The following is a 70,166-nucleotide window of genomic DNA, read 5'->3' as shown; positions in this document are numbered from 1 at the left end:
AGCACCTGCTGCCTCTGCCAAGCTCTCTGGGGGAGGACAAGGCTGTGGTGCTGGCCAGGGGGATTGACCATATGGGGTGGGCCAGGGCACCCCCTGTGACGTCGCCCTCCATATATTTATGGAAATATGCTTATGAGTGTAAATATAATGTAACTGGAATATGCTTTATGCAAAAGGTCTCTTGTAAGGTATCATTACAAAGCTTATAATCTACTGAATGTATTCATCCTGTCATTCTTGTATCTGAAGCTAGAAATATGAAGTATTATTCTGAAGTTCTATTGTAACTATGCAAAATGTGGGCTATTAATGGTGGCTTGGAATCTTGATGGCTTCCATTAACTAGGACAATTGGTTGTAAATGGCTCTGTTTACTTGTAAGCCTACCTGTGTGCCAGCCAGTGGGTAATGAAGTCTCACAGGACATGTGAACATATCACATGATACTGGAATCCATCTTAAACCTGGTGCTTTTCCATTTAGAAGGAAAGGTGGGAACCCAGAGAGAGACAAAGGATTCCTGTCTTGTGCCAAAGCTATAAAAGGGGGTGGAACAGAATAAAGGGGGCTGCAGTCATGAGAAAACCTAGTTACTACCAAAGCTGGAACTAACAAGAACTATACCAAGGGAAAGGATTGGGCCCAGACTAGGAAGGAGTCTAGTCTGTGAAAGATGCTTGTTGGAACATCTCTGAGGGTGAGATTTACCTGTATTCAGTTTATTAAATGTATCAGGCTTAGACATGCGTGTTTTCTTTTCTTTTGCTTGGTAACTTACTTTGTTCTGGCTGTTATTACTTGAAACCACTTAAATCCTGATTTTTATACTTAATAAAATCACTTTTTTTTTTATTAATTAACCCAGAGTAAGTGATTAATACTTGGGGGAGCAAACAGCTGTGCATATCTCTCTATCAGTGTTATAGAGGGTGGACAATTTATGAGTTTACCCTGTATAAGCTTTATACAGAGTAAAATGGATTTATTTGGGATTTGGATCCCACTGGGAGCTAAGTGTCTGGGTGCTGGAGACAGGAGCACTTGCTGAGCAGCTTTGGGGGCGTGGACCAGACCTGGGTCTGTGTTGCAGCAGACTAGCGTGTCTGGCTCAACAAGGCAGGGTTCTGGAGTCCCAAGCTGGCAGGGAAAATGCGCTCAGAGGTAATTCCAGCACGTCAGGTGACAGCCTCAAGGCGGTCTTTGTGACCGAACCCATCACACCCCCTATTCTCCCATCCCTTAACTGACAAAGAAGACTTAACACCTATCCTGGGACACCCCCCCCACTCCAGGTTCCAACAAGCACCTCTGTAGGTGCTGCCCATAGACAGAATATCTAATTCCCCACCTGGGTACAACTGTCTGTGTGTGCTCCCCTTCCATCTGTGCAAAAATGCACCTTGATGGGGGAGGGGGGCATGCACTTTTGTTGGACACTCTGGGAATGAGGTTTGAAAGAGACTAATCTGCATGAAAACTTCACTATCTCCCAAAGCCTCAGTTCCATTCAGGCAGCCAGGAAGGAGATAAGAATCTGTTTCATAAGCCTGGAATTCCAGAAGTTAGCTGGGTGTTTTTTTTTGGCTGTTCACTTCCTCCTTGTTGGGAAAGGTACAGTCCAGTTGTTTACCACTGCATTTGTATGCAACAAAAACTACCTTTGTGTTTAAATACAAATCAAAGGGATACAGTGTATTATTTATTGTTTGAAAACATTATTTTCTATGCTCAGTTTTAAAATGTTTTTGGAAAAAAACCAGAGGAATACTGCATTGAGGCCGATTTAACAAATATTAGAAGGGATATCACTGCCCTCTCCTGGAATAAACCAGAACGGCTGAGTTGTAAACCATAGGTCCTGCAAACCCACTAGCTAACAGGGATTCTCCTTGTGGTAGGGGCCTGTGCTTTTGGAGCAAGAGGATCAGGATTTATTCTTGCTGTCCTTGTCAATGCTAAGTAACCACACCTAGTACAGTGTAATGACAACCATCCGGAGCTCAGATACTGCAGCAAAGGTGCTCAGCGGGAGTTACCTGCTAGTACCTAGACAGACAGAACCCTAAAGTCTTAAGGGACCAGCATTTTGTTATAACAGATTAAAAACTCGAATGAAGTTTTTAAACATTGTGGTCAGAAAAATAAAGATATTTAAGAGATCTGGGTGAGGGAAGGAACGAAGAATTTAAATTCCAATAAGAAACTTGAAACAGCTGCCATAAAGCTAAACCCAAGAGAAGCCCAGGTTAAAACGATTCTGACTTTCACGTAGTGTGATGGACACTAGTCACCTTTTCTTGATGTGTGGAACAGAAGGGAAGACAAAGAACTGTTGTCATCCAGTCATCTTAAATGCATTGCATCCAGATTGCCTTGCTGAGTTACTTCAGCACCACACATCCTTGCAGCTGCTTGGCACAGTAAGAACTCCCAATGGATACACATGCTACTTCTCAGTACATCATTTCCTTGCAACTGGGGAGAGATTTGAGACTCCTGTGAGGAGCAGGCCAGGAATAAACTGCACCAGAACACCCCTCGTGAACATGACATCCATGTTCATGTGCTACTTCAAGATCTGAGCTAGAAAACAACGTGTTGAAGGAAGTAGAAAGAAAGAGGTCCACCTTCCCTTCTAGGTCACGGTGTTCTTGCATTGTTTTGAATTAAATCCTACCATTGGCTTTAAAATCTTTATTGCAGATTTTTTGAGAATCTCTTCTTGAATGGTTTGTTCTGGGAAACGTGCTCTGTGACATAGTTTCACTCCACATGACCTGGACACAATCCTTGTGATGAAATAGCCCAGAGGCAACCCAGGGAGCTACAAAAGCTAGTATTTGTGACTCCGAAAGAAGCACTCATCCCTCGAGGTGTTTCTACACTGAGGAACGGTCCGGCAGCAACAGGTACTAAGGCACTAATGCAGGCAGCACTCAAAGGAGTTATTACCACCATGTCATGGGAAATTGCGCAGAGATGGTTTTCCAGACACAGCGGTTAAAACAGCCTGTCTGCTTGTTGACGTCACTAGGCCTATATATATGAACCAAAGTTCTTCCATGTTTAAACTCTGTCCTTCCATGTTTAACTCTAATCGACCTCAAGAGCCAAGGACAGGAATTGGAATGTGTAAATAGCCAGTTACCAATTACGACCTTACTCATAACCAGGTCCTAAGCAATAAAGATGAGGTTTGCATGTTTCTAGCTGGAGGAGGGGTAGTAAACTAAGGGTAAACAGAACCAAATGTGACTTTTTAGAGGAATGTTACTAACAAGCTAGATGTATAGCCCTAGAATGATTTAACGGCTTAAATGTATAAACATGCCTTCGGTAGAGAGGGGAGGGGGAGTAGAGGGGGGGTGGTGAAGGTGGAGAGAAGGGGGGGCTTAGTTGTAAAGTATAAGAGGAGAGAAGCTGTTTTGTTCTGGTGTGCTTGATTTGAGACTTGCCTGTCTCCTTGCACCACTTTGAGATCTCAAATAAACTTTGATTGTTTCTCCACCCCGGTATGTTTATGGGCGCGAAGCACGCCGGGCAACGAACCTCGCTGTTGCTGTCCTCGGGCCTCTGTGCCTGCAACATGCTCTAGTGCTCATGCTGTTGCTACTGCCCGTGCAGGTGAACGACTGACAGCAATTGCTGTAATACCACTAATTAAAGTGTCTAGGATTGACAGGGCTTCCAAGTAGAGTGGGCGGGAAACTTAGTTGAGTTGGAAAATGCCAATTTGCTGGAGCAAAATGTTTTATCAAGACTGTTGCAGATTCCACAAAACATAGGCAGGTTTCCATGGAAACCTGCTGGTGTTCCAGGGTGGACAGCCCCACAGCAGAGCACTGGCTGGAGGAGTTCTCACAGCTGTGACATTCCCTGATCTGCAGCAGGGAGCCTGCCCGCCCCCAGAGCGGGGCTGGAGCTAGGGCTCTCAAAGCTGGCTAGGCTGCTAGCTCAGCCAAGCTTCCTGCTGCTGAGCCATAGCCTAGAAACCCTGAGTGCCCTGGCTCAAGCAGGGGCTCAGAGCTGCCAGATTCCTTTCCATGGAGCTGGGAGCCTGGCTCCCCAGGTCTGTGGCCCCAAGGCAGTCCCACCACCAGCCAGGAAACCCAGGGCTTCCAGACTCTCTCTGGTCAGTGGTCTACCAGTGTAACCCATGTGCCTAATAGGGAGATATCTCTTTAAGAGATCCACTGCGGGGAGGTAGGAGTGAGGAGTTAGTGCTAGACAGATTAAGTACTCCACATCCAGAAGCTTCTGGAATTGGGGGTGGTAGTTTTGGGTCTGCGCCAATAGGTTCCCCGTTGCTGGGGTCAGACTCCAGGAGGGCGAGCAGTCAGTGCAGGAAGCAAGCTGGTGCCCCGAACTCTGAAGCATTTTGCAGCAGGTGAGTGATATTGTGAACCCTCGAACAGGGAAGCATGGGCAATGCTGCTATGGCCAGGGGAAATTGGGAGGGAAAATAACTTCTATTTTAATTGTATGTTTTGAATATTGTTTTGATTTTAGCCAAACTGTTCTAGTTACATTGTCTCAACTCGTCTGAGTCACCAACTTTTCTTTAAATGCAGTAATATCTAGTTTGCTCTTCTCAGTTTTGTATTTTCTTGTAACAGGATTTTCTTTAAATCTAGACACGTAACTGAGTGGCTGGTTAATCAGTCAGCTGGCTGGCTAGCAGGGATTTCAGCAGCGGAAGAGTCTGCCTGGATTCCAGCTGAAGATTCCTACAAGCAATGGAGGGAAGATGTTGTTTGAGACTCAGCAGACTGTCTAGATTTGGTGATCAACCACTCTGAGACTTAGATGAACAAAACCGAAGCGTTTGGGAACTTTCAGTTTCTTCTCACTGTATTTCTGTGGGGACTGAACTGTTCAGATTTTAATTAGTTTTCTTTATGTATAACTGTGAAGGTAATGTCTGTGGATTATAAAATAGCCATGTCATGCTGTAACAATTAGATGATTATTTGTCTCTATCATAAGATTCTATAAAGTTATTTAATTAAATTCATTTCTTTAGTTCCTTGTGGGACTTGAATGTGGGGAGGTTGACCCTGTGCAATCCTTGCTGAAAATCCTTAGAGACTGAACTCTGGGTCTCCAGCTACTTTCTATGGGAGTTGGGATTTTTTATTTAAGGCACTGGAGCCGGGAAATGAAGTGAGGTTACAAATTGGCACCTGAACAGACAGGGACTTGAGGATTGCTCAAAGCTCACCTCTGAATTCTTTTGAGGAATAGTGCCGTTACTTATAAAAGAATGTGGCATTGAATAGTATTGAATTTGTGCACTGTATAATATAATGAAGATAATGGAAACTTGTACACAGTTAGCGTTAGATCCCTATAGGCTCATTTTGGTCAGTGATATGTCCCCTGTTGATAGTACAGCAGAAATGAAGAGGGCTATTAGAATCTTTGGTCATGTGACTAATATGAGGCGGGTGAACGGAGAACAAAAAGATACGATTCTATGAATTTGAAGACTTTTTTTCTGTGAGACACATAGGAAGGAAATGTGTGTTGCAGAAGCTAGGGCAGAAACGGGATGTGACTCCTATTCATTTTGAGATTTTGCCATTTATATCCACTGGTTCTGTGCCCAGAGTACCTCAGTGCAGGAATCTGGGATATTCTGTGTATTCTGACAGAGGGTTCAAAACTGAGACACAGGCTGTGATTACACCTGTGGCTGACAGACAGACTAGGTGGTTAACAGATGCTACACCAGTTATAGACCACGATCCAGTAGAAGCCTCTATTCCTGCTGTGAGTCTCCCTCCTGACATGCAACAGTTTTTGTTAGAGAGGGTGCTGAAATCTGCCAATGAAACTGTGACTGATGTGAAAATTAAACTGAAATGTGGTTTTGGGTAGTTCACCCAGACCCAGTGGAGAAGAAGATTATCCTACTTGGCGAGCACAAGCCAAAGAGACGATGGAAGACAGTGAGATTTCTGACAAATTCAAAAGGAGGAAGATTATTGAAAGTTTATTACCCCCAGCATTGAAGGTGGCTTTAGGAGCTGGTAACAAGGCATCCGCTGTAGAATGCTTTGATATTTTAGAGAAGGCACATGGAAGTGTCATAAACGCATCTGAGCTTAAGGCTCAATTTTCTGAGACTCACTAGAGAACCACCTTCTACGTACCTGACTGGACTACACACATTAGTCCAAAGAAGTTTTGGAGGCCAGTGGGGTAAAAGATACTGAATTGGACTCATATACAAAATCAATTTTTCCGTGGTTGTTGGCATGAATCCTTATTAAATACACTCTTATTAAAAGGGATTAATTGTAGTGGTAGAAAAAAGAGCGTCTTTTATGCCACACTCCTTTTTGAGGTGAGATCCATTGAAAGGGAGCACTCTGATAAACAGAAGAGAAAACTTCAACAAGAACTAGAAGAAAAAGGAAGGCCTTTGAGTAGGAGTAGTTTGCACTTGATGAAAGCCTATGAAAATACTCCCAGTGCCCATGAAGAAGTCACTGCAATAGACTGGAAGAAGAAATATCTCCAGGCTGAGCAGCAGTTGGAAGGACTGCAGTTGACCCAGCCAAGTTCTGAAATGTCCATTGCAGATACACGATATACTCCTCAAAGACCCAAAGAATTTAATAAACAAGCAATACCAAGATTTAACAGAAGAAATCCTTTGTTTTAACTGTGGGCAAATAGGACATTTTCAAAATGAATGTCAGAATTCTCCTAACCCCAATTTAATACATCAGGAGCTGACTGGTAGACATTCAAATCAGAGCAAGTTTGAGCCAGCAAGAAAAGAAACTAACTCCTCTCAGAGCAAGGCTGCTAGTCAATGGGTTCAGGAGACAGATGTTACCCAAATGGGTGTCAGTGAGGCCATCCGGCAGTTAGTGGGACCTGCTTGTCATGGCTCTGTATACCTAGGTGGAGTAAAGAGTACCTGCCTAACAGATACTGGGTCTCAAGTTACTTGCATATGTGAAACTTTCCGTAATGAGCATTTATCTTATCGAAAGTTACAGGCAATTGGCAGTATAGTTCAGATAGAAGGGGCAGGAGGGCAAATGGTTCCATATCTGGGATACATAACCTTGAAGATATGATTCCCAAAGTTCGTCTGTGGGACTAACAAACATGTGCTGGTGCGTAAGAAGACCGGAGCCCTTGGGATGGTGGTGGATTATAGAAAACTGAACAGCATTACCAGAAAGGATGCCTATCCATTACCCAGGATAGAAGAAACCACAAAGGGATTAAGGTACCTAACTGCAAAAGTAGATCCCCCAAGCCCCCTGATCAGCTGCCCCCTCACCCTGTAGATGCCTGCGTGTGTGGGCACGTGCCCAGGCACCCGAGTCCTGACCTCAGAGCCTGCGGCCTGACAGATCCCCAAACTGGGCCTCAGCTGCTTGGCCTTTGCAGACAATTGGGTCCCCCCAAAACACAGCCAAGGTGGGGTGCTGCCTCCCCCCTTGCACTCACTAGCCCAGTGGTTGGAGCAGTCACCTCCATGTGGGGTGCCTGGGGTCAAGCCACTGCTCCAAATGAGGCCACAAGGTGACGTCCAATCTCCCACCTCCCTGCTGTGTGCCCGGAGCCCTGGGCCAGCGTCTCCTCCACATTTGTTGGGAGAAATCAGGGGATGACATAGCTCAGTCTCCTCACTCCCAGAGCAGGTTCACAGCTGGGCCTCCCAACTGGAGCTAGATAAGGGCAGAGCTCCTTGGGCAGGCCGGGCTTAGTGCATGCCCTCCCCATGGCATTTCCAAGGGGTCGCTCAACAGGCTGGCCTCCAGGGAGCTGGGTGGCAGCAGGAGGGCACCTACACTTAGGCCCAGGGAGGGGGAGATCCACAAAGGGGGCTCAGGTGTTGTCAGGCTGCACTTAAGTGCCCATCGGTGCACTGGGGGGCAGGGGGAGGGTATGTAACCCACACACCTTCTGGGTGTGGAGTTCTGGCCCAGCTAGTGGCACTGAGCCCACTTAGAAGGTGGGGGGGGGGCGGAAATGAGTCTGCTCTACAGCCTTAGCTAAGAGCCAGTTGGCTTTTAGCTCATACACTAAGCTCCCAAGGTCCCAGGTTCCATCCCGGACAAGCCCCCACGTGTAATGGTGACAGACCCCGGTCGTCAGCAGGCGGGATCGAACCTGGGACCTGTGGAGCTTAGTGTATGGCTCTTAACTAAGGCTGTAGCGCAGACTTACTTTACCTCTCTGTCTCTAAGTGGTCTCAGTGTCACTAGAGCGGACAGAACACCACACCCAGAAGGTGTGGGGGTTACAGGTAAATACAGGCAGGGACGAGGTGCTCAGATACTGCAGGGATGGGGGAGTCCTAGAAATAGTGAGTGAATGGGGTTTGTTGTGACTTCTTGACTGTGCCTGGAGGCCCCCCCTCAGCTGTGGAGGGGACATTTAACGAGGGTTGCTGATTGTTCCCACTAGTCTGCTGCCTCCCGCCATCCCAGCCTGCTGCCTCCTTGTCGCGGGCTGAGAGATACAGTACTGGCCTGGTCTGCCGGGGCTCTCCTGAGCGCCTTGGCTCTGACCTCTGCTTCCTTCCTTTCAGTCGTAGTCCTCAAAGGCTTGCAGCAGGACAGCAAGTCCTAGGTCCGCTGCCTGGCTTCTCAGACCATCCTGATCCTAGATGCCTTCAGGGACCAACCCCCCTCCGGCTGCAACCTACAGACCTTTGCCCGCAGGATCAGAAGGATGTGTGCTAGGTAGAGCCCAGTCACTGGAGCTGCCGGCTGCCCCCGCTCCGCTAAAAGCCAGCCTCCCTCCTTTGGGGCTTCGTGAGCCTGCCTGAGCAGGGCTCTTCCCACCACTCTGGCTTCTTCCCCATCGGCCGCCTGCCCCGCTGTGTGCAATCCCTCCTCGTACAGAGCAGCCCCAATCCTCAATTTCATTTTGATGCATTTGTTTTATGAAGATAGCGCAAGGAACAGACACATCCATTGGAAAAAAACATGTACAGCATGAGGCTTAAATAACCCCATTTACAGTAATACAGCGAGGTATAAAATCTATACACACCTTGTCCTCTACACAGACCGTGCCGCTGGGTCCCACAACCCAGACAGAGAGAAAAGCCTCAGCAAGCATTGACATCTCTAAAACCATCTCAGGGCAAGAAAAGGCACCTGCTGTTTGCAACACTTGTACAGTATAGACACAGGGTGAGCGTGAGACTCAGTGACCAGTGTTAGGTCTGCTCCATCTCTACTGTCTGAGGTTCCATACACAGCTGTTCACCCTCAAAATGCAGGGTGGGGGTAAGGTTGCTATCCCATCACCAAAAGAAAGAACCTCAATGTAAAGCAGTGCTCCTTTCTGTGCTTGGGGTGGGGGAGAAATCACGCAGATGACTACACCAAAGGCCAGGCATCATCCCAGGGTAAAGCAGGGCTGTAGTGGAAGGTGGAGGAGCCCCTGGACGAACAGGGTGAGGCCTGGGACAATGCAGCTAAGAGTTGCAGGGCTGGGCACCAGAAGAATCTCCTGGTGGAACTTTGGGGCATGGCAGGGAGGGGTGGAAGGATCCCTGCTCTGGGTCAGTCCCAGTGCCAATGGCCCACTGCCTTTGCAGAGGCATGAGGCCACCGATGAAGGCCGTTTGTCCTACTCCCCTGGGTCTCGCAACCCAGCTCCCCCAGGAGAGAAGCTTTGCCCAGGAATGTTAAAGGAAGCAACTTTGTTGTTAAGGGTGAGAAGGGAAGGGGAGACACTGACCATGTGATGGCACCAGTCAGCTCAGAGAGAAACCTGACCCTTGTGCTCTTTGGGGGAATCGTATCTGAAACGGGGGTCAGCGGGCGGCATGATGGGAATGCGGTCGGCAGTGCGAGGGGGTGGAAGGGCTGATTGTAAAGGACCAGGAAGGAAGCAGGGTCCTGGGAGAGGGTCAGTGCCAGGCCATCCCGTTGCTCATGAGACTCCACCTTCCAAATAGTATGGCCCCAGGTCTGTAACCCTTTCGCTGGGGAGCACTGACAAGTGAAGGCCCCTGCCCCAGGCACCCGTCCCTGCCCAACATAAGGGCTGCAGAATGGAGCCCCCAGCAGGGGGGTTACTACTGTGTCCTGAGGAGCATGAGGGATGGGACCTGTCGGAACCACAGGTTCCCCCCAGGCTTTGGGGGCTAAAGGAGTCGGCTTCTGAACTGGACACTGTGCCCTGTCACCAGTGATTAGTGGGAACGGGGCTAGCACTCTGGCTCTATGGTGCTAACAGCTAATTGGGGGCCTGAAAGGGGTGAGCCGTGGGGTGCTAGACCTTAGTCAGCCCTGCCCCTGCAGCGCACATGGTAGCAGATGGGACAGAGTGAGTCCCAGCTCCAGGAGGGTACCGCAGCCAGCGCTGTGAACGGAGCTGCATGGCCCGTACGGCCGGGAGAGGACAAGGGTGGAGCATTTTGGGGGGGGGGAGGTGGGGAGAGTCTGGCAGGAGTCTAGAGAGAAAGCAGAGGAAATAACTCGCGGTTGCTGCACTCAATTGTCTCCACTGTCAGTTAGGGCCTGGGCCTGGCCCCCCTGGAGAGCTCTGCATGAGCAGGGGCTGCACCGACAGCAAGTAAGGGAACAGGGCCCCTGGGTGCCACGCTAGGGGTACATGCAGTGCCCTGCAGTGTAAACAAAAAGGAAAGTCATTCCAGGCAGCTCAGACTTTAACTTGCATCATCTCCCCACTGGTCAATTTCACCATCCGTCTGCAGGAGGCGCCATTGCTGCAGTGGCCTTGAGGGCTACCTGCGCTGACCTGTCCCTCCCATTGAAGGCCAGTGGAGCCACTCCCTGAATTCAAACCCCCTTCACGTGCAGTGCATAGGGGAAGGCAGCCAATGGCCTGTCAAGTCTTGGATGGTTTCAGGGCCAGACAGGGGGATGGAGAGAGAGGAGGTGGGAGCAGGGTGGGGAGAGGTTGGTGGTCAGATGCAGATGCCATTTGTAAGGGTGTAGGTTACGCATCCATAAATGAGTGTGTGTCTATGGCAGTGTTTTTCAACCTTTTTTTGGGCAAAGGCACACTTGTTTCATGAAAAAAATCACGAGGCACACCACCATTAGAAAATGTTAAAAAATTTAACTCTGTGCCTATATTGACTATATATAAAGTAATTCTCTTGAATAGGAATCAAATAAACACAAAGAAAGTATTTTATAATTACTTTATTATGAAATAGTAAGTAAACAGAAATTTTAGTAACCAGTTCCGACATTCAAGCATGGTTTAATATTTTTTCCCCACGGCACACCAGGCAACATCTCGCGGCACACTAGTGTGCCGCGGAACAGTGGTTGAAAAACACTGGTCTATGGGCCTGACTCTCGCGGCCCCACAGACACTGCAGTGACAGGTCAGGATCAGAATCAGGCATCCACGTTGGGCTCCTTTCAGCCTCTGAGTTACTGGGCTACAGCCCCCCTCCCTCCCCACCCCCGGGTGCTGGTGCCAACACCAAGGAGACTCGTGGGGGTGAATTTATCTCCTGAGCCCTGGCTGTCCTGCCCTGTTATCTGCTTCCCAGAATAGACACATCCAATTAAACTCTCCCAGCTCACACACGGTCACCGTTACTGTCACCCACTGCCCCTGCATGGAGGCATTTGTTCCCCATCTCCCCACCTTACATGGTAACATCAGGATGACTGTACCCAAAGGGACCTCTTGATTTGTACTGTCTTTTGCCTGTGCTGCTGCCTGAAAGCACAATCACGAGCAGGCAGATTTTGAAGACAAGGAACAAAATATGACTCTTTAGTTCTTCCAAGAGGCTAACACGCCCAGCTACCAAGGACAGCAGGGGTACATCAGGGGGTGTGCTTTGAGTTACTGGCCCCCAGAAGGGGTGCAGCATATATAGTTTAGGGGAATGTGCTTCCTCTTTGATTGTACATTACAAAGCTGCCCCTTATTCCCATGATTAAGTGGCATTGTGCTTTCAGCTGGGGCTGTTCCAGGATTTGCTCCCTGGTTAAGAGGAAGGATAGTTTTGTGGCTAAAAATCCAGGGAGCAGATCCTCAGCTGGTGTAAACCATCCTCGCTCCATCCATGAAGCTGTGACCATTTTCACCAGCTGAGAATCTGACCCGAGGGCCTTTGGATTCAGAAAGAAATGGACATTAATCCGGCGGCTGGGAAAGAGTCCCTGTTAGGGGCCATTTCAGCCAAACACAAGCTGTATACAACATGAGCTTAGGGGAAACGCCATACCCCTGCTCTCACATGGGTCCTGAATATGATGCCACAGGAGGCTCTTGTTAAATTAGGGTTAAGTGCAGCCAGATCATGGTAAAATCGGTCACTGCATGGTTCCAGACAAGGAGCCATTCCCAGGTGGCCACAGCCAGCGTCAGGACCAGGAGGGTCATGGGGGCGCATATCGATTTCACTTTAAATCTCAGAGGGCCCCACTTCCCAGGTCCTCAGCTTCAGCCGAATCAGCGTCAGGCTACGTCAGTGCTTTCAAGAACAGGCAGCCGGGGGGTTGGCCCGGGCCCTTCTGGGCTCGCGGCAGGGTTATTGTGGGTTCGAGAGGCATTCCGATGTCCGCCCAGCCCACGCTGGCTCAGGGTGGCATTCAGACTCCTCTTGACAACCTGCAGACAGGGTCCCCATGTAAGAGTCAGGGTCATGATTTTCAAGAGTGGCTAGTTGTTTCAGGGGCCCAGCCCATGACCCCTTAAAGAGAAAGCCCTGAGCACCCCCTGGCTGGAGGTCAGGCCCCTGTCAAGTGTCAAGTTGGGCCCTCCAACAATCAGAGGCCCTTTTTCAAAGGCTAAGGGGGGCATTTTTCAAGCAGAGCAAGGTGCGGTATGTCACACTGCAATGCTAAGGCAGGACAAGCCCCCAGGGCCCGAGCGGCTCAGCAACGCAGGTGTCAGCAGACTGTGCGTTTCCAGGACAAATTCAAGTTTCAAAATCATTAAAAAAAAAAAAAAAAAAGGCTCAGACCGTGAGGTAGCTTAACCAAAAGAACCCCCCATATGACACCCCCTCCAATGAAAAAAGACCGCACGTGCACACACAACTACAGTACAACACGGCCCCCGCCTGCTCTCCCTGCCACACAGGGAGAGGAGCCGGCAGGGGCACCTCAGGGGAAGGGCTTTGCCCAGCACATGGGAGCTGACAGTGGACACACGCCAGGTGCTCTGAACTGGATCATCTGATGCCGGCTGGCTGGGCGCCAGCCATGGCCTCGGGACAACTTAGGAGGAAATTTCCATCTTTCAACCTGCTTGTTCCTATTGACCTCCTGTAGGGTTTCGCTGGCCGGGAACGCCACGAGATGCAATCGCTTGGTGCGAGACAGAGGCCCAGCCCCCATGAGCGCTCGGTCTTGCGACGTGCTGCGGGTCACTGGAGTGGCGTTGCCTGGGATTAGCCCCGAGGGAAAGAACCGGGGAATCCCAAGAGGTGGCCACTGGGCTACATGCAGGTGAAATCTTCCCATGCAGCGACCCCCACTGAGCGCGTGATCCAAACTCCATGGAGGTCAATGGAAGACTTTCGGCTGGCTTCGGATCAGGCTCTTAAAGAGCAGATGAAGCCCCATTAAAGCAGAGACACCCCTGCCCTGGCTGCCTCCTGCCCCCAGAGCCAGTCACACCTGCCAGGGCAGAGCGGATGTCAAGTGTTACCCCATGAGAGCAGTTGCATTCAACAGCCGCTGTGCCAAGCAGAGACTCAGACATCCTCCTCCAGGGTACAGGCCACCCACCCACACCCCAGTGATATGAGTGGCAACTCAGAGCCCCTAGCTCCCATCCTCTTCATTTCAGACAATTCACGTTTGCTTGTCCCTCTTGTTGCCAAATGGGAAAAAAGTCCATCTTTTCTCTCCCAGCCAGTTTAATCCTGTTCCATGGGGTGGGATCTTGGATATAACCCACTCTCTCGGTAGCTGGAACGCATCACTTTAACCTGCATTCCCCTCCCCCATGGCATCGGCAGAGCCTGGGGACGCTTCTCCTTTCGTTGGGGGCAGGAGTGGGAGAATGACGGGTGGTTGTCATGCGTAGCTGAGCAAACCAAGTCACTGTGTTTGGATCCCCCAGAGCCAGCACCCTGGCAGGACTTCCAAGCTCCCCATACTGGTCAGTAGCCCGATGCTCAGAGGCATGATGCAAATGAACACATTTTCCCACCTCAGAAACACTGCTTTGTTTCCACAGAGCAGCAGCGATTGGAGGCAATTTTTACTTTGTCCAGCAGGGGGCGATCAATCACAGTTTTTGTAGGGTTTGCTACTGCAAGACAGGGCAGCTGGATTATCAAAAGGCAAAACAAATAAATAAAGAGGCTGCTGATGTTTAGAAAGTGGAAACATTTCCCATTCCGTTTATAAGTTTGAAAGGAGGTCAAATCTGGGGTAAGAACCCCTTGGTGTTGTCCTTCGAGCTGCCGTGTAGAAGGACACCAGGGGAAATCACCTGTTAACCAAGGATACTGACGCTCTTGGATCCCAGAGAACACACAATCCACTGCTGATGGGGTTAGCTGAAAAGCCAACACTTCACCGCCCCCAGCACATCAACGGGAATCAATCCGTATAACCAGACTCCAACCGCCGCTTCCTACATGACGTGCAGAGCGACACAAGAAACGCACCCGGGGAAAACGGCCAGGCTGCTGCGGTTCCCTCAGGTCCGATTTGCGGCAAGTTCTGCACCCCCAGGGCGTTAAGCAGCAGCGAGAAGCTGGCTGACGAAGGGTGCGACTGCACTGGGCGTTGGCTGCGTGGGACTGGGACACCTTAGCCAGTCCTTAGGGGAGGGAGTGAAGGTAGCGAAAGACCCCAGTGAAAGTGAGTCCATGTGCTCTGGGGAATGCAGCGCTGTGGGGTGCCCACGTGGCTCTGGCAGCTGCAGGCACTTGGCTGCGGATGCCCCGGAGGAAGGGGGGCACCCAAGCATGGCAGGAGATGGTGGCGAGAGACCTTACGGAATTTTGACCTTTATAAAACCCAAATCTGGGGTGACCTTGGTGATTTAGTGTCTCGTGCCAGACTGGCAGTGCAGGTGGGTGGCAAGCAGAGCATGGGCAGGCCATGGGCAACCCCTCATTGCCCCCCCCAGCTCTGCTAATGCACCTCAAGTCTCATGTGGGCCCCTCCCGCTACCCCCGTCCTCCCCTTCATCCAGCTCCATTCTAGCCCTGCCCCGCTCCCTGCTGCAGATCCCATCCAGAGCGCCCCATGCCCTCTGCCTTTGCCAACGCACCTCTCTCCTGCCCATATAACCACCCCCTGCCCGCCCTTCCACTACTCTAATCCCAGACCTCTCCCGAGCCAGGCCCCACAGGCCGGCAGGCAGGGAACTGCCCCAAGCAAACCTAAACCCCTCCTGTGAGATGGTGTGGAGAGCTTAGCCCTTTTCCCAGCATTAAAGCCTTTCCCGGCTATTAAAAATCCCCAGGTCCCAATCCGTTCTCAAGGGTGCTTAAAACATTCTTTAAAACCCCACTATAAAAGCTTCGATCCCTTCCCGCAGCAGCTGGGAATGAGCTAGTCCCACGCACAGCAGAGATGGCACCAAGCCGGGTGTCCAAATGGGCAGTGAGGGGACCACAGGGAACAGCGAACAGACCAGTGCGGAATTAAGGCTCAGTCAGGTCAAGGGGTACCCAGAGTGAACAGATCCAGAAATTCCGCTTTTCCTTGGAGACACCCACAGGGATTATCCCCATGTGCCAGCTTCCTTCTCTCCACCCCCGGGGCAGAAGGGGGGGCATCCTGGCTCAGAACGAGGTGGGTCAGATGCAGAGGTCGACAATTGCCAGGCAGCATGGGGATTTGGTCAGGAGACCCAGCGATGGAGCTGCTGCCGGAGCCCCTTGCAAGGAGCCCCAGTGCAGTGCCGGGACTCGGAAGCCGTCTTTGGGAGCGGGTCATTCCCCAGCGGTGCTCCATGCACCCTGCTGGTGCTAGGCTGGGGTCGGCAGCACACAAGCCCTCTCCGTATTTCGGTACCGGCCGGCAGATCCCAGCTCTGCTGAACGACGAAGTGTGGAGAGGGGCCTGCAGCCGCTTGCAGAAGGAATGAGACCCCAGGCACCCAGGAGGTGCAGAGGCCAGCAGCAGGATGCAGGTGGCAGGATCCCTCTCGCACATCCAGGCTCTGGGGCTGCTGAACGGGCTGCGGGACAGACTGGAATGATCCCGTTGAGTCTCTCAGCTTGGGGTCCTCCCTGTGGCTGGCAAGGCCATGTCCCAAAGCACTGCCCTGGTCAGCAGAAAGCCCTATGCATCATGGAAACCCAGCGTGGGGCTGGACGGGAACGACGCCCCCTAGCCGTGGGAGCTGGCAGTTCACAAAGCCCCAGCTGAGACACCGTCACCCCAGAGTCCTGGAAACTGGAGCACACACAGGCCAGGCCGCTCCCAGCTCTTCACAGCCAGGGAGAGGGGCTGGGGCCTGGGCCCGCCAGGGAGCCTGACAGTCGCCCTGGCTCCGGCCTTTCCAGTGCCTAGGTTGGGCCGTTCAGCAATCTTCTCCTGCTCCAGAGCTTCACTGTCAGGTCGCTGGGGAAGGAAGAGAGAGAGGAAGTGAGGCCGGGGGCTGCCCCCGCCCCAGCTGGGAGAGGCAGCACAGCGAGTACAATCAGCTACGGGCCACGCCCTGCCCCCAACTCCCCCACCCCCAAATGCATCACGCTGCAGCCCAGGAGAGCAAGGCCGCTGTGCCCCAGGCGGGCGGGCACCGGCGCAAGGAGGGAGCAGATGCGCCCAGCTGCCCGCCAGCGGGATAATCCCCCAGAGCGCCAGTAACGGGGCACTCTGCCAGAGCGCAGGCTCAGCCAGTGGCACCTCACTGGCAGTGGCCAGTGACGCAGTGGGGGGTGGGGATGGGGCAGGGATCCCCCCAGCAGTGGCCCAGGAGGAGCAGTAGTCAGATGGGCAAACCCCATGCAGCACCGAGCTGGCCGCTGGATCCAATCACCTGGGGGGGGGGGGGGCAAGAGGACAGTCTCCTCTTGCAAAGAGCTCTACATGGGGGGAAAATCCAAAAGAATCTCATACCGTTAAGAAGCAGCTGAGACCAGAGCGGAGAGAGAAGAGACAGAGAGAGAAAAAAGGAGAGAGAGCCAGAGAGGGGGTGAGAGCCAGAGAGAGCAGGAGGAGGGTCAAGGCAGGCTAGTGGCACGCCCCTTTATGGCAAGGATGCAGCGAGGAAGGCAGGGGGTGAGCCCAGGCACGTAAGTCCATAGCTTTACCCGGCAGTCACTGCGGCACAGAGAGAAACAGAGGGGGGAAGAGAGGAAGAGAAAGGAAAGGAGAAAAGGGACATGGTCGGAAAAGAGGAGATCAGAGACCGTGCCAGAGACATTGTGAGCCCGGGGACCCTCTCTGGGGGCCAGGGCTGTGCACAGGGGCCGGGGAGCGGAAGGAGGGGGCGGTGGTGCTCTCATTGGAGATGCACAAGGTGCCCTCGAGGAGGAGCTGGTGCCCGGCTGGCAGGAAGCCCGTTCTCTGCACTGAGGGCGGCAGGGCCAGCAGCACCATGTCTGGCTAGTCCCGGCACATCGAAGGAGCTGGCAAGAGCATCCCAAAAGCATGGCGGGGCAGGACCAGCGCTTGGCATAACTGGATGGGGCAGAAGAGCCTCACTGTGGGGCGACCTAACAACGGCTGAGAGATGGAGGAGACGAGAGGCTAGATGGGGAGGGGTTGGGGGCCCTGCAGCCGACTGCTGCCCCACACCAAACCGCCTGCAGCCCGGCTCCAGCGCTGTTCCCATCCATCGCTCCCAGTGCCATTCCAGGCCCTGCCACATGGGGGGAGCAACAGTGGATTTGGAGAGCTCCTGAGGCTCTGCTGCACCGGGGTGAGTTGGGGGTCAGACCTCCCTGCCCCCCGCCGCAGGGGCCTAGCCCTGCCCACCGCCCTCACCTGGAAGCAGTGAATATGTGCTTGGAATTGGTGCAGATGGCATTGATGGGGCTGTCGTGGCCCTTGATCTCCCCAACAGGTGTGAAGTTCTCCACGTTCCAGACCTTCACCACGCCCCCGCGGCAGGCGCTCAGCAGCATGGGGCGGCCGGGGACGAAGGCCAGGGCGCAGACCCAGTCCTTGTGCGCGTTGGGGATTTGCTGGCAGGCACAGAGACAGGGCAGAGCCAGTGAGGGCCCTGGGGCCAACAGAACACGATCCACACTGCCAGCCGGGGCCATCAAGACTCAAACCGCCCCCTGAGCTCCAGGGCAGGGTCAGGCCAGCAGCCAGAGCCAGATGCTGGGTTTGCAGCTGGCTGCTGGCTCTGTAATGGGCTGATGCAAACCCCCCACATCTGTACCGTGGCTGAGAGCTGGAATTTTTAAGCTCCGCTCGATTTCTCATCAAGCAGCAGCCGAGGATTTGAATTCAAGACAACCGGACTCTGGTGAGCTACAGAAGCAGCTCAGCAGGAGAGAAGAGGGCTCCGCCCCAGGACATAAGAACATAAGAAAGGCCGTCCTGGGTCAGACCAAAGGTCCATCTAGCCCAGTATCTGTCTACCGACAGTGGCCAATGCCAGGTGCCCCAGAGGGAGTGAACCTAACAGGCAATGATCAAGTGATCTCTCTTCTGCCATCCATCTCCATCCTCTGACGAACAGAGGCTAGGGACACCATTCTTACCCATCCTGGCTAATAGCCATTTATGGACTTAGCCACCATGAATTTATCCAGTCCCCTTTTAAACATTGTTATAGTCCTAGCCTTTACAACCTCCTCAGGTAAGGAGTTCCACAAGTTGACTGTGCGCTGCGTGAAGAAGAACTTCCTTTTATTTGTTTTAAACCTGCTGCCTATTAATTTCATTTGGTGACCCCTAGTTCTTGTATTATGGGAATAAGTAAATAACTTTTCCTTATCCACTTTCTCAACATCACTCATGATTTTATATACCTCTATCATGTCCCCCCTTAGTCTTCTCTTTTCCAAACTGAAAAGTCCTAGCCTCTTTAATCTTTCCTCATATGGGACCCTCTCTAAACCCTTAATCATTTTAGTTGCTCTTTTCTGAACCTTTTCTAGTGCTAGAATATCTTTTTTGAGGTGAGGAGACCACATCTGTACACAGTATTCGAGATGTGGGCGTACCATGGATTTATATAAGGGCAATAATATATTCTCAGTCTTATTCTCTATCCCCTTTTTAATGATTCCTAACATCCTGTTTGCTTTTTTGACCGCCTCTGCACACTGCGTGGACATCTTTAGAGAACTATCCACGATGACGCCAAGATCTTTTTCCTGACTCGTTGTAGCTAAATTAGCCCCCATCATGTTGTATGTATAGTTGGGGTTATTTTTTCCAATGTGCATTACTTTACATTTATCCACATTAAATTTCATTTGCCATTTTGCTGCCCAATCACTTAGTTTTGTGAGATCTTTTTGAAGTTCTTCACAATCTGCTTTGGTCTTAACTATCTTGAGTAGTTTAGTATCATCTGCAAACTTTGCCACCTCACTGTTTACCCCTTTCTCCAGATCATTTATGAATAAATTGAATAGGATTGGTCCTAGGACTGACCCTTGGGGAACACCACTAGTTACCCCTCTCCATTCTGAGAATTTACCATTAATTCCTACCCTTTGTTCCCTGTCCTTTAACCAGTTCTCAGTCCATGAAAGGACCTTCCCTTTTATCCCATGACAGCTTAATTTACGTAAGAGCCTTTGGTGAGGGACCTTGTCAAAGGCTTTCTGGAAATCTAAGTACACTATGTCCACCGGATCCCCCTTGTCCACATGTTTGTTGACCCCTTCAAAGAACTCTAATAGATTAGTAAGACACGATTTCCTTTTACAGAAACCATGTTGACTATTGCTCAAGAGTTTATGTTTTTCTATGTGTCTGACAATTTTGTTCTTTACTATTGTTTCAACTAATTTGCCCGGTACCGACGTTAGACTTACCGGTCTGTAATTGCCGGGATCACCCCTAGAGCCCTTTTTAAATATTGGCGTTACATTAGCTAACTTCCAGTCATTGGGTACCGAAGCCGATTTAAAGGACAGGTTACAAACCTTAGTTAATAGTTCCGCAACTTCACATTTGAGTTCTTTCAGAACTCTTGGGTGAATGCCATCTGGTCCCGGTGACTTGTTAATGTTGAGTTTATCAATTCATTCCAAAACCTCCTCTAGTGATACTTCAATCTGTGACAGTTCCTCAGATTTGTCACCTACAAAAGCCAGCTCAGGTTTGGGAATCTCCCTAACATCCTCAGCCGTGAAGACTGAAGCAAAGAATCCATTTAGTTTCTCCGCAATGACTTTATCATCTTTAAGCGCTCCTTTTGTATTTTCATCGTCAAGGGGCCCCACTGGTTGTTTAGCAGGCTTCCTGCTTCTGATGTACTTAAAAAACATTTTGTTATTACCTTTGGAGTTTTTGGCTAGCCGTTCTTCAAACTCCTCTTTGGCTTTTCTTATTACACTCTTGCACTTAAGTTGGCAGTGTTTGTGCTCCTTTCTATTTGCCTCACTAGGATTTGACTTCCACTTTTTAAAGGAAGTCTTTTTATCTCTCACTGCTTCTTTTATGAGACAATGGCTCATTGGGATTGGCCAGGGGATCTCCAAGCTCCGATCAATCCAAGCTGTGCTGGCAACCCGGATACGAGACACACAAGATGGGGGAGAGAATCTCTTTGATTGGACCAATTTCTGTGTGTGTGTGGGGGGGGGGGGAGGGACAAGTCTGCAAACTCAGCTCTTCTTCCAGGGTGGGGCTTGAAAGCTTGTCCCTTCCACGCACAGGAGCTGGTCCAATAAAAGAGATTCCCCCCCACCCCCATCTCTCTAATTATTTGTCTGCCATCAATCCTCAGCGCTCCAGTGGGAAGAAAAATGAGCATTAGCCTCATTTCATAGGGGAGAGACTGTGGGGGAGGGTCACACAGCCACAAATGGTGACTAGCTCTGGGCAGCTCCATTTTGGGGGACACCCCGACCACCCCATTTTCAGAGGGGTGGAGCCCCCACTGCTCCCCTCGACTCCCACAGTGCCCAGCTCCTCTGAACAACCCGGCCCTGGGCGGGCACACAGTAGGTTCTCCAAAACAGAGCCTCCCCGCCCCCCCCACCAAAAAATAAAAATAAAAAAAAATCAATGGAGGTCTCTGAAATGTTAGCCAAGTCTCATGGCAGAGCCAGACCTCCTGCCTCCCAGCACCGGCCTGCACGCCCCCTTCAGCTGCTGCTCTATCCCAGACCCACCGGAGGCCGTCCCCGCACTGCTGCGCGCCACCACTGACCTGGAGAGCCAGGCACTGCGGCCTATGGGGCCCGGAGACCAGACAGCCACACTCACCGGGGTCAGAAATAGGGACAACGCCGAGCGCTATCTACCCCCAGACCAACCTGTCCCCCTTCCCCATAGGCCACTGAGCCCTTTAACCGCAGCAGGTGGGGCCCAGCCCTATAGAACTGGCTACCGTGCATTGCCCACGGCTGTAAACTGCCTTCGGGACCCACCCTGCCAGCCACTGTCGTTTGCAACCCCCGGGGCTCTTCCATTGCCTGGAGGCCCCATGTGCAACGTAGGGATGGGGTCCCTGTGTCTGCCCTCTGATCCTCTGCCCCCAGGACGGCGGGAGCACGCTCCAGACTGGACAGTGACTCTCCAGCAGGTTCTAAGTCCTCGCTCCAGACCCTGGCACTGGCCCTTGAAACGGCACGCTGCGGGTCTAGCCCATCTCTCTGCCCCCCGCCCAGCAGCAGGGCCTTCCTGCTCGTCCCCCTCCGTACCTGGAGGAGCTCCTGCTGCTCCAGGTCCCACTTCTTGATCCCGTTGTCCCTGGAGCCGCTGAAGAGCACGTCGCCCTGGATGGCCAGACACTCGATGCCATCGTAGTGTGGGGGCTCGAAGTTATGGGTGGGGCCGACGTTCCCCACCACGCTGTCCGCAATCTCAAACATCTGCAAGGCAACAGCCCGGAGGGCAGCTGCTGTGAACCCCGGTGGCAAAGGAGACCAGTCGCTCTCAGGTCATTAGGCCAGCAACAGCCCTTTCAGCAAGGCGGGGATGGCGAGAGCGTCCGACCACACAGCTACCACTGGGATGCTGAGCCACGGCCCAGTGAAATGAGACAGGGATGGATTGGCAGCGGCAGGGTTCTGCCTGCTTACGCCACGCTGGGATCCTTGGGCAGAGGCCATGTGGGGACACAATGGCTCAGCACTAGGGCTGAGATACAGGTCGCGGGTTCGAACCTCGCCCGGCTCAGCTGGGACTGGAAATCTCCGCCTCCTCCAATGGTTTGGTGGCCAACGTGCGGGCACAGCTCAGCGTCCGGCTGGCAGGGGGCCACGTTGCAAAGACAAAATAGCCTCCTTGGCAGCAGGTTCAGCAGAGGCCACGGAGGGCAGGAGGAGGTGGGTTCCACCTTCCACGCAGGAGGCGTCAGGAGGAAGCGGGGGGTGCGGAGGGGAGGCCTGGGCCGGGCACCTGGAATTCTGGTCTCCACGGCTGCCGAGCTGCCCAGCACTTTGAGACATGGCAGCTCCTCCATCATTTCCCGGATCTGGGTTCCAGGACGCTCTTAGGGGCAGTGCACAGACCCTGCTCCCCGTGACCCACAGACACACCTGGCAGGTGTGGGGACAGGAACGCTGGCCAGCTGCAAAGCCACCAGGTCCTTCAGGCCACGAGCGCTGGGGGGCTCATGGCATTTCTCAGACCCTGGTGGCATTTGCAAATGTGCTCAGTACTGGCCTCCCTCTGCGCCCGCTGCGATCAACAGAACGGCTCCTTCCCGCCCCCCATGGGAGCAGAGTTAGGCCGACGCTGGGCGCTCTGGACAACCCCACCCAGCGCGTCCCCTCCTCGCCAGGCCTTTGGTGGACAGCGAGCCCCTGTAGCTGGCACCTACAGGAGAGCGGCTATGCATGGGGGTGGGGAGGGCTGGCACAAGCAGCAGTTCCTGGGCTCAAAGGCCCCTTGTGCTGCCTGTGAGCGGGAGGGAGGGAGGGAGGGTCCCAGGGTACCTTGACGTAGTGATCCTTGGAGCCGGTGACGACCAGGTCAGGGTTGCTCACGGTCTGGTTCACAGTGAGACACATCACAGGCCCGATGTGGCCGGTCAGCTTCCCGATAGGCTGCAACCTACAAGCAGGAGCCCGGGGCCTCAGGGTGTGGGGTGCGCTCAGCAGGAGGCGCTCTTCGCTGGCCCAGTCTCCAAGGCTCCCAGCAGGGACCCTCCCAGCCCCAGGCCCCTCTCCACCATCCCAAGCAGAAGCGGGGACCTCGGGCTCCGGGGCGCAGAGCACGGAGCAATCTCGGGGATACCACATCCCTCAGCACCATGGGCCGTGATTGTGGCCTTGGGCTAGGGGCAGGGAGCTGGGCTCAGATGCGGTGTCAGGGGGTGACCGTCTTGTCCACCGATCTCCTAAGGCAGGGGCGGGGAAAGCTACGGCCCGCAGGCTGGATCCAGCCCGTTGGTTAATTTCATCTGACCCGTGGCGCCCTCTCCCACCACCCGCTGCAGGGGAAGCCCCAAGCCTCCGCGCCCCCCTGGCAGGCAAGTGGCCCGTGATTGATTTTTTCTGTGGGTCAATGGCCAGTGACAGAGAAAAGGTTCCCCACCCCTGCCCTAAGGGCTGCAGCTGGGAGAGGAGCACTGGGTCCTGCTTTCAGCCACCCTTGGGCGTGATCAGCAGCTGCTGGGGCTGATGTAGTGCAAAGCCCAGGAGCAAACAGGCTAAGCTGCTCCACGCTGGGGTTTGTGCCAGTGCAGCTTCCCCCGGTGCCAGTCCAAATCCGCCCCTGCCTCAATAACACAGCTTCCAGCCGGGAGGGAGCGGGCCCCCGCCCAGCCCAGAACGACTGCTCCCTCTGCCTACGCAGCACCCGTCTGCCTCCCCACAAGAGCTGCCCTTGCCTGGGGGCCCAAGTTAGCCCCGCCCGGACCTGTTGAGCTCCCAGATGCGGACAGAGTTCCCGGCGGCAGCGTAGAGCATGGTGCCGGCGGGGTTGAGTGCGATCTGGTTGATCTGGTGCTCGCCCTGCACGCTAGCGATGGTGCGGGTGGTGGTCCCGGCACAGGCGTCCCCAGAGATCACCTGACCTGAAGAGCTAAGCCAAAGAGACAGAAACAGGTGAGCCTCAAGGCAGAGACCCTCGCGGGAGGGAGGGGGCAATTTACACAGTGTGGAATGGAAGATCTAGCCTGTTGTGGACTGATTAGAAGGCTGGAGAGCGTCTGTCCCCAGCCATCTATAGGGTGAAGCAACGCCACTTCCTGGCCACATGCAGTGCCAGTGGTGCCAGGATGAGACCCCCCCGCTCAGCCCCACGTCCCCTCAAGCCAGGAGCAATGGCACAGCAAGGGTGACCCAGGCAGCAGCTTTCGGCACCCAAGGGAGGTGCCTTGCCGCGCAGCCAGCCAGACCCGTACCAGCAGGCGTGCCAGCTCCACGCCCAGGGCGGAGCGACACAAACCCCACCCCTGGCCTGGAGTTGATGTTGACAGGCAGCCCAGGCATATTCCCGCCCAGGGCCGGCGCTTCCTTTTAGGCGACCTAGGCGGTCGCCTAGGGCACCAGGATTTGGGGGGGGGGGGCGGCAATTCGGCGGCGGGGGGTCCTTCCGCGCTCCGGGTGTTCAGCGGCAATTCTGCAGCGGGTCCTTCACTTGCTCCAGGACCCGCCGCCGAAGTGCCCCGAAGACCGGGAGCATGGAAGGACCCCCCCGCCGCTGAATTGCCGACGACGACCGGGAGCACGGAAGGACCCCCGCCTAGGGCGCCAAAAACCCTGGCGCCGCTCCTGTTCCCGCCAGTCAGATTGGGGAGGCCTAGAAGAGAAGTCTCAGTCTGTGGCTGGGCACCAGAGAGAGGGGCTGATACGCTGGGGTCTGGAAACGGTGCTGGCAGCTGCAGATGGGTCATTACCCATCCCTGATCAAAGCAACTGTAGGGTGCACGGTGCCCCCCGAAACAGACGAGAGGAGCAACTGCCCTGAGAGCAGAGCACCAAGCCACGGAGCCTCCACGAGCCAGGCCAGGCTAGAGCGACCAGCATTGCAGCATTCCTAGACTCAGCCCTGCAGACCAGCCCAGCTGCCTGGCCTTTGCAATGCTGCCCTGGGTGCAGAACGCTGGCAGGGTAGCGCGTCGAGCTTGGCCAGGCCCACAGGGCAGTCTCGGTGCGTCAGGTACTTACGTGAGGGTGCGGACGCACTTGGCCGAGTCCCGGATATCCCACACCTTGATGTAGGAGGTGGAGACAGTGAAGACCAACCCTGAGTGGCTGCAGTACTTGATGGACACCACATTATTGGGGTGGCCCTTTAGTGAGGCGATTTCCTGGCCCGTCACCAGGTTCCACATTTTGCAGCTCCAGTCTGCGGGAGGAGGCAGGAGCACATGACATTGCGGGACCCTTCCTGTCCTCAGCAAAGGATCCCCATGGCTTCCTCCCTCCCTCCCCCCCCGCCACCCCCTGCTCCCACGAGTGCCCCAGGGGAGCTCAGTCCCTGTGGCCCATCCAGCCCCTGGCACCTCCGCCAGACCTGCCAACGGGGGGAGGGTCTATTAGTGCCAGGTGCGAGGTGAACATCCAGCCACTAGGAACCGTGTAGAGGCCCCAACAACTCGCTTCAGGGATGTCACCACACAGCTGTTCAGCCTAAGGACTCGTGCAGCATTGCTGCCCTCTGCTGGGGGGACCCAGAACTGCACCGGCCCGTTGTGGCTTTCAGGCAGGCCGGTGCCATCCGAGCAAGAGGCTCCTGTCCTGCCCCCGCACTTTGGGGTGGCTCAGCCCCTCCCCTGGGTAACAGGCTCACTCCCCAGTGATCACACCCAGAGCTCAGCAGCCGGCCCACCCCCGAGGCGCGCACCTTTGGATCCGGAAAAGAGCAGCTCGTCGGTGGCGTCCACACAGAGAACGGGCTTGGAGTGTCCTTCCGCCACGGAGATGCACTGCAGCGGGGCCCACGGGGTTAATGAGGCCCCTTCCGTGGGAGAGAGAGAGAGCAAGGGCGTCAGCAGGGGGGCGCTGGCTGGGTGACCCAGGACGAAGCCAGATCCCGCCCCACGAGGCTGCCAGGGCCTGCTAGTGGGGCTCCGGAGCAAAGCAAACCACAGACAGAAGCTGCTGGGCAGCCTGCTCCCCAGACAGGCCCCCCGGGGGCAGGTCACACCCCGTTGGTGCTAAGGGCTCAGGGACTCGTGCAGACCCTGCCTTGGCTTGGGGCAGGGGCTTGGAAAGGAAACGGGCTTCACCCCCTGGCCATCTCACTGCTGGCACAGATGAGCTCCCCCCTCCCCCCGTGAGAGCTGTGGGTGGCCCCTGTGCCCCATCCAGGCAAGATCCCAAAGCCAACAGAGTCCAGGCTGCTGCATGGCACACGCTGCCCCATCCCCTGTGGAGTCAGAGACTAGCAGGGACAGGCTGGCTCCGGACCCAACCCCCAGAACCTCCGGGCTTGAACAAACTGGGGCCCTGCTCCAGCCGTGCTATGTGGGGCATAAGGGCACCACCCCGTGGCCAGCGGGGGGGGGGGGGGGAAGCGCCCTCTCTTCATCTGACCCACTCCGGTTTTGCAATGAGCTTCACCCTGCTTTGGCAGATGGGGAAGGGATTTTTAACAGGTCACGTGGCGGATCAATGGCAGAGCTGGGAACGGAGCCCAGGAGTTCTCAATCCCCCGAGAACAGGGAGAGAACCCAGGAATCCGGGCTCCCTGGCCAGGAGACAATCCTGTCTCAAACCAGTTCTAGGCTTTGCCCCAGCAACAGCCAATGGGGCTGTGAGCAGAGTTCAGAGGGAGGTTCTAGAGCGCTGAGCACATGAGAATCGACACCCCTGAGGAAAGAGCCCAGGTGGAAGAACCCATCATGGAGAGGGTTGATAGCCCCAAAGCAGCATCCCAGCCAGGATCTCTAAGCACCTCCCCTCCTCCCAGCAGGGTTGGATTACAGGTGGGGACACTGAGGCAACGGGAGGGGAAAGGGCTAGCCCAGGGTCACACGGCACATTTGTGGCATGGTTGGAATGGATTTTTTGAGGGGCGCTGAGCACCCACTACTCCAGCTGATGGTGCTCAGGGTGTCAGAGTCAGGCCCACGGTGTCTCAAATAGGCACCCAAAGGCCAGTGGGGAGATGCTCCTCTGCCAGCCTGGCCCTTTTGATGTGCAGGGAATGGGGGAAGGAGAGTTGTCCTGGCACAGACACTGCCTTGGGCTAGCGTAATTGGTTCTATGTGGCTTGTGTTGCAAACCCAGGCATGCTGGGGGCAGAGCCAGGGCCTTAGCACACCCCATTAAGGGAACTCTGGGTTGTGGCATAGCTGGCAAGCAGCCCTTTGGGAGGTTGCAGTGAGTTAGAGCAACCCCAAGGCTGCTCTAATATATCTGGGAGGCTGCACAGGCCTCAGCAGCAGCCACAGGATCCTCGGTGCCAAGAGGCTGCACCCCAGGTGTTTACTCTTTGCAGATGGGGAAACCGAGACACAAGACAGGGATAACAATCCTGACCAGCCTCGCCATGGGTGCTGGGAGGCTGAAGCCACATTTGTCAAGTGCATTGAGATGTCTGAACTGAAGGTGCGAGAGAAGACAAAAAAAAAAAAAAAGCATCATAGCCTGGACCCTCCAAGCATCCACCGGCTCCAACAGCTGGCCTGCCCTGCCTCTTGCAGCTAGGCCAGACACAGCGCAAGATATCATCACTACCCGCCCTGCCCTCGAGGCAGAATAGAGCATGCAGCTGCCCCCATTCAGTGAAAGCACCGTACGCTATCCGCTTAAACACCCAGCACTGCATTTCAAGACGATGGCTCAGACCTTAAGGCACTGGAGACCAGAGGCAGAAAGGGACTTCCACAGCCGGATACGGCATGCCAGGGCCATGCGGGGAAGCAGAGAGAAGGAAAGAGGGACACACAGCGAGCAAGAGCAGCACCAGGACAGAGTCCCAATAGATTTAGCAAAGAAGCAAGGCCCAGAGTTTGGCCAGCACGGATTCAGCATGCAGGGCAGGGGGAGGGAAATGCGAGAAGCAGGAGAGTTCTAATCAATAGAAAGTTGTATGTACCTCAGCACCTCCGAGACAGAGGAATCGCTGTCATCAGACCTAGGGACAGAAAATTAGCAGGATTACGGGAGAAAAAATCCCGGATGAGAGAGGCAGCAGCGGAGTCAGAGAGTGGAGTGTTGTTATTGCATCCAAGCTAGCGGGGTAGAGAGGGAGGAGCGGACACAGAAAACCAGAGAGGAAAGGGGCAGAGGAGCAGGAAGGGACACGTGGCTCGGACACAAGATCTTTCAGGCTGGACTGGAGTCATTCAGCCAGAAGGGACTGTTACAATCACCCAGTCTGACCAGTACAGTGCAGGCCTGAGGCCTCGCCCGGGGATTCCTGCATCCAGTCTTCATTTAATCTTCCCATGGTCCCCCCGTCTCATCACTGCCACCAGCCATCCAACCTAGCCCCTCAGGTTCCGCACTCCTGGTTTTGGGGTACGGCTGGGGCGTTCTGACACGGTCCGGCTCTGCGCTATCGTGCGGTCTGCTAGCAGGTGGGATGGGGACCAGGGGCTGTTCCCGAGTTGCAGGCAGCGCCATGGGCTCCCGCCGGTTAGAACATCGCTGCCAAACTGGGATTCTGCAGGGAGGCAGATGGGAGGTGGTTGCTACCAGCTCCCATAGGGCCAGGTCCTCAGGGGCTGTAATTCAAAGCCGCTCTGCTGCCCCCATGGCAGCTAGGCCAATTTGCACCCGTGCAGGGGCTGGCCCGTGACGGTCAAAGGCAGTCCTAAGGTGGGCTCGTTCCTCCGTAGAAACCACAGGCTGCCACTGGAGAGCACCCCCACCCCACCTCCGAAGGGTCACAGCCCCTGGCACCAGGAGCAATCGGAGCACCTACGGGCCCCTGGCGGAAAGCTCGCCCCACCCAGAGCAGCCATGTCACCTCCTGAGGGGGACCGGGACCTGTGAGCAGCCGGCATCTCCCCACAGAGCACAGCGGGAGAGGGAGCAGGGCCCAGAAGGGGCAGGTGCAATGGCACAGCCAGTGCCCCACAGAACCGGGGTAGGGCCGACTGGGAAATGGCTTCCCCACCGCCTGGGGACCCCTGCCAAGCCCAGCGCCGATGAGCCCCACGCTTCGCTGGGGACGGGATGGTGGCTTAGTGTCCTCAGCTAGCAGCCCCCTGGACCCACCTCACCCACTTTATAACTGCAGCCAAACCCACCCAGCAGCGTCCCTGCGGGTGAAATTCTCCTCTGCTGGCAGCCAGTGTGACAGCTGCCATCTTGGCCAACACACTGGGGCCTGAACCAGGGCCCTCCAGAGCTACCAGCAGGAGCTAAAGAGCCCAGGGCCGCTAGTGGGGCCTGTGACAGCCCCAGCCCCCCAGGGGATCCCCACGGGCCCAGCGGGGGACCAGGCACTGCCACGTGTATGCACACAACGCTAAAGGCCAGGGCACCGCTTCGGGCCTGTTCTGAGGGCTCTAGCAGTGCAATGTAACGACGAGCCTCCAGCTGGATCATCTACAGGGAGGGCATCTGCCACCCCAGGCTCTCAACAGCAGCTGCTTCTGCCTGAGCTAAAGGCCCAGGCTTGGCAGCTCAGGGGCAGCCCCGAGACAAGGTCTAGCCAGTAGAGGGGGGCCAAAGACCCCCCCCCCATATCAATGGGGTTATAGACAGGTCTGGCATAGGGCCCCTGCCCAGGGAGATGCTGCCCCATGTGAAGTTCTACTGCACCGGTATTGCAGCTCTCTGCCTTCGCCCTGGTCGCTTCACGAGCCCGGCAGGAGCCTGGGGCTGACTCCAGCTGGGACTGCCGGGCCCGAGGCAGAGCGGGGACGGTACCTGGGGACAGCCATGGGAGTCACCGTCTGCCATTCACTGCTCTTGGGGCTGGGCTCCCTGGAGCTTCACCCCCCTACCCGCTCCTTGCCCCGCGAGGCTCTTACTTGTCCAGCGCGGAGCCCTGGCTCTGGTTGCTGGTGAGGCGGGAGAAGACGTTGCGGTCATTGCGTGGCCTGGTGGGAGGGGATGAGGGAGGCGTGAAGCCAACGTCCGAAGTCCTGAGCCGGGGTGTTCAGAAAGAGACCCATGATCACAAGCCTGGTCCGGGGATCTACCCCCTGCCCCGCACCTCCACTCAGCACAGGGAGGCCTGCAGTGCCAGCCCATGGTGAAGTGATTATTCCCCTCTATTCGGCACTGGTGAAGTCACACCTGGAGTATTGCATCCAGTTTTGGGCCCCCCGCTACAGAAAGAATGTGGACATATTGGAGAGAGTCCAGCGGAGGGAAACAAAAATGATTAGGGAGCTGGGGTACATGACTTATGAGGAGAGGCTGAGGGAACTGGGCTTGTTTAGTCTGCAGAAGAGAAGAGTGAGGGGGGATTTGATAGCAGCCTTCAACTACCTGAAGGAGGGGGTTCCAAAAAGGATGGAGCTTGGCAAATGACAGAATGAGGAGCAATAGTCTCAAGTTGCAATGGGGGAGGTCTAGGTTGGATATTAGGAAAAACGATTTCACTAAGAGGGCGGTGAAGCACTGGAATGGGTTCCCTAGGGAGGTGGTGGAATCTCCTTCCTTAGGGGTTTTTAAGGTCCGGCTTGACAAAGCCCTGGCTGGGATGCTTTAGTTGGGGATTGGTCCTGCTTTGAGCAGGGGGTTGGACTAGATGACCTCCTGAGGTCCTTTCCAACCCTGATATTCTAGGATTCTATGGCACAGCTGGATCCAGCACCCAGCGTCGTGCCTGGGCACAGCCGAGTGCACAGGCCGGTCCCCGATGGGGAGCTAGGCCCACGTGCTCTCCAGCCTCTCCCCACTCACCTGGCAGGCTGCCCCCGGTCATAGGATTTCCTGCGGGTCAGAGGCGAGGTGTCCGAGCCACGGGACTGCCTAGGGCTGGAACAGAGCAAGACCAGATCAGCAATCGCCCCTCCTTGGGGCCAGGGCCCTTCAGCACTGAACAGGCCTACCCCAGAGCAAGTGAGCCGAGAGCCCTGGGGCAGCGCACAGATCCACCTCCCGAGCCAGGGGTCCAGCGGGCTGGATCAGGCCCCGGCAGGGCCCAAGGCCAGGCCAGCGGCCCCGGCTAAGGGTTTGCGCTGTGAGCGCAGGTCCTGTTGGCTTCATCACCGAGACTGCTGCCGGAGAAGGCAGCTCCGTGCCTTCGATAAGAGGGCTGTGGAGACTGGACGCCCAACTCTGTCCGACAGCAGAACCCGGTTTGTGCCCGCCTTCCCCAGGCCCCATCCCCCCGACGGGCAGTTTGTGGACACTGGCAATCCAAGATGGCAGAGCAAGCTGGCCCCACCACTGCATGCTGGGACAGGCTGGGTCGACCGAGAGGAGTCCAGACTCAAGGCTCCAAGGGCAGAATACGATGGCCCAGCCCACCTCTTCCCCCAAGGGCCTGTAAGCACGTGGGGCCCACGCTTGCCAGGGCTTACAAGGTGCTGCCGCGGGTGGGCAGGCTGATGGTGCGGGAGACCTTATCCTTGTAGTAGGAATCCCGGATGGAAAAGCCGATCCCGTCTTCCTTGATCTCCATGAGGGACACCAAGGACTTGGTGATGTTCTTGGTGGAGATGTCCAGCGTGGGTCCCAGGCACTCGGCCGACACAGCCTTCATCTGGCCTGACAGCTTGGGTTCCCCCTATGGCGTGGCACAGGGAGGGGAGAGCTGAGAGGCGAGGAGTTCACTGCCCCGAGGGTAGCACGTGGAGCGAGTCTGAGACGCTGGCGCCCCTTGGCCATTCAGTTCCAAGAAGCCTCTGAGGCCAAGCACCCAGCAGTGGCAGATCTAGAGAAACCTTTCAGTTGGGCCCCGGTTGCCAGCATTAACGTTTCATGAGCTCATTAATGAGGGCAACAGGAAGTACCCCCTGTGCAAGGCTGAAACGTGTATGGCCCAGAGTTCCGGAGCAGCTCTCCCAGGAGGATTCGGCACATGGAGGGACTGGTCCAGTCAATTAGCTGCTGGGAAGGGCGCACAGCACCAGGGTGTCACATGGGTTTTATTTGCTCCCAGAGGAGGGCTAGACAGCACCAGGGCACCTTGCCTGGATTCAGGGAAGCCCAGTACAGCTCAATGATGTGGCATTTGGGGGTTTAAAGTGGGCTCTACGACTCAAGGAGCCATTTATAGGGCCAAAGTAACACGCCAGGCACGGCCGTCACCAGGAGACCAGACCCCGGGCTATTTCAGTTCCAGACCCAAGACATTCCGCCCATGGAGAAGACTCCCGCCAAGGGCCACCGCCCAGCCGTGAGCACAAAGGGAGAGGGGGTACAATGGACCAAAGACCCCACATCTGGACGTTAAATGGCCCTGTCTGTGGCTGTGAACTGACCTTGAACTTGAAGTCGTCCTGGCTGGCCGAGCCCTTCATGGTGAAAGACTGGGAGAAGCTGTAGGAAACAAAGGGTTAAATGGCCGATCCCCTTTAAGGCTTAACTTAAAGCTAAAGGAAGAAACCACTGCCCATCACCTCCACCCCATAACACCCTATCACCAGCCCGGCTACGGTTCCTCCTCCCATTCCCCGAGGTACAGCCCATCCCCCGGTCCCTTTCGGGGCCCTCTTCCCTCCCAGTTCCATCTTGCCCCTGGCCCTCAAGAGGAACGATTACTGGGACAGTTCTGTACAGCCCCTGCACGCCTGGGTTTGAGCATGGCCAGTCATCGCATGTGGGTAGCCTGTGCACCGTCGGGTCACACGTAGGAGCTCTGAGGGGCTGGAGCATGCTCGGTGCAGACAGAACCTGGAGAATTTAGCTGCCAAGTTCTAACGGGTCTACCTTGCCAATGAGTGCCACAGAGATGCGCCCCCCTCCCTCCATAGATCCCGCCGCTCAGGGGCGCACGAGGCTGGGACACTGCATGCTCCCTGGTGCGCTTACCTCCCCTCCGAGGCCAGGCTGAACTCCGAGATCTCCTCGTCCGTGCTGGCGTAGCCGTTCTCTGCACAAGGAACAGCCGACAAGGGTGCGTCAACGCGACAGAGGGTGGGAGGGCACCGCACTGGGCCGGTCCGATCAGAGCCAGCCAGCAGGCGGTCGCCAATCAGCGTGTGGCCCTTTAGGTCCTTGGGACCCCCCCAGACCACTGCTATCGTATCATTAACTCTTTGCCACCAAAGCGCCATCAGTGCATCCTCACGGCTGGACAGGCTGTGACCATGTGGGCTGATACGTCTGGATGAAGTGGGCCTATCACTCCTGCCCACAGGGTCAGAGCAATGCCAAGAGCCCTGGGGTGGGCTCCATCTGTCCCAATGGGCAGACGTGCCATCTGTAGGGGCAGGGAAACACCCCAAGCCTTCCCAGCTGCTGCCAGCCCCAGGCCCCACTGCCGGCTGCTTTGCCAGCCAATGCCCAGTACTCACGGGGGTCCCCAGGAGGGAAGAGCCCAGCACCCACCTTGCTGCACGTTGTGGATGAGCGCCTGCAGCTCGGGGTGGGACTCCGCTTTCTCCCGCAGGGCATCCAGGATCACATGGTTCTGAGAGGAGCCAGTCACATCCGTTTGTCTCAGGCGCCCTTCCAGCAGGCGAATCTGGGCTTCTTTCTGAGCCACCTGCAGCCCCTGTTTGGCGGGAGCAGGAGGTTACCTTCCGTCCAGCACACAGGACGGGCCAGTGGGTGGGATGGGGAATCAGCTCCTGGCTTCAATCCCTGTCCCTGGGCACAGATGCAAGTTCCACACCAGCCTCACTCAGCTGCTGCTTGTAACCCATTCCCCGCCCTGGGTCCAACAGCACACAGGCCAGGCCAGCCTCTCAGTCTCCCTCACCCACGCACAAAGGATGCCCCAGGCGCAGCCAAATAGCCCTGGCTCCAAACCTGACCTGCAGCAATTGTGATCCCACCCCAACAGGGGGCCTCCTGGGATCCCATGTTCTGCGACCCGCCCCCCAGAGCTGCACCCCCACTGGAAGGCCCTTTGCCTGACCTTATCGATGGAAGCCTTGAGGAAGTTGTCCAGCAGGAGGCGTGCCTCGGCCAAGGAGCAGGAGCTGATGACCACGGAGGTGTCGGTGGAGTCCAGCTCCTCCTACGGTGCAGGAGAGGCCCCGAGGGAGGGGAATTAGAACGGCGCTGAGGGCGGTGAAGGGCAGAAAGCAGAGGGCCAGCAGAGACACCAGCGCCACGGAACAGGGGGGGTTTCCTTGACTGGCTGACGCCGGCAGGGACACAGGTGCTCTGCGAGCAGGCGGCGGGGAAGACGACTTGCATGCCAATACTGTGCATGAGCACTCGCACTGGATGTGTGCCTGGAACCAGGCCCCTGATTGGGCCATCTATGGGGCCTGAACCACACACCTGCGGATCTAAAGAAGAGGAGCTTCTACCGCCTGGATGGCAGGAGCTGCTCGCTAGCCAGGTGACCAGAGCAGACCAAGGGCAGGTTTACACTGGGAACTTATACCAGCATAGCTATGTCTCTCCAGGGTGTGAAAATCCTGCCCCCTGCCCCCCGATCCCGGAGAGTGTAGCTCTGCCGACCGAACTAAACAGCCACCTCCTTGGGAGGTGGATTACCTACTCCGACGGGGAGCGTCTACACCTAAAGCCTTGCAGCTGTAGCAGATTAAGCGTAGACATATACTAAAAACTTGTTTACGACCTCCAGCTGCTAGGAGGGGAGCAGAGAGCTACACTGTGCTGAACCTGGGTCAGACCCCACATGTCATTAACGGTGCGTCCACACAGCAAAGAAAAACCCACAGCAGCGAGCCTCTGGCCAAAGGATTCGGGCTTGCACTACGGGGCTAAAAGTAGCAGTGTAGACATTCCCGCTCATGGGCTCCGAGACCCTCCAGAGCCCAGGCTCCAGCCCTTGTGCGAATGTCTACACTCTTCGTTTTAGCCCCGTAGCCCTGCGAGCCCAAGGCAATGGATCCAGGCTCTGAGACTTGTGCTGTGGGGTTTTCCTTGCAGCACAGACACCCGACAGGTGCCAGGGAGAAAGGCCTCATTATTAGGCTATTCTTTCTCTGTGGAAATATTTGATTAAACAAAAATTTCCTTTTTGGTCAAAATCCCACCCTCCCTTTACAAACATTTGACATCAGAAAAGAGACTCAATGTTTGACAATAGCTTTCAGCACAAGTTCGCGGTTTCAGAATAGGGAAACTCTTTCCCAAGACCCCCAATTTTTTTGCCTTAAACCATCAAAACTGATTTTCAAAAACCACAAAAATTCCAGTTTCTCAGGGGGTGGGGCGGGGGGGGTGGGGGAAGAGGAGAAACTGATTTTTTCTTCCCCCTGGGAAATTTCAAAAGAAAAACTAAAAGGGTTTGAGATTTCCTACAGAAGCAAACAGCATCTTCAACCTTCTCTCGTGGCTACACCTGGAGTTGGCTCTGAATACCGGGCTGCCCCCCGTGCTTGGCTTCGGTCTAGGCTACAGGAACGCCACTGTGGAACTGGGCTGGGTCGAGGCAGTTTCTCACAGGAGGTTGTGTTGCCGTATACGCAGGGAATGGAGAAAGCCCAAGTTCTAAGCATGTTTGGCGGCGACCCAGGCTGGAGCCTGGTGCTGACATGGGTTTTTCTGTGCACACAGAGAGGATTGAGCATGGCTAGACCACGCCTTGCCCGCAGCACTGGGTACACCATGGGTACATTTGTCCCATGGTACGGACAGGGCTTCCACTGACTCCAGCATGTGCAGAACTCCCATCAGGGCTGTTGGGCCTAGCAGCTGGTGGTGGACATCATGCTCTCCGCAGCCGTCCCTTCCACAAACAAACCATCCAGCACCGATGGAGACCCTGGCGGACCAACATATTAGGGGCCTCCTAAATCCTGGCCCCGGCCTTGCAGACCGTGCAGCTGAAGAGGGCTGATTCTTGGCCTCTGCTGGTCCAAGCCAAGCCTGGCGCCCACGGGCCTACGGCAGCCTATCGCACCAGCCCCGTGAGTGCTCAGGCACCTGCTGAACTGGGCCTTATACAGCCGTCATCAGCAAACAAGCAGAGAAAGCAGCCAGACTGCAACAGCTGCTCTGTGACGTTTCTGTAGGGAGGGGGCGAGCTCTGGGGGCTAAGAGCAGGGAGCCAGCTCGGCCCTGACTCCCTGCGTGACCCACGACAGAACGTTTCAGCCCAGAAGTTGGAGCTTAGAAAGCAAGAGGACCCTGCAAACCTGCCTCCTGCACCCCTTATGCTTAAACTGCCTAGAGGAAGAGTCCAGCCAGCCAGCCTCCTGCTCACGCCCAGCCCCCACCCCAACTATCAACCAGCCCCCAGAGCACCCCCTTTCCCTTACAGCACACAATGCCCTGGGGTGATCTCCCCCGCTCCCCCTCCCGTGAGACCAACTCCCCATATACAGACCCCCTGCACCTTGCCCCCGTCCGCAGGCCCCCTCCCCCGGCACCTTGGTCTCCTCCAGCTGCATGATGGTGGCCTGGCAGTCGGCGATACTGTCGTTGATGTAGTCGATGTTGGCTGTCAGCACCTCGATCTCCTCGTTCAGCTCCTGCAGGCCCTTCTGCTCCTCTGGGCTCTCCGCCTGCAGCTTTCCCCTCTTCCCCTGCAGTGCCTCCTGCAGCAGCGCCAGCTCCTCGCGTTTCTGGGGGGCGGGTGGGAAGGAAACGCCTCAGCCGGCGCCGTCCAGGTGCCAGCAGCCTCCCAGCACTCCTGGCCCTCGGTCATGCTCAGGCCATCCAATCCCCACCAGGGCACTGCCCCCCACACCTCACCTTGATCAGCCGCTCCATGTCTGCCTCCAGGTTGACGATGGTCATCCTCTGCATGACGACGTCAAAGATGCGCCGCTCCAGCGACTGCCACTTGAGCCGGGCCGCCTTGCTGAAGGTCTGGCTCATCCCCTTCTTTGGGAACTTCTTCCTGCAGTGGGATGGGACATGGTCAGGGGGCTTCCACCGGGCAGGCGCTCGGCCATCACGCCCGCTAGTGCTCAGGACAGAGGGGCATTTACACATCAGGTCTGCCTCCAGCCAATGTGGAGAGTCTCACGTGTCAAACCACATGGCAGAGTCGCCCACGATGACAGAGCGATCGTTTCCCGTGTTCCCACAGAACTCCGCTCCCATCTAACACCCAGGAGCCCGGGGCCTGAGGGCCAAGCACGGAACGAGGCCGCGGGGGACACGGATTCGGAAGCACTGGTCTGACCTGACGGGCCGAGCCCCATTCACGGAGGGCGAAGGGTCTCCCAGGAAGTGGTCGATTTTCCGGTTCCACTGGCGCACGATGCTGGAGACCGAGCGAGAGCCGGACTCCGGTTCCGAGGAGGTGGTGCTGGCGGACACCTCCGCACCCGAGTCCAGCATGGCGGGCTTCTGACTCAGCCTCCCAGAGACCCGGTCCGACATGGGCTTGGCCAGGCGGCGCAGAGCAGAGACCTGGGTGAGAGCAGTGCCTGAGGGCTGGGCCTCCTGGGAACACCCGCAGGGGGCATCGCCCCCCAGCCACCCCAGTGGCAGAGCGACTCCAACGCTTCTCAGGTGGCAAAGTGAGCCCGGGAGCAGCTGAGCACCTTTCAAGAGAGCTGAGCCTATCTGGGCTGGGTGAAGGTCCGGTACCCTTGGATAGCAGTTTCCCAGAATGCATCAGGAGGGGCTGGGAAGGGGCTGGGATCGAAGCACCGTACCGTCCCGCGAGCTGTATGGGTGCTGGGGCAGGAGGCAGCCTGGACGAGTCACGTGACCAACTCGGCTGCCAGGACCCAGCTCCAGGAAGGAGGGAGGGGGACACAGCCTGTTGTGCACAGTCACACATGGCATGCAGAGAATTCCTCCTTCCTGACCCCAGAAGATCAGCTGCCCCCGGAGGCAGGCGTTTCCTCCCCCGCAATCACTGTCATCTCCTGCCTGGTTACTCCTAGCCATAAAACCACCAGGCTCTGTGGGAAATCCACCCCACCCAGGGCCAGCACCTTGGGAACAACCCAGCATTGGCGGAGCACGACCCACTGGGACAGCAGAGGGGACTATTCTGTCTGGAGAGGCCCCAGGGCCCTGCCCTGCCCACGGCCCGATCCAGGAGCCAGGCCTCAGCGCCCACCCAGTCACGGCCCCGCGAGCGGCTCTCCAGACCCCCGCAGGTGCAGGGGCTGGCACTCACCTCCTGGGTTTTCCTTCGCAGCACGATTTCCTGCTGCCGCTTCTGAGACTCCAGAGCCCGGATCTGAAACTGCGCGGGAGAGAAGCCAAGCCTCAGTCGAGTCCTGAGCGGGCGTGAGCCGCTAAAGAGGAACCCAGGGTCTGGGGTAGAACCCATGGCAGCAATGGGGGAAGGGGAGGGGACCCAGGGCTCCCCCACCCCCTTGCCTGAGGCCAGCACGTGGGATGTTCTCAGTGCAGGCCATGGGCCAGATTTTGATCTCACCCAGCAGCGGTGTAAAACCTGGATTTATTCTGCTGTAACCGATGGCAGCACTGTGGCATTTGTACCTGCCCTGAGCAGCAACCAGAGATGCAGGAGGAAGCAATCACCTCCTCTGACCTGGGGAAGGCGGAACCTGCCACCCCACCAGGTGCTGATCTCAAGGGATGGACAGACATATGGACATGTGGTTGGGGGAGGGGACATGCTGCGCCTTCAGCAGGGGGAGGAGTCCCCAGACAGACAGTGGGGTGGCTGGTTTCCGCACAGGGTTCCCAGCACACAGCTCCCCAACCAGGCAGGGTTTTACGCTGTTCTATGCTGCCGGCCCCATTCCTGGCTTCACAGGACCTGCAGGCCTTGGCCGGCCAGTGGCCCAACACGGGCTCTGAAAGGAGCGGGCCTGGATGCCAAGCCGGGCACTGATTCCAGCGGCCGGGCACCCGGAAGAGCTCTAACACACTGTCGAGCAGAGGTAGGGCAGGACTGAACGTGGAATGTTCTTGATGCAGGCGACGGCTGGATTCACATCGCAGCAGCAGCAGTGTAAATCTGGAGCGACTCCGCTAATGTCAATGCAGTTACTCCAGATTTACAACGAGCGTAATAGAGAGAGGAATCTGGTCCTCTGTTGGTGCAGCGCTTGCTCCAGATTTCCCATTGCCTTGCTCAGCCATCCCTGCGGCTCAGCCCCAGCTTTGCAGGGCTCCCCTGCTGCCCCATATCCCGAATGGCCCCACTCCCTGTCTCAGCCCTGCCCCGTCACAGGGGCTCCCCTGCCCCTGCCCCACCCTGCGTCAGGGGCTCTGGGTGCAGGCTGCCTCACCCAGGTAACTGCTCACCTGTGCACAGGGGAGGGGACCTGACACATCATGCATCAGCGAGGGCTCTCCAGCACCCTCCCCATCTGGTCCCAAGGAGCCTGGCTTGGGGCATCTCCCCAGGAAAGGCCCAGACCCCTTGGAGAACCCGCACTCCCCGCTGCACCCTGGCCAGCTGGTGTGGGAGCTCAGAGCCGAGTGAGGGGCGCAGGCCCCAGCCAGAGCTGCCCTATCTGCAGAGCCCTGGCGAGGAGCTGGGTTCTCACCTCCTGCCTGCGCTGCTCCTTCTTCAGCTGGGCGATCTCCCGATTCCGCTTGGTCTCCACCAGCCGCCTCCGCTGCTGCTCCTCCCGCATCTGCTTCATCAGTGCCACCTGCGGGCCCCCCGACAGCCACACCCAGCATAAGGAGTGTGCACAAGGGGCTGTGCCCATCCACCGCCCCTCCCCAGTTTGAAGAGCTAGCACAAGCGGGCCATGCCCCTCCAGCCCCCTCCTCCTCTGCCCAGCCAGGTACCTTCGCCTTCTTCATCTCTGCCACCTCAGCCTGCAGCTTCTTGAGCTCCCGCTCATAGCGCGACTGGTTCTTGAGCAGGCGAGCGTGTTCCTTCTGGGCTGCCTGCAGCTTCTGCAGGTCCCGATTCATCTCCTTCAGCCGCTTCTCGTAGTCCGCCTTGATCTTGTTGGCCTTCTCCTCCGTGTAGCATTCCATGGTGCCTGAAGGGGGTGGCGCAGAGACGCTCAGAGTGCCAGGCTAGGCCGAGCCCATCACGCTGCATCCCACCCAGCTGCCCCCTGGACCCACCAGGCCCCCAGGGAAAGCACCCTCAGTGGGGGGCACTTTAGATTAACTCTTGGCCTCCAGGGACAAGTCTGCCTGGTCCAGCAGCTCAAGAGATGTTCAATGGCCGAGTAGCCCAGACCAGTCATTGCCTGCAAGCCAGAACCATGGGCCTATTTTAGACCAATAACCCCGGCAGCAGAGCAGTGCCAGGCATGTGCCAGGGACCGCACCGCTCCAGGGACTGGGTGCACACTGTTCTCCTCCAGGCAGCCATTGCTGTTCAGCCCAGAGGGGGATGCTGCTGAAATGAGTTTGGTGGGACTCAGCTGGGGGCAGGTGTCTCAATCACTAAAGTCTCAGTTATAGCATCAGCTGCCCCACTCGGGGAAGATGCCCAGGACTGAAAAGCCCTGGAGATGGAGCTCTCTGCATGGGCAGGCTACGCTGCTGCTCCTCCTGCATTGGAGAGCCACAGTTTCCTCGCTGGGAGGAAGTCGGGAGCAGCTGGGAGCTTGGCCACAGATGCCAGGTGGCTTTGCCTCTTTGCCTGGCCCTGTCTCCCTGACGCGTGTCAGAGCTTGGAGCTCCTCCGAGGGAAGGGACTTTCCCTGGGCCCTACACCCACTGTCTCCCCACAGCCAGCGGGCTGCACAGCTGGGAGGTCACGGGGTCACCAGGCCCAGCCCTGATCAAGAGGCGGGACAAGTGGCACACAGCTGAGGAGAAGGATCGATCCCAGGAGCTGGGAAGCCAGACACTGAGCAGCCAGCGGGAATCTCTGGGGACCGCAAGAGGGGCATGGAATGCAGGGGGCAGCGGCCCAGTTTGGGCCTCATTGGGCGCCGGGAGAACCCCAGGGTTTCTCCTGCCAGCGCTGGCTCAGAGGACCCGTGCGGTGGGATGAGCCGGGGGGGTGGAGGGGGCACTGCCCGTACTGAGGTTCTGCAGCACCCGGTCCCTCTCCAGCTGGGTGTCGCGGATCTTGTTCTGCAGCAGGATTAGCTTCTCCTCGTACTGGTGCTTGAGGGTCTGCAAGCGCCGCTGGCTGTTCTCCAGCTCGTCAATCAGCTTCTGCTTGATCTCGATCTCGCAGGTCAGGTCGGCCAGATCAGCCTGGAAATTCACCACTAGAGGTGGGGGGAGAGTCAGTCAGCCAGGCAGCCCCGGGGAGGTCAGGAGGAGAGAGCCAGGCAGCCCTGGGCCGGCCTGGAGAGGGGAGGGGCAGTGCCTGGCTCACGGGTCCCCTATGGACTCTGGCGTTGCAGAGGAAAGGAGGCAGATGAGGCAGGACTCAGAGGGGATGGCATCTCGCTCCTGCGGTCTTAGCCTTGCCTGGGTACCCGGAGGCGAATGCGGGGGGCTGAGGAGGAAGGGACAGAGCTTGGCAGCCAGGTCTGTGCCACTGAGCACCAGCTGAGCCGGACCACCTTACCACCCTGACTGGCACCTCGTGCACCTCCAGCCAAGACCTGCCCAGCTCACCCTACAGGCCCACTGCAGCCGCCTACCACCTCCCCAAAAGGGGCACAGCCCTGAGTCACTGCAGATATCCCCGGTCCCAGCCTGAGCACAGAGCTGGGCGCCGTGCCCTCCGAGTTACCCTTCTCCTCCACATCGGAGTCCGAGTCCACCAGGCTCTCCTCGCTGCCCGAATCCTCGTCCTCATCCTCACAGCCACTCTCCTCCCGCTCCTCCTCCTCCTGGGAAACAAGCGCAGGGTTAGGGCAGAGATCAGGAGCCTTCGGCCCCTCTCCTATCGTCGCAGGGGCTCAGGCCTCTCCCCATCCGCCACCCCCAGATGTGGGGGAATTAAAGCGATTGCCTCGGAAACCAGTGCCAGGCAGAGGCAGGAGAGAGGACGTTTGACCCGGGGCCAGGGGCAGGGCTGATCCCTGTGTGCAAAGGGAGTGGGCCATGTCTGGGGAGCTCCCCCCACCCTCCCCGCTGAGATGGCAGCTGAAAATGAAGGGCCTGATGAGAACCTCCGGGACGGCTGGGGCAGAGGGGACACGGTTCACGGGACAAAGCCCAGCTGCATGGAAAGGCCTGTGGCTAGTTGCCCTGCCCCACCTGTTGCCAGGGTGTCAGATGGCACAGGGCACTGCCAGGGGGCAGAGGGGACTGTCTTACCCGCCATCCTCAGCCATGCCCTGCCCCCATTCTCCACACCTAGGCGGGGCCAAACAGCAGCAGACTGGCTGCCCTATGGGGGGGTGGTCATGGACCCTGCCCCTGCCCCCCGGATCCCCTGCGACTCCCACAGACAGGCTGGGATTTGCCCCACCTCCCAGGGTGCGGCAGGACACAGCTGCCCCAAGCGCCGGCGAGGCACAGAGAAGGCCGCTGGCATTCTGGCTAGCAACCGGGCTCCCACCCCCCACTCCACGGCGGAAGCCTCCCTCACCTCCTCGTTCTCGTCCGTCTCCTCCCCGTTCTCCTGCTGCAGCTTTGGCCTCTTCTTAAAGGCCTCCTTCTCCGGGCTGCCAGGAAGAGACGGGATGAACCCCGGTGACAGGGGAGCCCTGGCACACGGTCCCCTTAGACCATACATCCCCAACACCCTCCATCTCAGAGCCCTTCAGGAACCCAGCTTCACTGCCCTCCAGAGAGACGGGCCAGGCAGTGTTACCAGATGGGGAGACTGAGGCACAAGGAGGGGAAGGGACTCACCCAAGGTCATGTGGCACGTCAGAGGCAGAGCTGAGAAAAGAACCCAGGAGTCCTGATTCTCTGCTGTATGGCTTTGGCTTCCCAGGGATGGGGCAGGACAATGTCTGGACCAGCAGGGCTGATGGGGGCTGGAGGGTGCCAGGGCTGGAAGCCAAGGGAGAAGTGGGCATCCCAATAGCCATAATAATGAAGAGCCAGGGGTGGGAGCACCCAGAACAGCCCCCCCCCCCTCTGTCCCCAGCAAGGAGTTGGCCATCACCTCTTCCTCCGCTGCCTGGTCTCCTTCTTCAGCCGCTCCAGGTCCTGCTTGGCCCGCCGGAGGACTTCGGTGGCCTCTGCCTCCATGGAGACCACGGGGCTGCTGAGCGCCCCCAGGCCTGGGCCTGGAGACGAGCCCAGGGAGTACGGGGGCCTGGAGGAGACCCGCGACAGACTCCGGCGGAGCGACTCGTTCGTGGCTTCGCTCTCCAAGAGCTTTGTCCTGGGGATCGGAGGGGCTTTTGGTTACGGAGATCTGCTGCCCTGGGCAGATGTCCAGACACCCCAGGGGAAAAGACACCCCCTCCCCCCAACCTCTAAGGAGGGGTGACCGGGAGAGTGTGTGTCTGGAACCTAAACTGCCCTCGCTCAGCTTGGTCAAAGGGGCTCAGGGCTCTGCTCCCGGGGAGGGGGGCTGCAGAAGGACATCGCAGGGAAGGAAAGCTGGCATGGCCACCACTAACCATCTGCATGCCTCTTGTGGGAGCAAAGAGTCACAGCAGATGCCACTTCACGGATTTAGTGCCTTCCCTTAGATGGCAATGCAGCCCAGGCCTCGTCACAAAGGCCCCAGGGCTTCCCACCAGGCCTGAACGCTAACGGGAGAGAAGCAACCCTATGGCCGACAGCCAGTTCTCAACAGCCACGGTGATACGCTGACATGGCAGCCTAAGGGTTAATCTTCAGCAGCGGCTGCGCTAGACAGGGTGGGGCACCTCTGTTTTCTAGCATTACGGACAGGGGTCTGGATCCTCAGCGGGAGGGGGGTAAATCGGCATTGCTCCAGGGACCCCAGTGGGACAAAGCTGATTTTACACCAGCTGAGAATCTGGCCCAGAATGAGTGAGGGGATTCCTGTCTCCGGGGTTGTCAGTTTCTCCAGCACGGAATCCACATTTATGAGCAGCACTAGCTATCAGACTGCATTTCAATGTACCCCTGGGAGGCATTTAAGTCTGGATCAGCCAAGGCTCCAGAGAAAGCTTGGGAGCACAAGGGCCGGACAGGACGCCCTACAGGATGGAGACATTTCCATCTCGAATGTGGGGCTTTTATTTATATTTCAGCAGCACCGAGAGAGACGGGATCAAGGCCCTGTTGTGCCAGGTGCTGCACACACCCGTGAGACGGGCGCTGCCCCAAAGTGCCGACAATCTAAATGGTCGCATCAGACCAAAGGCAAGAGAGAGGGGAAGTGACTTGCCCAAGGTCATTGGCAGAGCTGCGATGCCAGCCTACTATTTGAACCCAGTGCCCGCGGCACCGGGAGCGGCAGAGCCAGAGAGGGAATCTGGGCCTCCAGAGCCCCAGGTCAGCAGCCCCCCCGCTAGCCCGCACTGCCTCTTTGCAGGTCCTCTCAAGCTGCACGCGATACGTGGCCCCCCCAGACGGGCGGAAGGAGAGAACGTGGCCCACGCCCACCTGAGCTCCTCGATCTCCCGGATGTAGTTCTGGATCAGGGCGCCGATGGCCTCGTTGCCATCACCTGGAGGGACAGAATTAGGATCATGGACTAGATCAGAAACTCCTAGCAGCTGGGCTGCCACTCAGCTGCCCTTGGACCTGAGCTCCGGGGTGGCTGTAATTTTCGTGGGACCGATCCGCATGCCCCACCTCGCATACACATCCTCCGGAGGTGCCCATCCTCACCTGCCTTGGCCAGTATCAAATTGGCCTCCTGGCTCATCAGGTGGGTGACCCGGCTGTTGATGGCATCAATGGCCTCCTGCATGGCCTTCACCCTCATGCGCAAGGTGGCGTTCTCCTTCTGGAGCATGGCGTTCTCCTGGAACAAGTCACTGTAGCCCTCGGCGCCGTCCTCCCCGATCACACGTTTGCCCTGCGGGGAGAGGAGAAAGGGAGATGCAGAGAGGGCAAAGCCACAGCGTCTGTCAGCCCTGGCCGAACCCAGCCGGCCACGTGCTCAATGGCGCCGTACTGAGGAAGATGGGTAGGGTAACCCTACGTCCCGTTTCGGCTGGGACAAGTCCCTTTTTTAAGCCATGTCCCGGGCGTCCCGACTTTTTTTTTGGCAAAAGTGGGCATTTGTCTCCAAGGGCAAACGGGACAAACACCCAGTTTTGTCAAGAAAGTGGGGTGCAGAGGAACGTGGGGGGGAGGCCGGGATCCAGCAGGGGGCAGGCAGGGCTCGGGTGAGCAGCGACGCCAGCCCCAGCCTTTGGGAAATAGTCAACCTATCCCATATGTGCTTTGCTGCTCGCCCCAGCCCTGCCTACCCTCTGCACAGGGAGGGGGGCTCGCGTGAGTGGCTCAGGCCAGCCCCACATGGGGGGAGGGACTCAGGCGAGTGGCTCGAGGCAGCCCCGTGGGGGGCGGGGGAGGAGGAGGAGGGGCTCAGGCCAGCCCCACGGGGTGTTCTGGTTTCCCTGTGGGAAATATGGTCACCTTAAAGATGGGTCACAGCAAGAGGAGCAGGGAAAAGGTAGAGACTCAAAAAATGGCAGGCGTGCCCGTGGGAAGGCCGTGCTCGGGGGACGGCAGAAACAGGGAGCAGCTGACATGCTGTAAGTGCCTTTTACTCAGGTAAGGTTCTGATCTGAGCCCCATGATGGCAGGAGCTGAGCACCTCCCAGTTTAATGCATTTACCCTCATGCACCCCCAGTGGGCAGGGCAGTGCTCTGACCCCGGCTGGGCAGATGGGGATTGAGGCCCTGAGGCTAAGGGAGTTGCCCAAGGTCACACGGGGAGTCTGTGGCAGAGCAAGGAATTGAACGCAGGGCTCCCAAGTCCCAGGCCAGTGCCATGACCACTGGGCCATCCTTCCTCTCGGGCTGGGGAGATACATGACTCAGCTCAATAGCAACCTCTGGCTGCTTAAGGGCTGGTGCTCATGGGAAACCAGTCCAGACAAGCTCAGCATGAAGCAGGATGTCTGATATGCCGCACAGGACAGGGATATAAAGCAGGAGGTGCCTTCCCAGCTCCGAAAGATACCCTGAAGCCTTCTCCCTGTTCAGACATGACATACAGCCCTTTAACAGCCTACCTCGCCATAGTCCCTTGCATCCTACCCACAAACTACAGCACCATTGAAACACAGCCATCTGTGGAGCCCAGTGGGGTGGAGCCCAGTGCCACAGCATACACCGCACCCAGGAGGGCATGGTGCTGGCCAAGACCAGCAGAGGAGTAGCTGTACACACAGCATGGGGCCAGATCTGTGCAGGGGAGGCAGGAATACTTTCCCCATGCCATTCGAGGCTGAGTTGCTACAGCTGGGATTTGAACCTGTGACAGCGAGGAGTCCAGGTCATACCCAGGCTTTGTACATGCAAGTAGGTCTCCCTCTAGCAGCCAGCCCCAGCAACCACAACAGCCTGCCACAAACTCAGTTAGTGGAGTTACTCCATTAGCCCAAGCGGCAGGGGCCGGCGTGGAAGGTCCTGGGTTCGATCCTCGCTGGTGACCCGAGTGGGCCGTACACACACGAGGCTTCGCCTGCTCAGCCGCCCCTTACCGCCTTGTACTCCATGAGCTCCATCTGGAGGCGGGCGATCTCGGCCCGCAGGGCGCTGATCTGCTGGCTGGTTTTGTCCTGGTTCACCACCACCTTGTTCTTGATGTTGCGAGCCCGGTTGGCGTACTTGAGCGTGTTTAAGGTCTCCATGAAGTCCCGGTCAGAGGGGCTGATGCAGGCGATCATGATGGTTTGGCTAGGGAGGACGGAGAGCCAACGGGGTCAGCTGGAGCTGCCATCAAACAATGCAGCACCTGGGCCACGTCAGATCAGCCAATTCCAACGCTGGCACATGGGTGCCTATTGGCAGCTCCAGCCACAACCCCCTTTGGCCTTTATTTACTTTATAAACGGGGTGTGGGCCCCTTCCACCCTGGGCCGGCACAGGCTGGGAGTGTGGCTCAGGCAGCAGCCTGCTTTGCGCTGGCAAAGAGAACCCTGGGTGGCCTCCCCTGCTCATTACAAAGTGGTGTTCAGGGAGTCGCCACCCCGGGCAGCCCACGGCAGGGCATTCGGGGCATCACTGAGACAGGAAGGGGGAGGGATTAGAGCAATCCCGTGCTGGGAAACTCAGCTGCCAAGTCCCAGATCACGAAGGGCTCAGACGCATTTTGCAAGAGCTAATTCCACGAAAGCTGCCTAATTGCGTCTGGGGCCCGGGACCAAGAGAGCCGAGATAATTACCTTCGAAAAGTCACTATGGAGACTCCACCGGACCCTCAGCAACACGCCACCCCAGGAAACCCACACGGCACTTCAGGTCCATCCCTGAGCCCGACCGGCCCTCCTGTTACTCAGAAATCCCCCACCCGCCTCAGGCAACACTCCCAGGGTGCAGACCCAGCGAGGGCACAGCTCTTCCATTCTGGGTCACACACACCCAGCTGAAGCGGACACCCGCTGGGTGACCCCACGCCCTGGCTCAGGGTGCCTGTTACCTGTTCCCCCCAAGCGAGTCCTGGAGGAGCCGGGTCAGTTTGGAGTCTCGGTAGGGTACGTGCACCGCTTTCTTGCTCTGGTCTCCAAGGGCGCTTATGACGTTTCCCAACGGCAGCTGCCAACAAAAAACGGAAGGGACTGAGTTTTCCCCCCGTGCTGGGGAGGGCCCCTCCCTGTAGAAAACAAAGTTCAGGGTGATCAGAGCCACCTCTTTCCAGGGAGCGGGGGACTCTGGACCAATGCACTAGCAGCCAGTCAGTGCAGCTATACCAGCCAGCCAGTGTGCAGCCCCTCTCCTGCCTCCACGTTATTCCTGAGCCCCCAGATCCAGGAATCTACCCCTACTGGGGACAGTGCTGGGTAGCGCAGCTAGTTGCCCCATCCCTCACCACCGAGTCCACCGCGCGACCCCTAGTGATGACCCGTGGTGGCTCAGTCTGGGAGCTAGTGAGCCAGGCAGGGTCTGTCTGTGTCCAGCAGCCCCTTTATATCCACTGCAGCCTGTCCCAGTCTCCTCCACCCGCTAAGAGCCTACCAGGCCGCAGTTGATGGAGATGCCCTCCTTGGCTCTCTCGCCCGTAGCTCCCGTCCGCTTCAGCCTCTCCGAGCCAGCCAGGTCGACGAAGTGGAACTTGGCGGTGAGGGTCTCGTACTCGCTGGTGGCCTGGGATCCCTCTGGAAGGCCGGTCACCTGGCAAGCAGACAGGCTGCAGCGTCAGCGCCTCCCGCAGGGGAACGGGGCTTTATCCCTCTGCTATGAGAGATCCCAACCCGCCCCCTCGCAGAGCAGCCCGCTGCGGCTCCGCTGTCAACCAGCACGTGGCAGGGAGACGTAGGAACTAGCCTGACAGCGGCTCACGCCTGCCGTGCTGTGGGGCGAAGGGCGCTCCCCTGTCCCTCTCGCGCAGTCTCACCAGGTCGGGCTGGGCACAGACTCGCATTTGGCACAGGTGGATGGTGAAGATGGCGTGGGAGCGGGAGCTCTGGACATTCATCTGGGTGCTGGCGGTTGTGCGGGACAGAGCTCCCTGCTTCAGGCACTGGATCAGCTGCAACAACAAGGAAAGGGTTCAAAGAAATGTCCACCCCAGCCTGCTGGGAGGTGGGGAGATGCCAGAGTGGGGAGGGCACCCTAGGTCAATGTGCCATAGTCACCCTGGGATGGGGGCAGCCGAGCCCCTGCATGGCATGCAGACTCTCCTGCCGAGCCATCCAGGCCCGGGTGCCAGGGCCCCGCGCTGGGAGATCCCTGCCCAGTGGCCACAGGGAACAAGGGAGCAGGCACTGTAGGGAGACCCCGGAACAGCCCCGCTCACGAGTCACCAGGAAAGCCAAACCCCAGGCAAGAGGCCAGGGCGGAGGCTAACTCAGGGTCTGTGTGCTCGGAGACGGGATTGGGAACCCGCCCATGCACAGCCATGGCGAGTAACGTGACACTCTACAGACCGAGGCCCTGGTGTGCTAGGTGCTGTACAAATGCTGAGAGACCACCCCAGCCCCAGCCCCACGCAACTGACAGAGAAGGGACTTGCAAAGGTTACGCCGCAGCAAGTGGCCCGGTGGGTAACAACCCAGCTCTCCCAGGGCCCAGCCCAGAGTCCTAAGCACTGATCTACGCTGCCCCCTGTGCTCTCTGCTGCACACGAAGTGTCCAGGGGCAGCAGAGGAGGCATTTGACCTCCAGGTCCTGAGGGTCGTTTCTGCTATCCCCAGTGGCTGGGAGACGTTCCCGCTCACAGACAACGCACAGGGCAAGGGCTTCTCCAGGACCAACCCCCTCCATGCGCTTGTGCCAGGAGCTACCCACTTGAGGCAGCAGTAGAGACGCGTCCCGGCTTCACGTGCTCACAGTCCTGTCTTTGGGCCTGACTCATCTCCCCTGGGACCAGAGCCTCCTGCAGCGATGCCTGGTTAACAAACGGCTCGTACTGCGTGCTAGGTGAGCGATTCCCTCGCCCCGGCGCTACAGGATGGGGGCTGCATTCCCACCCCCCCTTCGCCCCAGGACGCTGCTCCCATGGGAGACAGGTACCACGTGCCAACGACACAAGGGGGCATGGAAGGGCTGGGCATGGAGCCCAGACGCCTGCCCTCGGGTAACAGGGGACGAGCACGTGGGCACTGAGGATGCCAGTGGGATGGCTCTCGCTAGGCCCTGCACCACATGGCACAGAGGGCAGGAGCGGGGGCCTGGAGAGAAGGAAGGATCCAAGCACACAGATTGAAGGGGTAGGGAGTGAATCATAGAATATCAGGGTTGGAAGGGACCTCAGGAGGTCATCTAGTCCAACCCCCTGCTCAAAGCAGGACCAATCCCCAGAAAGATTTTTACCCCAGTTCCCTAAATGGCTCCCTCAAGGATTGAGCTCACAACCCTGGGTTTAGCAGGCCAATGCTCAAACCACTGAGCTATCCCTCCCCTCTGGGGACTGGCAAGGAGAGAGTTAACTCTGTCCAAGCTGGGCTCCCTTCTTGCTGCAAGGGGGGCTGCTGAGTGTGGGCAACAGGAGAGGGCTGGGATCAGCAGGGGGACAATTCTCCTTTGAGGGGGGGCTAGTAGAGCAGTTTTTTTGGGGGGGGGAGGGAAAATCCATTCACAGTCCATCCCCCTCCGCCCCTCCAGACCAGCTTTGGGAGCAGGGGCACAGTTGTACCGCGAAGCCACCACAGGAAAATCCAAAGCGTTTGGCATCCTGGTGCAGTGCCCTGATGCCACCCAGGGGCGCATCAGCCGGGCACATGTCAATGCCACACCCTGAGTGTGTCTGTCCCAGGGCGGCGGCAGCCAGAGCCTCGGACAGCTGGCTAGGAGAGCTTCTGCCCTGGGGCTGGGGCACGCTAGCTCCTGACTCCCCTTGTCGTCACTGGGGGCTCTGCCCCTCACAGCACCCGGCCCCTCCATTCTGCCCCTGCCCGCTCTCCGGCGATCCAGAGCAGCCGACCCCCCCGCAGCAGCCAGGTCCCGGGCGTCGCCCACCTCATCCTGGGAGCTGATGAGGCGGGAGGTGACGCCCGTGGTGTAGATGCTGCCGCTGGCATCCTCATGGATTTTGATGTTGGACTTGCGGTGGCGGGAGTCAGGGTCCCGGGCACTGTCGAACAGGTCCAGGATCTCCTCGTTGTAGAGCTGTGGGGGAGGGAGACAGGGCAGCGGGTTACTGGGCGGCACGAGGCTTGCTGCAGAGCCTGGCATGGGGCTTCACAACTTACCTCCCGCCACTGCGGGGTGCACAGGGGCCGTGCTCAGACCCCTGGGGCCTCCTGGCTCCCTCCAGGTAACCCGACCTCCCCCATATGCCTCCTGGGTCTTCCCCCCCACCTCTCCTCCAGGTACTCCCAACCTCCCCCCCAATGCCTCTTGGGTCCCCCCCTCCTCAAGGCCTCCCCTACCCAGCACACGCAGAGCAGCACAGTGCCAGCGTGCTGTCCCGATGATCCCTAGCTAAGGGCACACACTGGAGCAGTGAGTTCCCCAAGGCCATGCGCCAAACCAGTGGCAGAACCAGGAATAGAAAGAACCCAGGCATCCTAGCTCCAGGCCATGCCCACTAGGCCTTGCTCTCTCCTTAAAAGCTCTCAGAGAGCAGACAGGAGGCCGAGGAGCCAGCTCACCGCACCTGGCATTCCCCCCATCGCCATGGCCGTCAGTCACCCAGCACTGTCCGTACGTCTGGGGACCCTGCTGTCCCCCTAGTTATCTGGGACTAGAGTCCGAGCAGGGTAATTATCCAGAGCCCAGCAAGTCAGGCCTGGCCCGCCGGGGTGGGGGTGTCATCACTGACAGATTGACCTGTCCCGGTGGAGAAAGGGGCTAATTAGGGCTCCAAGCCGGGAGGTCCCCAAAGGCAGGGAAGCCAGAGCCAATTCTGCACCTTGCCCTGGATTAGCTTTGCAAGCAAGCCGTGTATCACCAGCCCAGCTACTGCTCCCCTGCTGGGAGCAGGAGCAACATGGAAGGGGCGAGCACTGAGCAGAAGGCGGCGGCGGAGGAGAAATGGATTTAGTGCCTGTGGCTAATCGGGGGAAGGGGCAAGAACAGCAGGGCAGGTGCATTGAGCCCATCCCAGTCACTACAGGGCAGGAGAACGGGTGGGCTCAGAGGAAGCCCCCTGAAGGCCCAGGTCCAGAGGGGCTATGTAGTGGCTCCTCCTTGGCAGAGCAGCGTAGAACAGACAGGCTTCACCCCATCTACGATATTAACAGGCCCCTCTTTACCCTAATATGCAAGCACCTAACAATCTACCGTATTTATCCTCACGCCTCATTGTACAGATGGGGAACGGAGGCCAGAGAGACCAAGGGACGTGCCCAGAGAGTTACCTTGGGCATGCATGGCAGAGCAGGGAGGAAAACCCCAGGTCTCCAAAATCCTGCCGTAGGGCTGATCCAGGCTGTGACCCTACACGAGGGATAGGTAAAGTGACCCGGCCGTCCCCCTTCCCCAGCCACCACCTGCAGATGGGATCCTGCCCTGGAGTGGTGGGCGTGCCTGGCCTCCCATTCCTTCGCCCGGCTGGCTGACAGTTCTATGGGTGGCACAGGCTGGGACCTGCCCATTTGCGTAAGTGACGAGAATCCAGCGAATCATTAACAGGGTGGGTGGTGCGCTGAAGTCCCAGAAGGAAGCTGGGCTGGGGCCTCACTGCTTGTGGTGCTAGACAGGCTGCAGATCTCAATCTGGGACTCTCGCCCACCCGGCCTTCGCCAGAGATGCTGGGAGGCCATGTTCCGATCACAGGGTCTGGGCCCTGGCCCAGGACACAGAGTGGAGCAGTGAGTTCACCAAGGCCACATGCCAAGTCAGGGGCAGAACCAGGGGTAGAAGCCAGGAGTCCTGGCACCTGGCTGGCATTAGGCCCGTACGCAGTTCATTGCAAGGATCCCAGCTCAGGGGCTAGCGGGAAAGCACCGCAGAGCGGCTCTGAAGATAAGGCTAATCCGTTCCACTGTCCCTGGAAGTTAGCTCCAGAGGAGTAAAGCCTCCCCTCTAATGAACCTGCCCGGAGAGGTCACAGGACACGGGTAAGAGCACAGCAGATACAACAGCACAGGTAATTACCTTGCATGCTGGCAGCCTCGGGAGCTTTAACGGACCCCCACTATCACCCCAACGAGAGCACCTTTTATTCCAGCTGTGCATACCACGGCGCCGAGATTCAGCCACCTCTGGGGTGGAGGGCAGCTATCAGCACACCCCACTGCGGGAGAGGGGACATTGGGGCAAACCAGTCCCCACAGGACTGCGCTACCCTGCTGGGTTTGCAGGGAGCGTGGGTGTTCAGCGTGGAGACGACAGGCGCTATAGGCCAGCTGAGCCGGTCCCTGCATGCGTAGTGATGTTCTGGCAAAGCAGCCAAGCAGGCAGCTAAAGAAGGCCTTATCTACCCTGGCCATCTCGTGCAGCTGCAGCCAGCCAGCCAGCCGAGGAGCCGGTAGTGTGGCCTAGTGGCTAGAGCACTGGCCTAGGACTACAGAGACCTGGGTTCTGGTCTGTTCCCAGCTCTGCCACTGGCCTGCTGGGTGAGTGACTCCCCCTCTCAGTGCCTCAGTTTGCCCATCTGTAAAATGGGATCATGATACTGATCTTCCTTTGTAAAGCACCTTGAGCTCTCCTGAGGCAAAGCGCTAGATACCAGCTGGGTCTCGATGATGCGACGGTAAAGCCTGAGCTCTGCCTACACTAGGGCCTTCGCGGTCACTGTGATTCTGTGGATCGCCTGGAGCGAGCAAGGCTGGGCACAGCCTGCCGGGGGAATACGAACGGGTGACTCTGAAATAGACCAGAGGGGTTTGTGTGGAGGAAACTCCTGCCTCATGCTGGGACTGGAGGCTCCAGAAGCCCAGACATCTAAGTTTCTGAAACTATTTAACAGGCAAAAATATCCTGACCAGAAAACAGACAGGACACAATAAACTCAGCAGGCAGCCCCCAGCTCCAGCACTGCCAGTGTCATTAACCCTTGCAGCGCTGGAGTCTCTGCTGTCGCCCCAGCAGCCTCTGGGCTTTGTCAAAGCTTCTCTATAGCCGAGAAGCTAGCATCTGCCAGCCCGGCCTTCAGACTGGACGGCTTCTGGTGCTGAACCTACAGAGCTGCAGCAAGGCCAAGGAGAAGGGTTTTCAGATGTAGCTCCTCTTAGCCTAGGTGGGATGGTTCAGTCCACGTAAAGGGTCCACCAGCCACCCCGTGGCAGCCACGGCGTTGGCCACGTTTGCACAAACTCTCCACATGCCAGTGCAGTGGGGCCAGATCCTCAGACATAGCTTCATTGAAGTCACTGGAGTTACCCAAGCCCATAAACTCTAACAGGGCGTTCCCAAAGTGGGTGTCGCTGGGAGGAAAGGGATCGAGCAAAGGGAAATGTAGGCTGAATAGCAGGAGGTTTCGACAACAGCGAGATCTCCTTTGGCGACTTACGCGGTGGGAGTCCCAGCACCCCGTGGCATTCACAAGCAGGACTGGCTGGCTCTGGGGAAGATGCTATAGGAGGGGGAGACGGGATCTCACAGGGTTCACTGCAGCACTTGTGTCGGATCCTATAGCTCATGCCCAGGGCTGGGCAGTCACACAACGCTGCTGGCGGAGGGGCACTCCCCGCCGTACTGAATGAGAAGCAGGGTTAACCACCACTCAGAATAGCCTCGCCCTGACAAAGGGATTTCAAAGGAGGTGCCAATGAGCAGGAAGTCTTCCCGCGTCCTGCTTCCGTGCCAGCTCACAGGCACTCAGGGAAGAGCCAAAGCCCTGCCAAGGCTAGAGATCCTTGGGAACACGGTCGCACTTCCGGCTGCTTCAGATCTGGGGCAGAAGAGATGAGGAGGGTGTCATGGAAGCCGGGAAGGTTTCCTATTGGGGTAACTTACCCAGCCAGGTACAGGGGTCTGAAGTCATACGGGTCTCAACTCTTTGCCCAGATGGAGAAAATGGAGCTCAGAGACTTTCCAGGGGGAACTCTGTGCTCTAGTGGTTTGGGCCTGATCATCTGGAGATGTGCAATCCACTTCTGGTTCGGACCCAGGCTTGCCTGATCTTTGGCCAGTCACTATCTGTACCTCCATTGTAAAATGGACCAGTGGTATTTATCTAATTCATCAAGGTGTTGTGAAGCCCAAGAAAATACTCCTCTGAAGGGATAGATATACAAGGATCATTGAGGGCACTGTGTCAGCAGTGGGATTAGACTCAGGACCTCCCTGCTCCCAATCTTTCAGTCCTTTCTAGGCTATATAGCCTTACAGCAGATGCTTTCTCCTCTACACTTTTCCAACAGGGGAGGCATTTCTATGTTGAAGTGGGACTAGTTTTCAGATCACTTGAGATTTTACACATTCTAAAAAAAAGCTCAAGTTTCAGGATTCCATGAAATTACGCAAAAGTGATTTGGCAAAATAGTGTCACAGTGGTTTTCCGTGATTTCACAAAATCCCTCTCACCCAGCTCTAGTCACTAAACACAAGGATGGCATAGTCTGGATCGATTATACCACAGCACACATTTCTCTATCAACATGATCCGAAAGTAAAATGCAAAGCCAATCCTTTGAAAAGCTCCTGGCTTTTCCACATGCGTTTGGGGCATTACCAAAATAGAAACTTTGTCAGAACAGTGGGGCTAGCTATATACAGCCTTCCTGCATTCGCCCAGATAAGTCATTCTAAACCCATTCCTGTCCTGAACTGCTGATGGATGCTGCATTTGGTTTTTTCATATTCCACCCCAGAACTAGCTGCGTGTGGGTAAGAGCTGAAGCAATCACAAAGTACACAGTCTGCAAGGCATGATGGGATCGTTCTAGATGAAAGGTGCAATAAGAAAGGTTTGGATAATGATAGGAACATGCTAAAATCAGGCTCTGGAGACTCAGGTCTACACTAACCCCCCCACTTCGGACTAAGGTACGCAAATTCAGCTACGTTAATAACGTAGCTGAATTCGAAGTACCTTAGTCCGAAGTTACCGCGGTCCAGACGCGGCAGGAAGGCTCCCCCGTCGATGCTGCGTACTCCGCTCGCCGAGCTGGAGTACCAGCGTCGAAGGCGAGCACTTCCGGGATCGATCCGGGGCACTTCCGGGATCGATCCAGGATCGATTTATCGCGTCTTAACCAGACGCGATAAATCGAACTCAGAAAGCCGATTGCTTACATCCGGACCCGGACCCGGATGTAAGTGAAGACGTACCCGTTAGGGCAAAGAGGTGGGAAGGGCCAGTACGTTACTTTCAAGGTGATGAGAAAGCCTGAAGCAATAGATGGGGTGGAAGGCGCTTGAGAATTCCTGCTCAGCTGGGGAAGGCTGGGAAAACCTGCATCCTTTGTACAGAAACTGGACTTTGGCCCAAATCTGGATGCAGACAAGTGGATGCAGAGTACACGGACTGCAGTGGAGCCAGCCCTCCAGCTCCCAGACACAGAGGGGGCACAGATAACCAGCACCACTGCCTCCCAGAGAAGCCAGAACATAAACAGTCAGCACCATTTTATGTAGGGCCCACAGCACGTGCCCCCCTGAAGCAGTGCATGAGCAGCTGTGGTTTGCGGTCGCTGGGACAGACACCCCCACCCATACCCTGTTCCGGGGTGTGGGAATGGCAGCTCCTCATGTTCCGGGGCCCCAGCTTGCTCCCCCCTCGCTCACACCCACCTCCAGGAACTGGGCGCTGACTTTGAACTCTGGCACGGCTGTGCCACGCTCCTGCGCTGCCCGCTTGCGCTGCTCGATGCCACTGAAGAGATGGGAGATGGCCCGCGGGATGATCCCGTGCTCCTCCTCCGAGATGTTTGTGTCAAAGCCGGTGCCCATGGTGTACGTCTTCCCAGCGCCGGTCTGAAAGGGCACAGGACGGGCACTTAGACAGCCCCAGGGCGCATCAACCTAAGAGCAGCCCCCTGCAGCTCCAGCCCTGGGCTGCCAAACCCAACCTGCACCCGCCCCTCCCTGACTATTCCCCAACAGCTCTGTTGATGCCCCAAAATCCCAACCCACAGCCCCCCCAATATTCCAGCCCTGGGCCTCTGCCCCTGCACCCCACCAACGAGCCTCAACTCCGACCTGCAGGCCCAGCCAAGCACCTTCCCGCATGGCTTTGCTGGCGCAGCCAGGTAGCCCGCAACTGCTAACAGCCGAGCCTGGCTTCAGTGCAACAGCCCAGGTTTACCGCCGAGACACAGGACGGGGACAGCCGGTACCTGGCCATACGCCAGCACAGTGGCATTGTAGCCTTCGAAGCAGCCCTCGATGAGTTTGCTGACGCAGGTGGTGTAGATCCGCTCCTGCCACGTGTCCAGGTCGAACACAAAGTCATAGGTGAACGCCTTGTCCTTTCCCAGCAGCACCTGGGGCTCCCCAGGCGTCACTGAAGTGCAGATGTGGCATCCCTCAATCTTCTCCTTTGACAGCTGGGGACGGATCCTGCCAGCGGGAGAAGACAGACAACTGAGGACACAACAATCTTACTTCTCCCAGAGCACCCTGCATCCCTGCAGCAAGGGGGACCACCTTGCCCACCAGTGAAATGCAGCCACCTCTGGGCTGCAACCTGGCAGCAGCTGCTTAACCACACAAAGTAACAGTCTGGAACAGGAATACCACACCCAGGTGAACCTGCGGGATGCAGGCTTTAGAAAGGCAGCTGGAATTTGGTCAGGGTGGCCCCCCGACTCTTGAGACTAATGCAGTAAGATACTTAGAGACCACACAAAGGGTAGGGACCGAGGTGTTACTGTCACCTCAATGTTGCTGGTTCAAATCCCCCCAGTCAGTAGCTACTGACAGCAATTCCCATGTGATGGTTGCTTGGCCCGTAGCAAGTGATATTGGTGGGCCCCAATATACACACACTGGTATATGAGGGACAGTAAATTGTGGGGGAAGGTTTATGGAAAATATCCTTCTGCTATTACAAAAACAGTTCCTTATGATTATTGGTCTTGCAGTAGCTCATAGGAGCCCAAGTTATGGATCATGACCCCCTGGGGCCAGGCGCTGTACAAACACAGAACAAGAAGAGGGTCCCTGCCCCAAAGAGCTGCTGATCAATTGTGAGACAAGAGACCCCAGGCGGCTGCTGACAGACGACGAGCACAAGGAAACACGGCCCTGCCCAAGGCTAACAGAAGTCTTAGAAGCACCTTTCCTATTTATTAATGGCTCCCTGGCCTAGTCAGACGCCTATCTCCCTCCTCCTCACATTCTGCTAGAAAGAGCAAGACCCATGTTTTCAGCACTGGCCTCTGATTCTGGAGGCTTCTCTTTCTGGGGAGCCCATTTTGAGACAATTGGGGCCCAATTCCCAGAGGTACTGACTGTCCCGCAGCTCCCACTGACGTCAGCTGGATTTCCTTGTGCTCAAACCCTCTGGGAAAAAAAAAATATCAAGGCCCACTGTGTCTCAGGCTGGGCCCCCCAGAAGCAGAGGCATCCCAAATCCGTGGCTGCTATTGAAAGTTTGTGTTGACCAGCTCCCATTTTCATTTGCACAATAAGTGGGTCAGGTCAGAAGATGCTGGATGCTCCCTAAAGACTGTTCCCAGGGGCAACTTGGGCCCTCGGGTGGATTATTTCTCCTTCCAGACCTCTCTCCCACTCCTTTACTGCTTGCAACCCCTCACCCCATTAGATACGTAGGGGTCCCAGCTGCTAATTTATGGCAGTGGGTGCATCAGAGTGTCCTAACTGGAATACGGGTTTGGATGACCTGGGCACGTACAAACTACTAGGACAGGTAACACCTGGTTTAGATATGCAGATCCTCAACCTGCAAGGCATAGGTACGTAGCCCCCCACATCTGCGCACAGCCCCAAACTGCACACCCAATTCAGGGATCTAGAAGAATGCATGCTCACTCATTTAAAATGTTATTTATAAATTCCTAGAGGGACCATTCTGATCACACAGTCTCATCTCCGGCATAACACAGGCTTTCCCCAGTAACTTCGGAATCAATCCCATGATATGTGGGTGAGCTAAAGCAGATGTATTAGAGATGCACATTCTTGATTTCAAAGCTTCAAGGGATGGAGTATCCACCACAGCCCTGGGTAAGTGGTTCTGGTGTCTACTTACCCTCACTGTTCAAATAAAACACAAACCTGTGCTTTATGTCCAGCCTGAATTCATCTGATGTCAGCTCCCAGCTGGTAGAACTCATCGTTCCTTTGTCAGATAGACTACTGCAGTGCACATGTTCAATCCACATCATTAAAAGCTCCCTTGACGCAGTTTCCCATCGTACAAATTTGAGGCTTAAACATTTTTGCCCAAAATCAGTCATTAAAAATAAACCCTGGGGTAATCCGAATATTGCTAATCAAAACAGACAAGGGAAAGAGACAATACAAACCCCACATGAGCGAGACCGGGGAAGCCAGAGATGAAAATCAACCCAATCTGAGCCAGGAAGGGAAGAGCTCGGCTAAGGGTCTTTTCAGTACTCGCTCTCAAGTTCTTCATTACCTTCTAAATCACAGCGCTGAAGGCCAGAAGAGACCATGAGCCAGTCTGACCTCTGTAGCTCACAGGCCATCAGCGCCACCCCAGCATCCGCACAACCCAAATCAGATCAAGTAATCGTAATTTCACACACACACCTAAAATTCTGCTGTTACACGGGAATCAACAAAGAGAAATGTACTGCTAACAAAATGACCTGCAGCTTTGCTTGGTAAAACAGCTGCTTTTGCTGAGATTTTAAAGTCTCCTATTTTCAGGGGATCGGCCTGGCAGCTCTGAAGCTGGCTTGCCTGGGAAGAATCAGGGAGAAAAAACATGACACCAAATACCCTGATAAAAACTCTTTTTGGAGACTTATTGACAAAACTTCCCTCATTGGCGGTTTTATAAATACTTATATTAATTCCTTTAAAGCCATGGAAGCCAATAGAATGGACCACATGATTAATACCACCACCCTCTCACTAAGTGGGGCTTATCAAATAGTGTCCGATATTATCCTCAGCTACTGTTTAATGTACTTTAGCCATGGGTGAAGCAAATCCTGCATGGCCACTCTGTGCCTCAGTTTCCCCATCTGTAAAGCAGGGATAATGATATCAAATACCTTTGTAAAGCTCTTTGAAATCTCTGGATGAAAGATACTGTGTAAGCGCTAGGTGTGATAGACTCAGACTTTAAGGCCAGAAGGGGCCATCTTGATCATCTCACCTGGCCTCCCGCACATCGCAGGCTGCAAAACCCCACCCAATCCTGTAATAGACCCCTAACTACTGGCTGAGTTACTGAAGTCCTCAAATCATGGTTTAAAGACTTCAAGTTAGAGAATCCACTGTTTACACTAGTTTAAACCTGCAAGTGCCCCATGCTCCAGAGGAAAGCAAAAACCTCCCAGGGTCTCTGCCAATCTGACCCGGGGAAAATTCCCTCTAGACCCCAAATCTGGCGACCAGGTAGACCCTGAGCATGTGGGCAAGACCCACGAGCCAGACACCTGGGAAAGAATCCTCTGTGGATAGTTTGTGTATCACTGAAGGATGGAAAAGGGTATCAGATTATGCCAGCACAAAAGTCTCACTAAGTGGGGGCTTTTCTCCAGGGTTCCCAGGCTGGCACTTTGTTTAAAGCCTACAAACAGCAGAAGGCTCAACTGGGCCCTTTGGGCCAGAATTTCCAGACAGAGCTCAGCGACCACAGCAAGGTTCAGATTTTCAGAAGGGCTCAGCACTGGGGCCGCTCAGGTTTCTTCTCCCCAAAGACGTTTCCTTCCCTGTCCCCTTGGACCAAAAAAAAAAAAAAGGCTTTTTGACAAAAACGATGCGGGTGGAGGGGCTGTGTGTGTGTGTGTGTGTGTGTGTGTGTGTGTGTGTGTGTGTGTGTGTGAGAGAAACATTTTTGGTCAACATTTTCATTGTTTCTTGGGGGGGGAGGGGAGTAAAAGGTTTTAAAATATTTCTTGCAAAAAGAATGGGGAGCTTTCAACCAGCACCCGACATGCACAACTTGCGTGAAAGCCGGGTTGTAAGGGTCACAATGGGAGCAGCAGGAATAGCTAGCCCCAGCTGTGGCTGCCGAGCTCTTCTGAATATTCTGGCCGACTGCAACTTTGCATGGCCAGCTGCACCCTCCCTGAGATCTCTCCCGAGTCACAAGAAGCTACTGTTAAATGCTTTGGCTTTCACCCTAATGCCCAGTAGCACCCTGCTCTTCCCCTCCCCTGCCCTGCTTCCCTATGCCACCCCGTACAGCTGGGAGAGCTGGCACCAGGCCTGCTGTTCGCTGCTCTGCTTCTGTGCTAAGGGAGGCAGACAGGACCCACAGTGTTGCAGGGCTCAAGCTTAGACCAATAAGCTAGGCAAGGTATTCCTGGCTGAGTCCTCAGACCTGATCCCACCAGATACCCCGCCCAACCACTCAGAATCCTGCCTCAGGCCAATGCCTGGTGTCAGCTAACACTGAAGTTCTGGGAGTGCCTAGAGGTACAAGTCAGGATAGAGGCCCTATAGTGACTGCAGAGTTGCCACCTTTCTAATGGCTGGTAATCGGACCCCTAAGGCCCCGCCCCCTGCTCTGCCTCTTCCCCGAGGCCCCGCCCCCTTCCCCGCCTCTTCCCTAGATTAAAAAACAAAAAACCACCAGGGCTTGTCAAATGGCACCCAGACACAGAAGCCAAAAACCGGATGGGTGACAACCTTACAGTGGCAGGTGCTGTATAACTTCACCAGGCAAATGCACTTAGCACATCACCCCATACCAGAGATTTTTTAAACCAAGGGGACCTGAAGGGTGGTGTAAAATGAAGAGGCAGGGGATGTGTTCAGTGTGACAGGGAAGGATGGGGCAAGGGCATGAGAGCTAGGAGCACTGGGATAAAACTGAGCAAAGGAAATCAAGACTGAACATCAGGAAATGCAGAACAAAAGTCATGAAGAATATAAGAAGAGAATAATCCTTTATTACCCAGCACAGAGTTAGCAATGAGTTCCACAGGCTATCACATAGCCCAGATGCCAAGAGCTTAGTTGGACTCAAAAGAGGGCTGGATATTTACAAAGATAGTGATAATTTGAGAAGGTTCTTTTAAAAAAAAAAAAATTATAAAACCTCATGCTTCAGGGCATGAGCCAACTTCTAAGTGATGAGGGTCAGGAAGAAACTTTCTGTGGGCAGGTTATTCCTTAATTTTCAACTTGGTGGGTTTCTTCTACCTTCCTCTGAAGCAGCTGGAGCTGCCCCCTATTGGAAATGGGAAACTGGACTATGCCAGTTCCTAAACCTGTGCTGGCCGGGGAGCAGGCAGATGGACGGGACGGGACCTACTGACATTAGAGATGGAAGAAACCTCCAGTAGGATTAGCAGAGCACACGGATTTGTTCACCTTGCACAGCCCCTGTAATGCTCGCTCCATGCCTTGTCTCAGCTGCATTCTTGAGAGCTCCCAATAACAAATTAGAGACGGAAATAGCCACACGATTACCCTGTATAACTAACGAACTTGCCTGATCATGTGTCTAACGGTTACAGTATTACAGCACTAATGAGGCCAGACAGATGGTGCCATTCTAGTCACTGTCATGCCTCAGGTGGGTAGGATAAGGCCCAGCAGATCTATGTTCACAGAAGATTAAAATAAAGCCAGGGACAAGACTAGACCCTTACAAATCAACACTCAGGGTTGTAATCCCAGATCTGCCACTGACCCATCATGTGACCTTGCCTCAACCTCGCTATGCCTCAGTTTCCCCACCCGCTCAATGGGGCTAATCACACTGACCAGCCTCACACAGAGCCAGGAAATTGGATCCAGCAGTGTTTGCAAAGCACACTGAGACCCCAGGCCAGGAAAGAGTTCGTAATGAAAGCAGCGAAGTTGCACCAGAGGGGAATTTGGCCCATTGAGGTCAGAGTGGCATGAGGCCTCCGTGCGGCTCCCTCTTGGTTATTAAAGCCGTGCTGAGGAGTGGCGGGATGCTACGGACGTTGGAGAGGTCCCGTCAGAATCCATGCAGCCCAAACAGCAAAGCGGGGCGGGGACTTCGCTCCCAACCTGATCCCAAACCCACGGGAGTCAGAGCCAAGACTTCCAGTAACTGCAGGGGCTGCTCCAAAATGCATCAAGCATCGCACTTGTCCGCCCAGATGCCTAAGCCCCTTTGGCAGTTAGGGAGTTACCCACTGGTCCCAAAGCGGCACCTAAAACAGACCAGGGCTTCACAGGCAGGGAAATCATCCATCGGGCCAGAGGGGAGGCAGCCTCCTGCAGGCACTGCCCAGAAAGGATCAGACCCGAGCCCCATCTGCACTGGTGCGGAGAACAGTTTTACTGCCAGTTGCGCCTTCTACACCGGAGCACAGGACGGGGCTTGTTCCAGCCACATGAGCCGCTTCCAGTCTCCATTTCAGGGGCACAACAGCTGTCAGCCACTTTTCTAGGGTAGAAGGGGCTTGAAAGTTCCCAGAGCCCTATTAGGAGTGAGGTGTGAGCACCAGCCCTGGCTCAGCACCCGCTCCCTCCTGCTGATGGCCCCACAGGAGACATGACACCAACAGCATCCAGGGGGCACTGGCAATGCATTCTGGGAGTACAGCAACCCTTGGGGCTGGATGCAGTCAAACTGGCCGACAAGCCCATAGACAAACCTATTCACCGTGGGATCACCGGCGCCGGGGGTTCAGGGAGGGGGAGAGGGAAAGGAGATGGACACAAAGGACCGCACAGCGTTCACTGTTAGCAAACAGCCCTGCACGACACTCCGGCTGGAGCCTTCCTGACCCTCCGGAGGGAAGAGGTGGGGGTGTGACGGATGCCACAGCTGGGTGCAAGAGGGGTTGGGGGAAGAGGAGAGGACAAGAGTCCCCCGCCCCACTAAGGCACATCCAGCTGGCTGAACTGTTTGGAGGCGCGGGTGGTGGGAAGGCAGCAAATAGATCTGGTCCGTGCAAGGACCATTGGAGCACCAGGGCTGACTGACACGGCCGGACGGAGCTGCAGATCCTTCCTGCAGGGCTGGTCTATTTGCAAACCTAGGCTTGGGCCAGCTGAGAGAGCCAGGAACACACAAGGCAGAGAGCTGCAGGCTGACAGACACAGTGGTAGAGACAGAGACACGGGCAGGGGGAGAGATCTTGCCCTTTCCAACTGGGAGCTCTCGCTGGGCCGATGACTGACAGTGCTGGGCCCCCAGAGCCAGGAGGCTGCTGTCTCGCAAAGTGGCACTGTGTGCCAGGGAGCCCCTATCCTGCATCCGGGCTGCGCCGGAGCCAGACTAGACAAGGAAAGAGAGACACACAGAGCAGTTTATAAAGCAAGAGAGGCGGCACAGGGGGCGCCCCGACTGGGAGCCTCTGTCTTTTCTTTCTTTGCTGGCAGGATGTGAAAGCAGCTGTCACCATGGCAAGACTGTCATGGCAACCAAGCATCTGCCAGGAGAGGAGGAGGGAGTGGGACACTAAACCCGAAAGGGTGAAAAGCTTTGACTGACACTGACGCACACACACTTATAAAAATCCCCGGTCAATTTCTTCAGTGGCCCGGAGACGCACAATGGCCGGCTTGTTCAGCTCCGTCACCATAAGCCAACATTTACAGAGGGGGAACCAATTGGGCTGGCGTCCAAAGTCTTGAATGGGCACTGGCCTAAGAGCGAGTGTGCAGTCCCCACGCCAGCAGCGAGCGATTCAGGGAGCCTTCCCCCACCTCGCTTCCTCCTAGTAAGAGGCCTCAGCGACCCACTGCAGAGAAATAGCTGGTCCAGAAAGATACTACGATTCCACAGAACCGCGTCAGACGGGTCCCAGGCTCCATGGGATAGTCTGGAAGACCAGGGGTTCATTCCCCAAATGTTCTGTATGGCACCCAGCACTCCAGGTGTCAATCAATAACCCAACCGCACCATGGACCAGACAGGGAGGGAAACCAGCGTTTTAAAAAGGGGATGTCCCCTTGTCCCGCCGTACACAGCTCATCAGGGGCCACTAAGAAGCGTTTGATTTGATAAGAGTCTTTTGAAGCCCTGTTTGCGCACAGCATCATTGCGGATGAAGTCTGCGCAACTCAAAACCTAGGACTTGGGTCCCCTGAAGCTCAGGGCACAAACCCAGATGATCTGCCGAAGTTCTAGAGAGGGTGCTGTCCAGTCACCTCTCCAGTCACCTTTCCCCTTCCATTGCTAAATTCTCTCTATGGGAATATTTTACATCTATCAAACTCCGTTCTGCCCACAGCACTTTGCCAATTAACACTTGAACAGCCCAGCACAGACCTGGCCTAGGCTTTCAAGAGATCTCAGCTCCCAACAGCCCCCCCCCACCCACTGGGAGCTGAGCAGTTTTGAAAATCTGGCACTAAATTAAATCTCCACTGCCTCCTCCTCCTCCCTCCCCCCCACCCCCAGCATGGTAAGTGTACAGCAACATGGAAATGCAGCCACTTCTGGGGCAGAGGCACCATTAGACTGCATGCAGCATGAACGGGGGGAAGAGAAAAAACACAACCTTGGACACTTGGGCAAACCCTCTGCTCTTATGAGAAGTGTCCCACCAGGCAGGTGACATGGGGGAGGGGGGGGGTGTCAAGGCTGTTTCCCCACTCTGGCATGTCAAGTGCAGAAGGTGGGGGCCCGCAAGGATTCTAAAAAGGAATACTGGCCACTCCAGGCTTGTATTAAACTCCCAAGGTTACAGCTTCTCTCTGACCTTGGATGGGTAGATTCTGCCACCACCCAAGTGCAACCCACCCCTTTTGGAACCCAGGAAGGCGCACTTGGAAATTCCTTCCTGTGGGGTACCCTCAAGCCCTGTCACCCCCCTCCAGGGAAGAGCTGAGAAAGAAAACAAAGGAAATCAGCTGTTTCCACCAGCTAATTAAACAACATGTGCACAAACCTCTTAGGACACAATAATCCAATTCTATTCTTAAAAAAGGTAAATTTTATTAAAAACAAACAAGAAAGAAAATACATTTGGAACTTTGTTGTTTAATCTAGCAAAAAGCCTATTACAAGGATTAAGCAACAAGATAGCTCTCCTGAGGTCCAGCTTAAAGGTTACAAGCAAAACAAAAGCACCTGGGGTTAGCACAGAGCTGTCCACAAGCCATAAAGAAATAAAAAGTGATAAACCTGATTGCATCTTCCTAGACATTTCCTGATCCACTTACATATCTGGGGTTTCAAATAAGTAAGTTTCTAGGTATGATCTGGTGATTTCCATACCTGGCCCACAGCTTTTTACAGATTAGCTCCAGCCCTGTCTCTGCTCTGTCCCCTCTCTCCGGAGAGCAGAGAGAGACGAAGGGAAAGTTTTCCCCAATTTTAAAAAGTTCTAGCCCTCCCATTGGCTCTTTTGGTCAGGTGCCCACTCCCTTCCTTTTACCTATGCAGGGAGACTTTTTCACCCTTTACAGGTAAAGCAAGTAGAGAACAACTACTATGAGGGATTTTATAACTAAGTGGCTGGGTGTTCATAAAAGGGAGCTACCCCCCCACCCCCATTTATCACAGGGGGAAAGAATTATTTATCACCCACGCAAAGCAGACAGTTTTTAAGATCTCACCCCAAAACCCACCGAGACACCTACCGAGCTGTGCCCACTAGTAGCATTAGAGTTTGCCATGCTGTCTGGTCACACGTCCACACGAGGGCTTGGTAACCTGTAGCTCAAGCTAGGGCCTGCTAATGCTGTTTGCACAGTTGCCCAGAGCAGCTGCTGTATGGATGTGGCTGTAGAGGTCCAAGGGTCACCCTGCACTGGACAGCAGGGCAGGCAGAGTGACAGAATCATTAAATAAAAACAATGCAAGGTCTCGGGGCTGCAATGCACCTGACCAGGGAACTCTCCCCTTAGCGGCTCAAGACACACACACACACACACACACACGGGAGTTTTCACACAAAAACACCCGATTGATGAACAATCAATGGTCTGGAGGCAAGAAAACCTCTGTTCAACGCAAGTCAGTATCCAGGCCAAAGATTACCTCGAAAGACAGAAGATTCTGACGCAAGATGGGGGGGGGGGGAGAGACATCCCCTACATGGTGGAGCAGGAAGCCATACATTTAGGGAGGATAGAAATGTCTCTTTGGTGCACTCAGCCAGCAGCTGGCTCAGACAGAGGGTTTTCTTGTTTAGTCCAGCTAGCTCCACTTTTCAAAGGGATTAGACTAGCCGAGTGGACAGGCTGCTCAGAGTCCTTGGGGGTTTCTACCCTGTACCACTCAAACATGGCTAACGTTGGCCCCGCTGGAATTTGGATGGGGTGTTGCTGCTATGTTAGCACCATCTGCCCCTGGCAGAGACCTCGGAGGTCAGGTATGGAGCAGCAACAGGGCAAACAAAAACAACGCGGAGTCCTTGTGGCACCTTAGAGACTAACAAATTTATTTGGGCAAAAGCTTTTGTGGGCTAGAACCCACTTCATCAGATGCATGGAGGGCAAACACAGTTGTAGCTTGGCTGTGGGCGGGGTGAGGATCGCAAGCGTGAACACTTCCATCTTGGCCAATGCACCAGGGACGCCCACAGCTAGAAGTATGAGCTACAGACAGCGAACAGTCCCAGACTCGTGTCCTCTCTGGATCAGCCCAGAGGGTCAAAGCAACTTGGAGGAATCCAGTCCTGGTTCTAGCCACATGCCCTGGCCTGTTTTTCTAGCTTGGAAGGGCAGAGCAGACCCTGCCTGAGCAGAGCGCTGCCTAACGTGTAACCTACATCTGCTCCGCTGCAGCTCTGGCTCCTGGCACCTCGTCGACAGCAGAGGCTGTGCTGGTCTATTTCTGCAGCAGCCGTGCGTGGATGACTCACACTGAATCCGCCACCCGCTCCAATCCCCCTGAGCTTTCGATGTGGTGCGACTGCCTGCCTAGCCAGTCCCCTCCATTCTCATTGGGCATCTGAACCACGCTACGGGGGCCTCTGTTCCAGCCGGCATCTCAGTGCTGCTGCTCAGCCCCATGCATCCTCCCCAGCTTAGGGGTCGCTCCTGATTTTAGAAGGCACCCGGATACTGTTTGAGGGCAGCATAAGCGCCTAGGTCAAACTTATTGGCCACCAGTGTGATTAATATTCTCCAGGTCGCTAATTAAAAATATTGACTAGGACTGGACCCAGTATCGCCTCCCGAACGCTTTGGTCCATATGCTGTTACTATTGTAAGTGCACCGTACTGCAGCAACAGGATAGCCATGACCCATTTTTCACCACCGCTTTGCCATTCTCCTGTCCCAGTCTCTGTTTCACACGTTGGTCCCTCGTCCATTGCAGAAAGGATGCAAGAGATTCCAAGGAGAATGGAATCGCCTCTCAAGCGGCAAGAGAACAAGGCCTCTTGTTCTGGCACTGGTAAGATCGACCCAGAGCGACCCCCCCCCCCCACAGCACAAGGCACAAGGTCTGCTGCCAAGGTCCAGATCCACAGTGTTGAGCAGGTGCAAGTGCCCAGACAGACCGGCTACCTTGGGACACACCCAGGAGAGCTGCTGCTACCCAGAGACCACAGTGAAAGGCCTTGATCCCCACCTCCCTCATGTCACCATGTGCCCTTGATCACTCGGCCCGGTGGTAGCATTTCACCTTAGCGTACATGGTGGCACAAGGTGTGAGATGGGGAGAATCAGGCTGATGTGCATGCTGTAGCTCTGACCACGGCAACATCTTGCCAGCAGAGGACTAAGCCTCTGACTACAGCAAGAGAGGGCTGCCAGCCTCCCTTGGGCAGGGGGGAGAAAGAGGCTCGGTAGACATGTTCAGATGGGTTCTCTCCAAGGTACTTACGCAACCCCCATTACTGGGGTGCACTGACCATCAAACCCACTGCCAGGGCGTTGCTATTACCCCATTGTACTGAGGTGAAGTGAGGCCCAGAGCAGCTATGCAAGGCTGAGAGACTTGCCCAAGGGCATACGGAGTGTCTGTGGCAGAGGGGGGACTGGAACCCAGGTCTCCAGAGTCCCAGGCTAGCCCCCTATCCACTGGCCATTCTTCCTCTGCTGCAGCAAGCAGCTCAGCCGAACCTCCGCTCCAGATCTGGGGCTTTCCCTGTGGGGCTGGGGAGAGATGCTGGGACCACTTTGTCCTCTGGAGGGAAGGGGCCAAGTTCCCACATGGGGGAAGGAGAAGGAGGAGTCACTGGCTTAGGTGTGGGTTGGGTTGGGCCCTGTACATGGGGTGGGAGGGGAAGAAGAGTTTGCTGTCTGCACATGGGACTCTCTGGTTGGTTTGGACCAAATTCAAGCCAAAGTGAAGCATTTAATTACAGCAGCCAGAAGGCAGCTCAGGCAACTGGAGAAAATCAAATGAGGCTCCCACAGGACTGTCGGGCCTGATCAGCCAGCGCTCTCCCCTATGACTCAGATTAAAAGACACCATTAGTCACCTCCCAGCAGGGCATTAACTTGGTCCTCAGCGCGCCTGCCTGAAGCGGGGATTGGACGTTTGAGCTTTGTGCGGAGGTTCTAGGAAGACCTCCAGCAGCAGGCAGAGCCTATGACTGGACAGAATGGCCTAGCGTCTAGGGCACTAAACCGGGACTCAGCAGATCTGGGTTCAATTCCTGGCTCTGCCGCAGAGTTCTTGTGGGACTTTGGGCACACCCCGTCATCAATTTTGTGCCTCAGTTTCCCAATCTGTGCTCTGGGGTAACAGCACTGCCCTGCCGGGGGTGGGGGGAGATAGAGAGTAAATACATGAATGGCTTGAGGGGCTCAGATACCCCAGAGGTGGGGGCCAGATAAGGGAGAGCTCAACGTGTTTAATTTAACCAAAGGGTTAAAGGGCAACTTGATCCCAGTCTACAACCACCTACCCAGGGAACCTGAGGCTGATGATAACGGGCTCGTCCGCCTAGCAGAGGATGGTCTAATGAGATCCAGCTGCTGGAACTTGATGCTAGACAAACGCAAACAGGGAGGGTCATTAACCCTTGGAACCACCTCCCAAGGGCTGGATTCTCCAGCACTGGCAAGTGTTAAATCAGGACGGGGTGGTTTGCTCAAAGCCCTGCTCTAGTTCCACCAGGAATTAATGCAGGGGAGCCCTGTGGCCTGGGTTACACAGGTCAGACTGGGGGATCCCTCACCCCAGAGCAGGTCCTCTCTTGTTCCTGTGCAGGGGGCTGCACTAAGGGGCACCCCCCACGTTACCAGGGTTGTCTCCAACATGGTACTCCCTACAAGTTCAGTTTGGCCACAGGACCCTGTAAGGACCCAGCTCAATGCAGCCTTTGCCCAGCAGGAGCAATCCCTCCAGGGGGCACTCCCTGCCCTGCCCTCCACAAGGCCCAGGTTCAATTCCTTCCCTCATCCCTGGGGAGTAGACCAGGAAACACCCTAACTTCCCCCAGAGGCTGGGGACGGCTCCTCTCCCTCCCCCCCAACCCCTCCAGCCATTCAGGAGCCGCAGGGCCTGCCCCCTCTGCCTCTCTTGAGCCCCATTTCCCAGAATGCATAGCTGCCTGGCCCCTATAATCCCTGTCTCTGGGCTTCCCCAGGCTTAGGGAAGCCCTTTAAATCAGGCATTGGGCAGCCCATACGTGCAGCTCGTTAGCTCTGGCATGGTACACCTGTGCTGAGCCACGCCGCCTGCCCTCCGTGTTTCATTGCAGCAGGCTCTGGGCGGGCAGGAGACTGGTTTTCAGAGAGGAACAAACGTACAGGCTTTAAACCAGAGAAGACCCCGCAGAAGGGAAACTCCACCCTCAGGGGCCCAACCAAAACCCCAGCAGAGGAATACAAGGGGCAAACATTAGCAGCCAGTGCTCCATCTTATTTTAAGCTAGCCTCACGCAGGGCTGAGGGGCTGGCAGGCCAGCTATAGGCTTCTGCCGTCCGGATCCTCAGTGGAGTCTCGAACAGCAGCACCCAAGGCCGTCCGTATTTGTACTGGAGTCTAGAGCCACACACTAAAGGAGCTTAACAAAAACAAAAAAAAATTAT

General features: G+C 56.1%; 1 protein-coding gene across 1 annotated transcript; it reads right to left on the bottom strand.

The window, feature by feature from the left end:
• Positions 1–17,119: 17,119 nt before the first annotated feature.
• Positions 17,120–58,431, bottom strand: LOC135894784 (kinesin-like protein KIF21B). The gene is given in 36 exon segments (XM_065422877.1): positions 17,120–17,219; positions 17,886–18,085; positions 21,737–21,907; positions 22,976–23,093; positions 23,901–24,065; positions 25,154–25,334; positions 25,833–25,924; positions 25,926–25,946; positions 28,032–28,070; positions 29,920–30,033; positions 30,800–30,874; positions 31,423–31,628; positions 32,326–32,383; positions 32,876–32,936; positions 33,395–33,560; positions 33,927–34,028; positions 36,361–36,555; positions 36,686–36,833; positions 37,122–37,351; positions 38,073–38,141; positions 39,421–39,528; positions 39,671–39,870; positions 40,873–41,064; positions 41,538–41,637; positions 42,342–42,417; positions 42,867–43,088; positions 44,288–44,351; positions 44,516–44,705; positions 46,345–46,540; positions 47,283–47,398; positions 47,819–47,974; positions 48,198–48,332; positions 50,261–50,410; positions 55,925–56,107; positions 56,470–56,692; positions 58,373–58,431. Coding segments are annotated over 36 exon segments (4,881 nt in total).
• Between the last annotated feature and the right edge of the window lie 11,735 nt (positions 58,432–70,166).

Source organism: Emys orbicularis, assembly GCF_028017835.1.
Source record: "Emys orbicularis isolate rEmyOrb1 chromosome 4 unlocalized genomic scaffold, rEmyOrb1.hap1 SUPER_4_unloc_2, whole genome shotgun sequence".
In the NCBI taxonomy this organism is placed as follows: Eukaryota; Metazoa; Chordata; order Testudines; family Emydidae; genus Emys; species Emys orbicularis.
Note: the sequence above shows the minus strand (reverse complement) of the source record. Positions and strands in the feature narration are given on the sequence as shown.